Source organism: Necator americanus, chromosome IV (genome assembly GCF_031761385.1).
Source record: "Necator americanus strain Aroian chromosome IV, whole genome shotgun sequence".
NCBI classification, from domain to species: Eukaryota; Metazoa; Nematoda; class Chromadorea; order Rhabditida; family Ancylostomatidae; genus Necator; species Necator americanus.
In genome coordinates this window covers 10,326,614-10,395,084 of record NC_087374.1, presented here as the reverse complement: position 1 = coordinate 10,395,084, position 68,471 = coordinate 10,326,614, and the positions used below count along the sequence as shown (strand labels likewise).

The 68,471-nt window shown below is 40.6% G+C and overlaps 19 protein-coding genes across 22 annotated transcripts; 4 read left to right on the top strand and 15 right to left on the bottom strand.

The window, feature by feature from the left end:
- Nucleotides 1–680: 680 nt before the first annotated feature.
- RB195_000845 (uncharacterized protein) lies at nt 681–1,694 on the bottom strand (the record flags this gene model as incomplete). The annotated part of the gene is made up of 1 exon (XM_064197379.1): nt 681–1,694. One exon carries the CDS (start codon nt 1,692–1,694, stop codon nt 681–683), a length of 1,014 nt encoding a protein of 337 aa, XP_064053260.1.
- A 39-nt stretch (nt 1,695–1,733) lies between these two features.
- RB195_000844 (uncharacterized protein) lies at nt 1,734–2,639 on the bottom strand (the record flags this gene model as incomplete). Its single annotated transcript, XM_064197378.1, has 1 exon — nt 1,734–2,639. The coding sequence occupies one exon, from the start codon at nt 2,637–2,639 to the stop codon at nt 1,734–1,736; it is 906 nt and encodes a 301-aa protein (XP_064053259.1).
- Nucleotides 2,640–2,739: 100 nt separating this feature from the next.
- On the bottom strand, nt 2,740–3,543 carry RB195_000843 (uncharacterized protein; the record flags this gene model as incomplete). Its single annotated transcript, XM_064197377.1, has 1 exon — nt 2,740–3,543. The coding sequence occupies one exon, from the start codon at nt 3,541–3,543 to the stop codon at nt 2,740–2,742; it is 804 nt and encodes a 267-aa protein (XP_064053258.1).
- A 329-nt stretch (nt 3,544–3,872) lies between these two features.
- On the bottom strand, nt 3,873–4,454 carry RB195_000842 (uncharacterized protein; the record flags this gene model as incomplete). Its single annotated transcript, XM_013450986.2, has 1 exon — nt 3,873–4,454. The coding sequence occupies one exon, from the start codon at nt 4,452–4,454 to the stop codon at nt 3,873–3,875; it is 582 nt and encodes a 193-aa protein (XP_013306440.2).
- Nucleotides 4,455–4,692: 238 nt separating this feature from the next.
- RB195_000841 (uncharacterized protein) lies at nt 4,693–5,022 on the bottom strand (the record flags this gene model as incomplete). Its single annotated transcript, XM_064197376.1, has 1 exon — nt 4,693–5,022. One exon carries the CDS (start codon nt 5,020–5,022, stop codon nt 4,693–4,695), a length of 330 nt encoding a protein of 109 aa, XP_064053257.1.
- A 39-nt stretch (nt 5,023–5,061) lies between these two features.
- On the bottom strand, nt 5,062–5,964 carry RB195_000840 (uncharacterized protein; the record flags this gene model as incomplete). The annotated part of the gene is made up of 1 exon (XM_013450988.2): nt 5,062–5,964. One exon carries the CDS (start codon nt 5,962–5,964, stop codon nt 5,062–5,064), a length of 903 nt encoding a protein of 300 aa, XP_013306442.2.
- A 104-nt stretch (nt 5,965–6,068) lies between these two features.
- Nucleotides 6,069–6,521, bottom strand: RB195_000839 (uncharacterized protein; the record flags this gene model as incomplete). Its single annotated transcript, XM_064197375.1, has 1 exon — nt 6,069–6,521. One exon carries the CDS (start codon nt 6,519–6,521, stop codon nt 6,069–6,071), a length of 453 nt encoding a protein of 150 aa, XP_064053256.1.
- Nucleotides 6,522–7,787: 1,266 nt separating this feature from the next.
- Nucleotides 7,788–8,146, top strand: RB195_000838 (uncharacterized protein; the record flags this gene model as incomplete). Its single annotated transcript, XM_064197374.1, has 2 exons — nt 7,788–7,875; nt 7,920–8,146. The coding sequence occupies 2 exons, from the start codon at nt 7,788–7,790 to the stop codon at nt 8,144–8,146; spliced, it is 315 nt and encodes a 104-aa protein (XP_064053255.1).
- Nucleotides 8,147–8,325: 179 nt separating this feature from the next.
- Nucleotides 8,326–8,674, top strand: RB195_000837 (uncharacterized protein; the record flags this gene model as incomplete). The annotated part of the gene is made up of 2 exons (XM_064197373.1): nt 8,326–8,430; nt 8,513–8,674. 2 exons carry the CDS (start codon nt 8,326–8,328, stop codon nt 8,672–8,674), a joined length of 267 nt encoding a protein of 88 aa, XP_064053254.1.
- Nucleotides 8,675–17,783: 9,109 nt separating this feature from the next.
- On the top strand, nt 17,784–19,652 carry RB195_000836 (uncharacterized protein; the record flags this gene model as incomplete). Its single annotated transcript, XM_064197372.1, has 6 exons — nt 17,784–17,832; nt 17,889–18,049; nt 18,684–18,802; nt 18,979–19,117; nt 19,379–19,464; nt 19,535–19,652. 6 exons carry the CDS (start codon nt 17,784–17,786, stop codon nt 19,650–19,652), a joined length of 672 nt encoding a protein of 223 aa, XP_064053253.1.
- A 144-nt stretch (nt 19,653–19,796) lies between these two features.
- On the top strand, nt 19,797–20,376 carry RB195_000835 (uncharacterized protein; the record flags this gene model as incomplete). The annotated part of the gene is made up of 3 exons (XM_064197371.1): nt 19,797–19,823; nt 20,037–20,147; nt 20,221–20,376. 3 exons carry the CDS (start codon nt 19,797–19,799, stop codon nt 20,374–20,376), a joined length of 294 nt encoding a protein of 97 aa, XP_064053252.1.
- Nucleotides 20,377–21,180: 804 nt separating this feature from the next.
- On the bottom strand, nt 21,181–23,085 carry RB195_000834 (uncharacterized protein; the record flags this gene model as incomplete). Of its 2 annotated transcripts, XM_064197369.1 has the most annotated exons (6): nt 21,181–21,289; nt 21,358–21,443; nt 21,756–21,894; nt 22,074–22,192; nt 22,826–22,983; nt 23,040–23,085. In XM_064197369.1, the coding sequence occupies 6 exons, from the start codon at nt 23,083–23,085 to the stop codon at nt 21,181–21,183; spliced, it is 657 nt and encodes a 218-aa protein (XP_064053250.1). The 2 variants fall into 2 exon arrangements, with proteins under 2 accessions (XP_064053250.1, XP_064053251.1); XM_064197370.1 differs by lacking the exons at nt 21,181–21,289; nt 21,358–21,443 and having other exon boundaries at nt 21,741–21,894.
- A 1,815-nt stretch (nt 23,086–24,900) lies between these two features.
- Nucleotides 24,901–26,108, bottom strand: RB195_000833 (uncharacterized protein; the record flags this gene model as incomplete). Of its 2 annotated transcripts, none has more annotated exons than XM_064197368.1 (3): nt 24,901–25,077; nt 25,845–26,005; nt 26,060–26,108. In XM_064197368.1, 3 exons carry the CDS (start codon nt 26,106–26,108, stop codon nt 24,901–24,903), a joined length of 387 nt encoding a protein of 128 aa, XP_064053248.1. The 2 variants fall into 2 exon arrangements, with proteins under 2 accessions (XP_064053248.1, XP_064053249.1); XM_064197367.1 differs by lacking the exon at nt 24,901–25,077 and adding an exon at nt 25,442–25,546.
- Nucleotides 26,109–31,992: 5,884 nt separating this feature from the next.
- Nucleotides 31,993–39,381, bottom strand: RB195_000832 (uncharacterized protein; the record flags this gene model as incomplete). 2 transcript variants are annotated; one of them, XM_064197366.1, is made up of 4 exons in its annotated part: nt 31,993–32,047; nt 32,948–33,054; nt 33,114–33,206; nt 39,301–39,381. In XM_064197366.1, 4 exons carry the CDS (start codon nt 39,379–39,381, stop codon nt 31,993–31,995), a joined length of 336 nt encoding a protein of 111 aa, XP_064053246.1. The 2 variants fall into 2 exon arrangements, with proteins under 2 accessions (XP_064053246.1, XP_064053247.1); XM_064197365.1 differs by lacking the exon at nt 31,993–32,047 and adding an exon at nt 32,782–32,851.
- A 2,132-nt stretch (nt 39,382–41,513) lies between these two features.
- RB195_000831 (uncharacterized protein) lies at nt 41,514–41,765 on the bottom strand (the record flags this gene model as incomplete). Its single annotated transcript, XM_064197364.1, has 1 exon — nt 41,514–41,765. The coding sequence occupies one exon, from the start codon at nt 41,763–41,765 to the stop codon at nt 41,514–41,516; it is 252 nt and encodes an 83-aa protein (XP_064053245.1).
- A 3,492-nt stretch (nt 41,766–45,257) lies between these two features.
- Nucleotides 45,258–46,676, bottom strand: RB195_000830 (uncharacterized protein; the record flags this gene model as incomplete). Its single annotated transcript, XM_064197363.1, has 1 exon — nt 45,258–46,676. The coding sequence occupies one exon, from the start codon at nt 46,674–46,676 to the stop codon at nt 45,258–45,260; it is 1,419 nt and encodes a 472-aa protein (XP_064053244.1).
- Nucleotides 46,677–46,740: 64 nt separating this feature from the next.
- Nucleotides 46,741–48,204, bottom strand: RB195_000829 (uncharacterized protein; the record flags this gene model as incomplete). The annotated part of the gene is made up of 1 exon (XM_064197362.1): nt 46,741–48,204. The coding sequence occupies one exon, from the start codon at nt 48,202–48,204 to the stop codon at nt 46,741–46,743; it is 1,464 nt and encodes a 487-aa protein (XP_064053243.1).
- A 506-nt stretch (nt 48,205–48,710) lies between these two features.
- On the bottom strand, nt 48,711–59,031 carry RB195_000828 (uncharacterized protein; the record flags this gene model as incomplete). The annotated part of the gene is made up of 20 exons (XM_064197361.1): nt 48,711–48,723; nt 48,793–48,911; nt 50,524–50,616; nt 51,201–51,367; nt 51,440–51,542; nt 51,670–51,763; nt 52,673–52,776; nt 52,846–52,989; nt 54,228–54,399; nt 55,579–55,729; nt 55,834–55,945; nt 56,000–56,059; nt 56,247–56,432; nt 56,505–56,633; nt 56,695–56,786; nt 57,710–57,787; nt 58,158–58,245; nt 58,395–58,579; nt 58,836–58,889; nt 58,968–59,031. The coding sequence occupies 20 exons, from the start codon at nt 59,029–59,031 to the stop codon at nt 48,711–48,713; spliced, it is 2,208 nt and encodes a 735-aa protein (XP_064053242.1).
- An 8,743-nt stretch (nt 59,032–67,774) lies between these two features.
- Nucleotides 67,775–68,154, bottom strand: RB195_000827 (uncharacterized protein; the record flags this gene model as incomplete). The annotated part of the gene is made up of 3 exons (XM_013447484.2): nt 67,775–67,889; nt 67,975–68,053; nt 68,115–68,154. 3 exons carry the CDS (start codon nt 68,152–68,154, stop codon nt 67,775–67,777), a joined length of 234 nt encoding a protein of 77 aa, XP_013302938.2.
- Between the last annotated feature and the right edge of the window lie 317 nt (nt 68,155–68,471).

Here is a 68,471-nt window from a genome sequence, read left to right as displayed (position 1 = left end):
AATGCGTTTATTGAGCGGCATTTTTCGCCCACGCATGACCTAGTGTGGGGGCAGCGTTTGCTGTCCACCACTTTGTGCATAGTATCTCTGGTAAAGAGGTCTGTCTCTGGTTCACATTTGAGAACTAGTGACTTGCATTGAATACGAATCTCATGCACTGCGGTCTCGTTTTGTAAAAGACGAATATAAGCCTCGCGTTTGAACGGGCTGATTTTTAGTACCTCTGAAACCTGGACTTGACATGGTTTCAGGGTGTTCTTTGTACAAATCGTGGAAAAATGACTAAATACATTGATTTGCTGGCATTGATTGGTAACTGGTATGTTGACTAATACTGCTGTTGCTATGATTTCGGCTAGGAGTCTTCGTCTTGTCATTGATCTGGAATTCCTCTTTTTACCGAGTTTTTGACATCCTCGATAAACGAGCCTTATGAGCTTCCAAAATATTCTCATAAGTACACGAACTGGTTGACGCACTACATATGGTACGTAGAGGAAAACATAGCATCCTGTTATCAGAAAATATAATGGTATTGCAGTCGCCAGTATTGCACTCTTTGGCCAACATTCTGGATTTAGAATATTGACTGCACAGAAGGTACATATTATTGATTGACAGAATGGAGCTGGTGGGCATTGTATTTCAACAATGCGAACATTCTGTATTTCAGGGAGTTTTCATTGTACCAGATGTTCGTGTAACGTAATTTCTGGTGGAAAACTGATGTTTTCTTCCGTTCTTGGTGTATCTATCTGCACGCAGTAGTGTTCCGCGCCTATTTCATAGGGATTTCGTTCGGGAGAAATAAGTTGTACTCCACCTTCAATGCATTGAATAATGCGCGTTTCATTCTTCACCGTAGATTCATTGATTACATTAGGCAAATTCATGAGTATCAATACTAATGAAACTTGTAGCATCTTGGATATTGATAAAGGATTGCGAGAACGGTCATTTTCTCGTCCTTGTTCCCTAGCAGATCCTTCATGGTCATTGTTACCGTAGTTGATAGATCTTCTTTTCCTGAGATTGTACCTGGTACTTGTTGGTGTATTCTGTGATTGCGAGACGCTGGTTTCGATCTCAGAAATCTTTCTTTCTTGGGTAGTCGGATTATCCAAGGAATCATCTTCCAATTCGAGAGGGACGAGAAGATTCACTGGACGTCGTATCAGACGTTGTGATGGTAAGCGTACGATTGCTTCTCGTGTTGTTCCCTTGTTATTTTGAACCAGCTTGGTTATTGTTCCCATTTTCCAGGAGTGACGAGGTTGTATTGAGTCGCAAATGAGAACTATCGCTCCTTCTTTTGGAACTTGGGAACAACCTTTCTTCTTTCCTACTTGGGTTAGATGTTTCTCCCTAAGAGCAGTAAGATATTGTGTTTGCCAGACATGCCAAAATTTTTCTGTAAGTTCGCATGAAGATTGTAGAGTTATTATTGCTTGCCTTTTTGTTTGTAACATTCCTATCTGCTCAGGTGGAGCATAGCTTGGATCATGCAGTTCGTCGTTCATAGTTCCCATTGGATGATGTATTGTCAGGTCTTTTTGCAGAAAGTCGATCGGACGAAGGATATGATCCATATTGAGGTCATTGCTTATGTACGTGAGCGGTCGTGTATTCAACAGTCCCTCAATCTCAACAATAATTGTTGAAAGTTCTTCGAAAGACAAAAGTGATCTTCCCATGGTTTTGTAGAGTGAGCATTTGACGGATTTAATTAGCCTTTAATAAAACCTTCCTTGCCAGGGAGCATACGGCGTAATATGTTTCCAGTCAATTGCTTTGTCACTCAATTCTGTTGCTACTGTTGGATCACTTTCTGCAGCTCGAATACTTTCATTCAGTATTGTTTCCCCCAATTCGAAGGTAGGTGCGTTATCGCTCGTTATTGACTGAGGAATGCCTCTTCTTGCAAAAAAAAAACGTCGAAGCATATGTAGAAATGCTACAGTGGTGAGGTCGGAGACTACATCCAAATGAATGAGTCTTGTTGTCATGCACGTAATGATGGATCCATAGCATTTCCCCTGACCTACGGGACTTATGATCGGTAGTGGCCCGAAATAATCCAGTCCAACGTGCTGAAACGGGTAGGATCGTATGACCCTCTCTTTTGGTAAGTCTTCTTGTTGTGGGTACTTATATGGCAGATTATTGAACTTTTGACATTGCAGGCATTTACGAATCAAAGTGGTGACTTGTGAGCGCAATTGTGGTATCCAGAACTTTTGCCTAATAAGCGCTATTGTATGATTTATTCCTGGATAACCTTTTCGATGGTAATCACAGATAATCATTTTTGCAAGATCAGTTTTTTGCAAGATGAAGATGGGATATTTCGTCATGTCGTTCATTTGAGCACGTTCAAGACGTCCGTAACAACGGAGAATCCCTTCATCATCTTTGAGGATATTGAGATGTTGCAGTGCTTTAATAATTTCGGGGGTGATTTTTGTTTCTTGGTGATGCTTGATCAGCAATGTCTCAGCCTTTTGAATTTCCTTTCCACTTAATGGTCCATAAGCTAATGACTGATCGCATTTTATCATTAATGACAGGGTCAATGAACGATCGCGTTTTGTATTGAGTTTAGCGACTATCGTGACCACGAATCGAACAACGTATGCCATGATCCTTCTCGCCTTTCCAAGGGTCCGAATTTTAGCAGGCTCAAGTAGTTCGAATTCTTCTTTTTCTTTTCTCTCCCTGCATCATCGATGATGAAGACTTTCATTGGGTCTTCATTCTCATTCCAATTAGTTTTATCGTCTTCATCAATCTCAAAAATTTTCCCTGATTTAACCACTTTCGTGACGGGAAGTAAATAAAGTTGGGGCCTGTCCACCAAAAGTGTAACACTAGCTCATCTTTGTTCAATCCCCTTGTTGCGCAATCAGCCGGGTTATCTTGAGACGAAACATAACCGAACCTGACAAAGCATCCCTGTTCAGTCATGTGATTGGTGATGTTCCGTATTTCAATTAGTCTATTGGAAACAAATTGTCCAACCTCTTTTTCTGGTTTAATTTTCAACCAACTCAGTACGATCTCCGAGTCAGAAAAGACATAGACTCCTTTTATGTTGATAACTGGCTTTAGTTGAGAAAATACTGAGTTAGTGAGCCTCATTGCCAATGCTAGCCGATTAGGTTCTAATTTTGGGATTGTGTAGTGGCATTGAAGAGATGGAAGTTTGGACTTGGCCATCAAGAGCTGCGCTGATGTGTTACTGTGTAAGCATGTACATGCAGCCATAGTATTGGTGCTAGCATCCGCAAATGTCACCAGAATGACTTCGCCTTTCTTTTCTTGCAAGAAACAGGGCAAATCCTTCTCAAACCCGCTAATTTGAGCGGTGATGCCTTTCCATTCCTCAACCTTTGTGTCGCGTAATCTTACATCCCAGTCGTATTGATTTTTCCATAGGTCTTGCAGGAAGATCTTGATTTTGTGAAGAAGTGGGATTTGCCATCCTAATGGATCATAAATTGCTGAAATTGCGCTTGTAACGGTTCTTTTTGTTATTGATGACATGGATGGAATTTTTGTAGAGATATGAATAATATCCCTCGTTATGTCCCAGATAAGGCCGAGTACTTTGGGATGTAAGTCTGATGCCTGGTCTGCTATTTCTTCCCTCAACTTAGTATTGTTGGAAGTGAATTCGCGTAAATTCATATTGAGATCTTGGAACGTCTGTTTTGATCTTTTATATAAATGTATTGCCCTATCAATGGAATCGGTCGTCATTATGAGATTGTCTACATACAGATTATCTTTAAGCTCTTGCACTATATCGGATTCCGTTTTATAGCTATTAAGGTGGTAGTACGTCGTTCCTGCCAACAGGAATGGAGATGATTTTATTCCGAAGGTAACCCGAGTAGATCGTAATGTTTGGATATTGACGGAGAACGGGGGCAACTTATGGTTATGAAGCCAAAGACACAGTGTTGCGTCCCTATCCTTTTCGTGCAGTCGTACTTGGAGGAACGCTTTTCAACATCCGCTGTTATTGCTATTTTCCCTTGTAGATCCCTTGTAGTGAGCCGATGCGTCAAAAAATTGCTCAATTTCGTTGCTGTTTTCTGCGGAGTTAGAACCGGTTGATGTGGAATGTAGTGCACTTGATTTCCCTGTACAGGATCTCCTTCTTGAACAATCTCGATGATTTTCTGATGTAATTGGTCTTTGAATACGCTATTGTATCTATCTAGGAGTTGCTCGTCCTTACTCAGCGAATTCCACACGTTAACTAAGCGTCTGTAGGCTATCGCTTTATTGTCTGGCAAATGCGGGTATTGATCTTTCCAAGGAAGAGTAACGTAATATCCGTCTACCCTTCGTTCGATGGTTTCACTGAATCGGTCCCAAACAATCTTGTCCATCTTAGCACGAGCCGTTCTCTCGGTGCTGGCGAATTCTTCCGTACCGGCTGCATCCATAGATCAGAACTTTTCCACCTGATCTTTCTCATCTTCGATAATTTCTTGCTCAGATGTGGAGATGGTGAGGACTTGAGCGACATCCATTGACCAATTGCGGTCCCATTCATCAAATTCTTCAGAGTCTCGAGAAACTTGTAATACCGCTGGATTCTCTTTTTGACGTTTTCCCGAAATAAGGTATCCCAATTTTGTAGGTAGTAAATGTAGGCCTGAAGGCAATGGTATTGGAGCAGTATCAATTCTCATGAAGTTCCATAGGTGATCGCATCCTAAAAGAACAAAGGGCTTGATGTATCTGTGGTGGCTTGAATGCGCGAGTCAAAATGTCGTGAGTTAACAGTTGAAGTAAATGAGGAGTTCCTTCCTCATCCCATACTTCCATTCTGACGAGTTTGCATCTCTGTTCTTTGGTATCTTGTGAACCGAAGGTGTGCAGCTTAATTCTTCTTTCTTCGATCACAGGCAAATGAAGTTTTGCAGCAAGCGTGGAGTCTACAAATGAGATTTCAGCCCCTGTATCCAGTAATACATCTACCTTTGACAACGATTTTGTCTCAGGATCCATTATGGTGACTTCTTCGGTTGGCAAGTGTGGTCTCTTCTCTTATTTGCTATTGTTGTTCGTATTGAGTATTGTTTGTAACTGCAGAATTGATGTTTCGCTTGTCGTATTGTCAGAATTGGCAATAACGTTTGAACGAACCATCTTAGATGACCCTTTATTGATTCTTTCCTTCACTTTTTCTTGTGGTCTTGCAATGTTAGTTGGGTTATTGCCCTTATATTGTGACGGCCTTGATTCAGTATTGTTCTTGAAACAACATGACGTATGATGTAACCTTTTACAGTTGAAGCATGGACGACCTTTACACTTAGTCGTCCTATGCTTAGGAGATGCGCATATCATGCAAAGTTGTTCCTTACGCAAGTATGCGGACCGATCCTGGGGAGTAGAATACTGTATGCATGAATGCGAGGGATAGTTGTTCTTGCAGTACATGCAGCATTTTGTCATCAAGTGCGGTCTAATATTATTGTTCACTTGCCTCTGTTGCATTGGAGGACTTTTCTCGGAAAAGGATAGGAACATTTCTTCCGTGAACAATATCTCACCTATGAACTTAAAGAGATGTTGCATTGTAAAAGGAACGTCTGCGGATAGTCCTTGCTTTTTGGCAATCACTTTCCGCTTGACCGAATCGGGAAGTTTGGCTAACACCTTTTTTATTAGCCATGGGCTATTGACCCCTTCTCCCTTTTCAGTCAACTGGGCTACAATCACTTGTAGTTGTTCGAGAAGATGACGTCGGTCCTTTATTGATGGACTTCGTAATACCGACTGATCCAGTCTTTCTACCAACTGGTTAATTAGGTCTTCCCTGTTATTGTATTTCACAAGTAGGAAGTTTATGGCCTTGGAGTAGTTATCCTTAATGATCTGGAACTTTCTTATATAGTCCCTGGCTTCACCTTTCAAAGCATTGAGTAAGTAGTTATATTTTACCATTTCCGGTAACTGCTGGGAGTGTGTATTGTTATTGAATAATTCCCAGCAGTTATCCCATTCCCATATGTTACCCCCAAAGGTCGGGATGGGAAGAGGAAGAAGCTCTACTGCTTCGTCTGTAGCTGATTCATTGCTAACGAAGAGCTGTTTGCATCATGCGGAGTAGCTGAATATGATTGAGCTGTATCTACGCAGGAAATTAGTGCTTGCAGTCGCGCTTGCATCAATACCATAAGGTCGAAGGCGCAAGATAGCGCTGATTCGGACTTGCATAGATATACTTCAAAATCTTCTTGTTCTTTCCCTGAGGATTGCTCCCACCTATCAAGTATTGATGCAAAGTTGCTGAGAATGTTCTCTACTTTGACGGTAGCCGAGATAATTGCGCTAATACCCTCTTCTAACCTACTGGCATTTTCTTTTACTAAACTGCGCGGTGCCTGGAGATCTATTGTTATTTCCTCTAGCTTCTCCTCCTTCAGTCTCGAAACGATATGTTCAAGCTTATTGGCAAAAGTTGTCAACATGCGTTTCTGGTTGCCAAGTTGGGTTGACATATTGCCAGGAATTACTTAGCAAGAAATCAAGGTAGTAGAGGTGTCAATGGAGTATTGGCAACAATAGCTGTTACTGAGAAGTGATGATTAATGCAGATGTTATTGTCTCGCAATGAGTTGCTCAGAGGGATGGCAATGAGTCAGTATTGTATGTAAAGCAGATTTATTGCGAAACCGACCTGGATCCTTTGATCTGCCGATGCACCAATTGTGGTATTGTAAGGGGTTTTCTTGCTCGCCAAAGATACGGATAGATTTATCTTATCCGTATTGCCACGCGGTCTAGTTGTCGACCAAGACTGAAGGATACACTTTATTCACAGTAAAGGTATATACAATATTGCCAGTACCAGATCACTGCTTGTTGGTATTGTTTATTGAGGCTGTGCGGGTATTGCTATACTTGTTACCTTGTTGGCCGTCGAATGAGAAGGGCGTTCGCACGGTTGTGGGACTTCCTTTTATACTCAGGCGAGCGATATGGTTGCGTCGGCGAATGTAAGCATCAAGCGTTGTGTAATAGATTTGTTTTGTTGATAAGTATTATATGCAAAGAACAACTAAATTACTCATGTGTTTTTCTACCCGTACTATTGATCTTTCATTGCGCAGCTATACTATTGGTAAGGATTGAGTATGCTGCCGGATGAAAATTCCAGAGGAGCTGAATTATTTTTAAAGTGAGTAACAAGGTCTTGAATATTGAATATATGAATATTGAAAGTGACAGTTCTTCTCTCACTTCTTCAATTAGGGAGGAAGAACTAAATCCGAAACTGGAATGCTTCTTACATTTAGGATCGGAACGTTATCTTTGATCTTTGGATTACAACCATTCCAGCCTCGTATTAACCCCATTGACAGCATTTTTGTATCAGCTCTACCTTCTTCCTCATTTGTTGCTTCCATCCATATCTCGTACAATAGTGCACGAACAAGTTTGCTTGTATAATAGTGCATTTTCCACACTCACAAATATATGCGACCCATTCGTTGTTCGTAGTGTCGTCATTGGGTTAATGACCAAAGCAGCGGAGACAATTTTCTGTAGCCACTTTCAATGGCAGTGCAAGATGTTGATATCTTCAACGTGTCGTACGCCGGTATATCACTTTAATTTCCACGTTCAAATCTTCATTGTGACAAACCCCAGCCCAAAAGTAGCCAGGGAGCCGTCCAAACAGCTTCCTTTCCGTACAACCAGGCCTCTCCAGCACTCTACTCGTCAGAATAGGGATCGAAATCTGGCAACGGTATCGAAAGCCAATGCGATTAAGGTTTCTGGGCTTCGAAGCCGCTTTCGACTCTCCTCTTCGAGGCTTTCTCAACGCGCTCCGCGCCGATGAAGTACCAGGTTCGCTTGTTTCATGACATGAATCCACAAAACAACTGCTGCAGTTCGAACATCAGCCGTATGTACAACACCGTTTGAGACGGTAACTGAAGTAAGACAAGGAGCAGTGGCAGGATCCTTCCTGTTCAATTCCGCCATCAAGGACATTATGCGAGGAACAGTAAATCAGTGTCGTGCCGATATCATTCTAGCACCATCAGGACGCGCCTTGACCGATTTCGAGCACGCTGACGATGTTGTTATATTCGAGAAAAGCGGTAAGGAACTTTAAAATGTTATCAATTTTCTATAGAAGTTGACTTACAACAGTTACGAGAGAGATATTCGGCCAAGATGCGCTAAGGCCATTCCTGCATTTAGCTTCTTAACGAGACTCCTGTGGTCGACGTCATCGACCATCATCAACGAAGTCAACTGCGAGTCTAACTATCCGCATTTCGCCCTATCGTGATGTACGAATCGGAGACTTGGGCAGCACTGTCTACGGTGATGGAGAGGCTTGATTGCGCGGAAAGGAAGCTGTTAAGACGGCTGCTTGGGTACCTTTGGCCTAGGGTATGCCACAATGAAGATCTTTGCGATCTTTAAATCTTTATTCTTTCTTTATCCTTTCTTTCCTTATCTTTTAATTAATAAGATGTACCTGCGGATGACACGTTACGCAGAATATGGAATAGCGACAAGTGGAGCAGCTCTCGCAGTTGATCGAGAAGGTTGGGCAGAGCTATGTTCAAAAGCGAAGCACCTCAGCGAAGATGCGAATAGTTGCGTCAAGCGGAGACATGAGCTCGCCGACTAAGTCATGTCATAATGCTATTTATGTCATCAGGTGAGTTGTTATTATTATGTATTTAGGTTGATATAAGTTTGTCAATAATTATTCTCATTGATTCTTTGCCACAGTTAGGGATTTCGAAGGAGAATAATTTGTGTATATTGTGACTGACTGCGGATCGAAATAGAACAGCCTTTAAAGAGAAAAGTGGTTACTTTCTTTAGGAAATTGCCTCAGAAGTAGCATCAAAAAGTAGTAGGGTGATCAGAGAGAACAAATTGGTAGTTTTGGAGCAGAGATCGGGAGCGGAACAACTTCTATAGGAATCTAGAGATGATAAAAAGTGGTGATATGGTCCATCAGTGTTTATCGCAGGCGTTATTTATCACTACCAATTCTTTCTATAGAAATCCACCAAAATCACGCACTCGTTATTTCTTCAATTATCTAGCTGTTTTTTGATGTTGCTATTGATGCAGCAGCTTAATTAGTGTGATCAAATTTATTATTTCAGTGATGGACTAGACGGACGTGGATCCGCAGGTTGATATCGTTAGACAGCACCAGTGCAGATATGCAGTTGATCTGTGGTCTTCTCTTGATGGTGCTCAGCGCGAGATTATTTATTACATTTTTGAAAGCCATCCAACTTCGATTCAGGTTTAAGATGGACGGGTGACCATCGATGGGAACCCACACGCTCTGCGACAATTTATCCTTAGAAGAAATGGCTGGGAACGATGGCCCGTAATTGCGCTACTTAGCAGATAATAGCATCAGTACTGCGTTCCTTCTTCCTCATGCCCCACCCATCTCACTCATCTAACCCATCAAGCTTGCTTGCGTAATGTTAACAAAGAACAGTGATTTATCAGAATCATTATTCAAGTCTATAACACTGGCTAACGACTGTGTTGAACTAATGTAGATTTCGAAGTATAGCAGCGTGGCTGAAGCCTGAAATAGCTGGATAGTTTTTGTTAGTTCCTTAAAGGTATCACCCTACGAATCTGAGGTGGTACGGATATCAAGTGGAGTATTCGTATACGGTATCATAGATTATGGAGGGAAGAAAGATTCCGCCCTTTTCTTCCGGACTGTTTTTACCCTTCAGACCTTTATTTCCCCAGTTGAATTCATATTTTACTTTCTAGTATATTAAAATCAATTAATTATTGTCTGTTGTCTTCCGATTGATTTCCTGCTACCGATCATCAAATAAAGTGTGAAGAATGGGTCGCAGGAGAAAGGTATCTCTACAGCCACATCTTGGGAACACAAGCCCGATAGATTGTCACACTATGTTGACTTCACGCCTGTGTTTGCAATTTGTTGAGCATGGAGATATATCAAGCGATTGCTCGCCAAATAGCACAAAGGAAATAAATAAAGACAAAACAGAAAGAATAAGATATGAGAATTGAACGTCGAGAAAGACAACCTACTTCTTGTATTTGTGTAGAACAAACTGTGAAAATTGTTGAATTGTTTAGCTTCAAAATGATGTATACTTAGACGTATACCCACTTATTTATGGTTTATACTCACTTTTAGATGAACAATTAGGAGATTCTGAGTGATGCTTTTTCGAAACGCAAAAGTCAATAATCAATCCTTGATTTATTTCCTATTGCCAACAAGTATTCCTGGGTTTCTTAAGCATTGTCTACGGATTATACTACCCAGAGCTTGCTACTTTATGTTTCTCTTTTACACTCTCACAAGCGAATTTGATCTGTCACTGCATCAAAAACACGTGATTTCATGGGGATAGGTAGGAGTTAATGACTAGCGGAAAAGCCTGCTCTGGGCTACCAACAGCCTTTTCTGCAAGCACAGATTAGGCTGCACCTAATCAGCGGGTTTCTGACGACCGTCCATTGGACAGAGATGTTGTTTTTGGTATGAAGAGGATATCAAGAGGATAACCGAACCTGTTAGAGAAAAATTCCATAAACAGAAAGTTTTACATTGGAATTTTTGTCGGCGTAGAAAAGTGAGTTTGAGAAAACCAAAACCGTAATGAAAAATAAATGCAGCTAGGATGATTTCATGTGCAATGAAAGTTCTTTACTCGTTACCAGTTATTGAATGCTTTCTATTTATTGTTTTACTTTCTCTGCTTCCATCTTCAGGCTTTAGATCTCTCAGCAGGTGTTCTCAGAGAAGAAATCTTTCAGAGAGCATTCTAAAACATCATCTTTGCAGAATTCTTATTTGTGCTCATGTTTGATTACTCTTGGTGTTTAATTGGTGTACGGGATCTTTTAGCGTGAATCTCTACCAACTTGAGCTGTTTTGCGTTTGTTTACTCACATGGCTTCTTTCTTCTCATTATTGGGGAAACCATAATCCCTTGTTTGCCTCTTTCTGCAAGTTTTTCGTGCGAAACAAAAATTAAGCACATGCCTTCCTCTACCTTTTCACTAAGGGATTCTCTTTGCTTTTTCTTAAGCTTAGTTTCAACAAGATTTTTGCACGCATAATATGAAAAATTGGTGAACATATGTTCGTCGTATTAATGTTACCTTCTTTATGATTTCACTGGAATTGATTCCTTTTCCAGTACTCTAGATTTGACGTAAAAGCAGCTAACCCCAGAACATATTCATGGTGCTATTCATCGGCATTAGAATGGGATAACAATAATATCCTGTGAAACAGGTGACTTAGTTGGCGAGAGGTTCCGCTAGGCTCGATCGATGGTTCGAAACCATCCCAATTATAACCAAGCCCTTCATCACTCTCCGACCAATAAATTGGTATCTGGTTTGCCTATAAGGACAAAAATCCTGACGTGACGCACCAACTAATTCCTACAGGTCGTTGTGTAAATTAGGCACGTTTTCGTAAACCTTCCAAGCGGATTGATTAATGCAAAAGACTTCATCTTCTGTTTTTCTTCTCCTGTAGACTACACTACCATGTAAGCATATCCGGGTCATGATATGATAGCAGTTTTGAATTTGTCGTGTGCGTGTTTCTTTGATTACTTTTCAGCATTCTTTATCGCCTGTGTCTTTACTTCTTGGTTTTCATTAAAATTATTGAAAACAATAGGTACCAACAATAAGTTATGCCATCATTGCACTAAATAACTTAGATCCGTACACGTAGTTTTTACCACAAAAGACATGAAACTATTCACAAAATGGCCGAATCATTAGCTTTATACCGGTGCAAAGTACAAAACTCATCATGGACCATACTTTAAGGAAGCAAGGGAGTGGTTGTGCCCAGCTCGAGCCTTTGCAATTACGGTAGGAGTTGAGTGAGTCCTCAAATTATTACATTTTTCTCTCAATATTTCTTTTTCTCACTCCAACATCGTTCCCCTTTCGCACCATCTATTACCACTTTCAGTCAAGAACAACATTTCCGTAGTAATTTGAAAATCGCGTGAAAAACGAGAATGAGAACATCATTTTCTTGTCGAAGATGGCTGGAGGATAAGAACTGTACCAAGAAAGCCTTATCGTGAAGTTGAAAATTCATTCCTTTGAGGATCAAGGGCGCTTTTTTTCGTGTTGAGAGGGTAAAGGTTGCAAAATTCATCCCCGCCATCACATGTATCAGTCTCATAGAGGACCTGATGAAAGTCGATAGCACTGCAAGTAGGTTATTTTTTCTCCGTCTAAAAAAGTAATTGACAAATGAATTGTAGAAGAAAAAGCTCACGGTCTATCGATGAAGCAGAATGTTTCATATCGAAAACCACACCATCAGCTGCGAACATCCAATATTATAAGGGTCTCGTTGAATGAGCTTAAAAATTAGAATATTTTTTGTTCTAACACATCTTTCCCTTATGCTTATGTACATTTCCTTTCATGGAACTTAGCAACTCCTCCAAAATAGGGGAAAGAATGTAGAGAACACTCGATTTTTATAAAGTATGCAGTACCCGTTAGCAGTAAATATTTTTTCGTTTTTTTTTTGCTATCGCAAATATAGATTGGACACTTCCCACCTAACTTTTCAGGATGTGCAGGCCACAATAAAGATTATTAGCCTAAACTCACTGTGGCGTAGTGCTGTATATCACGGTTGGGTATGTACAGAACTTTGCCCTTACGGAAGGCGGTGTCGTTCATTGGAGTTCTGTCAATCTGTCCGGTCCAGCATTGCGCTGCTTGTTCATAAGTATGAGCTTGATAATATCTGGAAGGAAAGTACACAGAAACTCGTTGTAACAAATATCAAAGTAAAGAATAGTTGAGACAGTTCATAATAATTAATGTTACAACTTTTCTCTTTTTTGTTAGTGTACGAGATAGTAGAGATCAACAACAAGAAATACACGAATAAGTGGAGCGGTAGTAGTTTTGTTACAACGTACGGGAAATAGATTCCACTGTATCCTTGAGGAAAACGCAGATTAAACAGATCAATCTCAGTCTGCTTGCATCTCTTATCAAACATTTCATAATCTTTTTTCTCAAGCTCGCAGCTCCATCTCTGAAAACATTCTAGAAAAATGTTCGCATCAGCAAGCACCACACACGCTTCCATTAGTTCTATAAAGTTCGCTGAAAAAACATCAGTGGCAGGATAATGGTAGAGATTTTTAAATTAAATTTGATGCACACAATGCAGGCGCTCTAAACGAATTCCCTCTTAGAGTTTGTAACTTTGTCACACACGACAGAATAGCTGAGTGTACATAGTCTACAAGTAGACGTAGTTGAAAAGGGGGTATTGCCATAAGAATGCGAATTTGAGAGATATAGTTGCAGTAAGTAAGAGCGGAACAAATGTGAACTCTTCAGACCGTCAACAACAAAAGTGTGATCGCTTTGAGCACCTGTGTTGAGCCATTTGTCGAGTATTAATTGATGAGAACACTGGAAATGCTACTTTGCAATATTTCATTCATTCATTATTCAAAAGCAGAACCTTAAGATATCAACTATCCAAGTTGTCATGGAGTAAGTACCCCTCCTAAACCTTTTTGATAATTTTCTCAATGGTGATGGTGTCTCAGCCAAATGAAATAACTTCGGCAAGAAACAGTAGGTATTCCTAATCCATCTGTATCCAACAACATTTATCTTTCAAAGAACAAGAAGTTCTTGTAAATATGCCACTTACAACTTCTCCCATACTCTTCGCCATCGGCATTGGATATCCATCTGGTCCATTCCTCTGTCCGTTTTTCAGAAGAAGAAGTCGGCTATTTTTTAATATACACTAGTAGCGGCTTAACGTCGGCGTTCTCCTTGGCTTTTCCACCATTTTGAGGGCAATAAATCTCTGAAAATAGTAATATTGTAGTTCAATCATAATAACATAAAAATGTCCTCTCATACCGTTTCCAAGGGACCGCAAAGCAAAGAGAATAGAAAGTGGCAACATTGGACGATTTGGATATCAGTGCTCACCTTATAAGCCTGTCAGAATCCTCTTTTAATTATTGTCTATGAGAACTCTCTGTTTGGCAGCTCCTTTTTCTTTGTTCAATTCTAATCACAGATGCACCAATGTGCACTATGAATGTTCGTTCACCACGGAACAATCCAGAACTCACACTAAGCCTGCCAGAATCCTCTTTTAATTATTGTCTATGAGAACTCTGTTTGGCAGCTTCTTTTTCTTTGTTCAATTCTAATCACAGATGCACCAATGTGCACTATGAATGTTCGATCACCACGGAACAATCCAGAACTCACACTAAGCCTGCCAGAATCCTCTTTTAATTATTGTCTATGAGAACTCTGTTTGGCAGCTTCTTTTTCTTTGTTCAATTCTAATCACAGATGCACCAATGTGCACTATGAATGTTTGTTCACTACGGAACAATCCAGAACTCACACTAAGCCTGCCAGAATCCTCTTTTAATTATTGTCTATGAGAACTCTGTTTGGCAGCTTCTTTTTCTTTGTTCAATTCTAATCACACATGCACCAATGTGCACTATGAATGTTTGTTCACCACGGAACAATCCAGAACTCTCAGTTTAACATGTAATACAATAGTGTTTGGAATCCTTTCTGTTCTACATATTTGTCACAAGACCCGGGAATGTTGATGACGGAAAATGATGGACTGTAGTGCACTGGATGACGTCGGCAATCAAAGATGGAAGTTTGTGGACAATAACTCGATAATTCTGTCTTACAAATATTTCTGAAGCAAAACTATTATGATCTATAATAATCCCGAAAATTATATCAGTTCCTGCGTTTGAATCAAAACAGTTACAGTTCTCTACAGTTTAAACTCCCCAACTCCTAAATTAAATACAATCATGATATATAATAACGGGCTTATTCTATCACGTGTGTATGTATGTGTCTGTGTTTGTGTGTGTGTGAGTGTGTGTGTGTATGTGTGTGCATATATGTGTGGGTTTGTGTGTGTGTTTGTGTTTGTGTGTGTGTTTGTGTTTGTGTGTGTGTGAGTGTGTGTGTGTGTGTGTGTGTGTGAGTCACGAAATGCCAGATGCTTACAAAAAGGGTTGTAACGGGTAAATCGGCTTCGTCGGATTGGCGCGCCGGCGCCAGATAGCTACAGAAGGAGGTGCGCCGCGTCCCTGGGCGTCAGGGTGGTGCCCTGATGCCAAAAAGCTGAACGGTCCGAAAGATCTGAATGTCTGAAAGTCTGAATTACAGAAAGTCTGAATTCCGCTTTAGCAGGATGCTCAGACTGGTTTCATATAAAGCTAAATTGACGCGTTATTTTATCGTTCCATATCATTGGAAAAAAAAGATTCCCAACTACAGTTCCATTCTCGATCTTATTCAATATTTGCATTCCTAACGTTAAACTTAAGAAAGTTAGTTGCATGCTCAGAACTAAACACACAACGATTTGTACATTTAAATCTACTTTTGGATTAATTTCATATTTTTTTCCAATTGTTAGTTGAAACCTTTCAATCAGAGCATTTGAGAGCAGCAAGTAAGTAAATAAGTGGGTAAGTAAGTGTAATTAGTGTCTGATAACGTCTTCACTGCGTAAAAGAGCACTGAGGAACTGTCGAGCAGAACAGGTGGGTACGGACTCTAGGTCCGGTCAGTCTTTAACTTCTCTGAAGGGTGCAAATGCTGTCTTCGCTGCTCTCGTTGATCTATACAGTTCTTATTTCAAACCGTTCTACATATTCATTGGAGGTCAAAAATTGAACTGTTTCAGGGAAACTTCAGGTTGAATTCACTATCAATACTGTGAAAAAGAAAAAAAATTATGTTCGGTGCAGTCGACGCCTTTTAGATCTTTCTTCTATGGAGTCGATAAATGTGATGACGAGGATAAACGTTGTCCCCTCTAGCCACTCAGCACGAAGAGAAACGCATTTGAGTTTTGTGGAAAAAGACCCGTATTGACCTTCACGAAAAAAGTATTCTCTGCATAGTACATTCAAAACTCGAGCAAGTTTTGACAAAGGAATTGATGTCCTCATTTTCTTCCTCATTCGAGTCTTAAAGTATTGCAAAAAAGTTGTGCTTAGGTAGATATGGTAGCAGAGGTGCAAATGTACAGATTTTTGTGGATTGCCGCAATTTCTTCGATCGCTGAACTAAGGATCTGATGAGTAAGAGACACGTCTCACGATTTGTACTTTGATTTTGAAGTAAATCTTTCTCCGAACTCAACTTAGATTTTGGCTAGAAAAGGACAGTATTGATATTGAATTCAACCTGAAGTTTCCCTGAAACAGTTCAATTTTTGACCTCCAGTGAATATGTAGAACGGTTTGAAATAAGAACTGAATAGAACAACGAGAGCAGCGTAGACAGCATTTGCACCTTTCAGAGAAGTTAAAGACTGACCGGACCTAGAGTCCGTACCCACCTGTTCTGCTCGACAGTTCCTCAGTGCTCTTTTACGCAGTGGAGACGTTATCAGATACTAATTACACTTACTTACTCACTTATTTACTTACTTGCTGCTCTTAAATGCTCTGATTGAAAGGTTTCAACTAACAATTGGAAAAAAATAAGAAATTAATCTTAAAGTAGATTTAAATGTACAAATCGTTGTGTGTTTAGTTCTGAGCATGCAACTAACTTTCTTAAGTTTAACGTTAGGAATGCAAATATTGAATAAGATCGAGAATGGAACTGTAGTTGGGATTTTTTTTCCAGAGATATGGAACGATAAAATAACGCGTCAATTTAGCTTTATATGAAACCAGTCTGAGCATCCTGCTAATGCCGAAATTTAGACTTTCTGTAATTCAGACTTTCAGACATTCAGATCTTTCGGACCGTTCAGCTATTTGGCATCAGGGCACCACCCTGACGCCCAGGAACGCGGCGCACCTCCTTCTGTAGCTATCTGGCGCCGGCGCGAAAATCCAACGACGCCGGTGGACCCGTCACACCCCTTTTACACGCATCTGGCATTTCGTGACTCACACACACACACTCACACACACACACACACAAACACAAACACACACACAAACACAAACACACACACAAACCCACACATATACGCACACACATACACACACACACTCACACACACAAACACACACACATACACACACACGTGATAGAATAAGCCCGTTATTATATATCATGATTGTATTTAATTTAGGAGTTGGGGAGTTTAAACTGTAGAGAACTGTAACTGTTTTGATTCAAACGCAGGAACTGATATAATTTTCGGGATTATTATAGATCATAATAGTTTTGCTTCAGAAATATTTGTAAGACAGAATTATCGAGTTATTGTCCACAAACTTCCATCTTTGATTGCCGACGTCATCCAGTGCACTACAGTCCATCATTTTCCGTCATCAACATTCCCGGGTCTTGTGACAAATATGTAGAACAGAAAGGATTCCAAACACTATTGTATTACATGTTAAACTGAGAGTTCTGGATTGTTCCGTGGTGAACAAACATTCATAGTGCACATTGGTGCATCTGTGATTAGTATTGAACAAAGAAAAAGAAGCTGCCAAACAGAGTTCTCACAGACAATAATTAAAAGAGGATTCTGGCAGGCTTAGTGTGAGTTCTGGATTGTTCCGTGGTGAACAAACATTCGTAGTGCACATTGGTGCATCTGTGATTAGTATTGAACAAAAAAAGGAGCAGCCAAACAAAGAGTTCTCACACACAACAATTAAGTGAGGATTCTGACAGGTATATAAGCTGAGCACTGATATCCAAATCGTCCAATGTTGCCACTTTCTATTCTCTTTGCTTTGCGGTCCCTTGGAAACGATGGTATGAGAGGACATTTTTATGTTATTATGATGAAACTACAATATTACTATTTTCAGAGATTTATTGCCCTCAAAGTGGTGGAAAAGCCAAGGAGAACGCCGACGTTAAGCCGCTACTAACGTATATTAAAAATAGCCGACTTCTTCTTCTGAAAAACCGACAGAGGAATGGACCAGATGGATATCCAATGCCGATGGCGAAGAGTATGGGAGAAGTTGTAAGTGGCATATTTACAAGAACTTCTTGTTCTTTGAAAGATAAATGTTGTTGGATACAGATGGATTAGGAATACCTACTGTTTCTTGCCGAAGTTATTTCATTTGGCTGAGACACCATCACCATTGAGAAAATTATCAAAAAGTTTTAGGAAGGGTACTTACTCCATGACAACTTGGATAGTTGATATCTTAAGGTTCTGCTTTTGAATAATGAATGAATGAAATATTGCAAAGTAGTATTTCCAATGTTCTGACCAATTAATGCTCGACAAATGGCTCAACAACAGGTGCTCAAAGCGATCACACTTTTGTTATTGACGGTCTGAAGAGTTCACATTTGTTCCGCTCTTACTTACTGCAACTATAACTCTCAAATTCGCATTCTGATGGCAATACCCCCTTTTCAACTACGTCTACTTGTAGACTATGTACACTCAGCTATTCTGTCGTGTGTGACAAAGTTACAAACTCTACGAGAGAATTCGTTTAGAGCGCCTGCATTGTGTGCATCAAATTTAATTTAAAAATCTCTACCATAATCCTGCCACTGATGTTTTTTCAGCGAACTTTATAGAACCAATGGAAGCGTGTGTGGTGCTTGCTGATGCAAACATTTTTCCTGAATGTTTTCAGAGATGGAGCTGCGAGCTTGAGAAAAAAGCCTATGAAATGTTTGATAAGAGATGCAAGCAGACTGAGATTGATCTGTTTAATCTGCGTTTTCCTCAAGGATACAGTGGAATCTATTTCCCGTACGTTGTAACAAAACTACTACCGCTCCACTTATTCGTGTATTTCTTGTTGTTGATCTCTACTATCTCGTACACTAACAAAAAAGAGAAAAGATGTAACATTAATTATTATGAACTGTCTCAACTATTCTTTACTTTGATATTTGTTACAACGTTTCTGTGCACTTTCCTTTCAGATATCATCAAGCTCATACTTATGAACAAGCAGCGCAAAGCTGGACCGGACAGATTGACAGAGCTCCAATGAACGACACCGCCTTCTGTAAGGGCAAAGTTGTGTTCATACCCAACCGTGATATACAGGAGTACGCCACAGTGAGTTTAGGCTAATAATCTTTATTGTGGCCTGCACATCCTGAAAAGTTAGGTGGGAAGTGTCCAATCTATATTTGCGATAGCAAAAAAAAAAACGAAAAAATATTTACTGCTAACGGGTACTGCATACTTTATAAAAATCGACATTCTTTCTCTACATTCTTTCCCCTATCTTAAAGGAATTGCTAAGTTCCGTAGAAGGAAATGTACATATGCATAAGGGAAAGTTGTGTTAAAACAAAAAATATTCTAATTTTTAAGCTCATTCAACAAGACTCTTATAATATTGGATGCTCACAGTTAACGTGTAGGTTTTGGTTTGGAACACTCTGCCTCATCGATAGACCGTGAGCTTTTTCTTCTACTATTCATTTGTCAAATACTTTTTTAGACGGAGAAAAAAACCCCAACTTGCAGTGCTATCGACTCTCATCAGGTCCTCTATGAGACTGATACATGCAATGACGGAGATGAATTTTGTAACCTTTACCCTCTGAACACGAAGAAAAGCGCACTCGATTCTCCAAAGGAATGAATTTTCAACTTCACGATAAAGCTTTCTTGGTACAGTTCTTATCTTCCAGCCATCTTCGACAAGAAAATGATGTTCTCATTCTCGTTTTTCACGCGATTTTCAAATCGCTACGGAAAAATTGTTCTCAGGTTAAAGTGGTAATAGATGGAGCGAAAGGGGAACGATGTTGGAGTGAGAAGGAGGAATATCGATAGAAAAATGTTATAATTTGAAGACTCACTCATTTGCTACCGTAACTGCAAAGGCTCCAGCTTTGGACAACCACTCCCTTGGTTCTTTAAACTATGCTCCATGATTAGTTTTGTACTTTACACCAGTTCAAAGCCAATGAATTCAACAATAAAATGAACAGCCAATTGATTCTGCCATTTCGTTTCTTTTAAGGTAAAAACAACGTGTACGGATCTGAGTTATTTGGCATTACCCCACGAAACTGAGGTGGTACGGATTTCAAGTGGTGCATTCGTATACGGGATCGTAGATTATGTAGAGGGGGTGATTCCGTCATTTCTTCCTGTATCAGTAGAAACGGACATCACCGGAACGCTTCTTACTTCCTTAATTGCAGTGCGCCACCCTTGCGCCGCCCCTTCCTGCGATTCGTCTGTTGGGTCCAACCGAGCCTAGCGGAACTTCTCACCAACTAGGCCACTTGTTTCGCAGGATTCTATCGTTATTCTATTCTAATGCCCATGAATACCACGATAAATATGTTCTGGGTTAGCTACTTTTACGTCAATCAATTCCACAGTAGTGGAACAGAAATCAATTCCGGGGAAGTGATAAAGAAGGTAACATTAACACGACCAGTATCTGCTCTGCAGTTATTCATATTATACGTGCAGAAATCTTGTTGGGATCAAGACTAAGAAAAAGCAAAGAAAATCCCTTTCTGAAAAGGTAGAGGAAGACATGTGCTTAATTTTTGTTTTGCACGAAAAACTTGCAGAAAGAGACAAACAAAGAATTATGGTTTCCCCAATAATGAGGAAAGAGAACACAGTGTGAGTAAACCCATGTAAGTAAAAACAGCTCAAGTTGGTAGGGATTCATGCGAGAAGAGCCGTACACCAATTAAACACCAGGAGTATTTAAAACACCAGCACAAATAAGAATACTGCAAAGATGATGTTCTAAAATGGTCGGTGAATGGTAAATAGAATTTGATAGAATAAGCAGGCAATAGGTACCAACAATAAGTAATCGGCATAAAGTACAAAACTCATCGTGGACCTTACTTAAAGGAACCAACGGAGTGGTTGTCCAAAGCTGGAGCCTTTGCAGTTACGGTAGCAACTGAGTGAGTCTTCAAATTATGACATTTTTCTCTCAATATTTCTCTTTCTCACTCCAACATCGTTCCCGTTTCGCACCTCTATTACCACTTTCACCTGATAACAATTTTTCCACAGTAATTTGAAAATCGCGCGAAAAACGAGAACGAGAACATCATTTCCTTGTTGAAGTTTGCTGGAAGAGAAGACTCTGCCAAGAATGCTTTATTGTGAAGTTGAAAATCCATTTCTTTTCAGGAATCAAATGCGCTTTTCTTTGTGTTCAGAGGGTAAAGGTTACAAAATTCATCCCCGTCGTTGCATGTATCAGTCTCATAGAGGACCTGATGAGAGTCGATAGCACTGAAAGTAGGTTTTTTTCTCCGTCTAAAAAAGTATTTGACAAATGAATTGTAGAAGAAAAAGCTCACGGTCCATCGATGAGGCAGAATGTGCCAAACCAAAACCCATACGTTAGCTGCGAACATCCAATATAATAAGAGTCTTGTTGAATGAGCTTAAAAATCAGAATGTTGTTTGTTTTAACTCAATTCCTCCCTATGCGTGTGTACATTTCCTTTTATGGAACTCAGCAATTCCTTCAAAATAGAGGAGAGAATGTAGCCGTGACATTTATTCAATTAGCTTAGGTACAAACCCTGCCGTAACATTCGAGTTTTATAAAGTATGCAGTATCCGAAAACCGTGGATATTTTTTGGTTTTTTTTGCTCTTACAAATATAGATTGGACACTTCTCTACACGGATCCCTCCTAACCTAACTTTTCAGGATGCACAGGCCACAATAAAGATGATTAACCTAGACTGACTGTGCCGTACTCTTGTATATCACGGTTGGGTATGTAGAGAACTTTGCCCTTACGGAAGGCGGTGTCGTTCATTGGAGCTCTGTCAATCTGTCCGGTCCAGCTTTGCGCTGCTTGTTCATAAGTATGAGGTTGATAATATCTGAAAGGAAAGTACACAGAAACTCGTTGTAACAAATATCAAAGTAAAGAATAGTTGAGACAGTTCATAATAATTAATGTTACATCTTTTCTTTTTTTTTTGTTAGTGTACGAAATAGTAGAGATCATAACAAGAAATACACGAATAAGCGGAGCGGTAGCAGTTTTGTGACAACGTACTGGAAATAGATTCCACTGTATCTATGAAGAATACGCAGACTAAACGGATCAATCCCAGTCTGCGTGCATCTCTTATCAAACATTTCATAAGCTTTTTCGTCAAGCTCGCAGCTCCATCTCTGAAAACATACAGGAAAAATGTTTGCATCAGCAAGCACCACATACACTTCCATTAGTTCCATAATGTTCGCTGGAAAAACATCAGTGGCAGGATTATGGTAGAGATTTTTAAATTAAATTTGATGCACACAATGCAGGCGCTCTAAACGAATTCCCTCGTAGAGTTTGTAACTTTGTCACACACGACAGAATAGCTGAGTGTACATAGTCTACAAGTAGAAGTAGTTGAAAAGGGGGTACTGCCATCAGAATGCGAATTTGACGGTTATAGTTGCAGTAAGTAAGAGCGGCACAAATGTGAACTGTTCAGACCGTCAATAACAAAAGTGTGATCGCTTTGAGCACCTGTGTTGAGCCATTTGTCGAGCATTAATTGGTCAGAACATTGGAAATGCTACTTTGCAATATTTCATCCATTCATCATTCAAAAGCAGAACCTTAATATATCAACTATCCAACTGTTTATGGAGTTAGTACCCTTCCTAAACATTTTTTATAATTTTCTCAATGGTGATGGTGTCTCAGCCAAACGAAATAACTTCGGTAAGAAACAACAGATATTCTTAACCCATCTGTATCCAACAACATTTATCTTTCAAAGATTAAGAAGTTCTTGTAAACACGCCACTTACAACTTCTCCCATACTCTTCGCCATCGGCATTGGATATCCATCTGGTCCATTCCTCTGTCGGTTTTTCAGAAGAAGAAGTCGGCTATTTTTAATATACGCTGGTAGCGGCTTAACGTCGGCGTTCACCTTGGCTTTTCCATTATGAGGGCAATAAATCACTAAAAATAGTAATATTGTAGTTCAATCATAATAACATAAAAATATCCTCTCATACCATCGTTTCCAAGGGACCGCAAAGCAAAGAGAATAGAATGTGACATGACTGGACGATTTGGATATCAGTGCTCACCTCATAAGCCTGTCAGAATCCTCTTTTAATTATTGTCTATGAGAACTCTCTGTTTGGCAGCTCCTTTTTCTTTGTTCAATTCTAATCACAGACGCGCCAATATGCGCTATGAATGTTTGTTCACCCCGGAACAATCCAGAACTCACAGTTTAACATGTAATACAATAGTGTTTTGAATCCTTTCTATTCTACATATTTGTCACAGGACACTGGAATGTTGATGACAGGAAATGATGGACTGTACTGCACTGAATGACGGCGGCTATCAAAAATGTAAGTATGTGGACAATAATATCAATAACTTAGTCTTATAAATATTATGGAAGCGAAACTAATACGATCTACCCTTAATTATAGAAATCACGAAAAATGTAGCAATTCCTACGTTTGAACCTTAACATACATTTTAAACTCCTAAACTCCTAAATTAAGTACAATTCCACTTATAGCTAACCTGACACGTTTTTCTGATTCTTCCATATAATTGGAAAAAAAGATTCTCAAATACAGTTCCAGTCTCGATCTCATTTAAAATTTGTATTATTAATTCTAAACTTAGGAAACTTAGTTACACGCTCAGACCAAAACACACAACGGTTTGTGTATTTGGATCTAACTTTAGACTAATTTCTATTTTTTTTTTCAATTTCTAGTTGCCAATTTTTCATTCAGAACATTCAAGAGCACTGTAAGTAGTGTCTAGCCACGTCTCCGCTGCGTAAAAGAGCACTGAGGAACTGTCGAGCGGAACAGGTGGGTACGGACTCTTCAAACCGTTCTACGTATTCACTGGACGCCAAAAAATGAACTGTTCCATGATTTAGGGGAACTTCAAGTTAAATTCAATATGAATATGAAATATGGATATGAATGTGAAAAAGAAAAAAAAATTATTTTCGGTGCAGTCGACGCCTTCCAGGTCCTTCTTCTATGGAGTCGATAAATGTGCTGACGAGGATATATGCTGTACCCTCTAGCCACTCAACACGAAAAGAGACGCATTTGACTTTTTGGGAAAAAAATACCCATTTTGGCCATCACTAAGAAATATTCTTTGCATGGTATTTCCCCTCGAGCAAGTTTTGACAAAGGATTTGATGCCCTCTTTTTCTTTCTTCATTCGAACATTAAAGTATTACGAAAAAGTTGTGTTTAGGTAGGTATGGTAGCAGAGGTGCAAATGCACAAATTCCCATTGGTTGCCTCAATGTCTTCGATCGCTGAACTAAGAATCTGCTGAGTAAGAGACAGGTCTCAGGATTTGTATTTTGATTTGAAAGTAAAATTTCCTGCATTTTTCTCTGCATGTTCTTTCCGAATTCAGCTCAGATTTTGGATAGAAGAAGACATGAATTTGAAAAATTTTAAAATGAGAAAGTCGAAATAAGGATTATGGCTGTTAATGCTTAAAGTATAAGGAGGAAAATTGCAAGCGATCCCTCCTTTGAAGGAAATAACGAAATAAAGATCACAAGCGGGGATATTGCTTTTGCTTTTTTATTTGTCTCCAGCAGCCTAACTGTTCAAGCATAAGCTCTTATCTATCAAAGCCATAAGGTAATGTTAATAAATCAATGCAAACTACACTCACTTTGAGATATTTTCTCATATTCACTTTGCTGTGAACTACGAAAGATGCTAAGATCTATTAAACCTAGGGTATTTCTGAAGTAGCGCGGTTTGCAAGATTTTGATACCTTCCGCGTGTCGTCCGCAGGTATACCACATTAATTTCCACATAAAGATCTTCATTGTGACAAACTCCTGGCCAAACGTAGCCAGGCAGTCAATTATGCAGCTTCCTTTCCATGCAACCAGGCCTCTCCAGCGCCGTACTCATCAGAAATCTAGCAGCGGTATTAGAAGCCAATGCGCTTCTGGGCTTTGAAGCCGCTTTCGACTTTTCGCATTGAGGCCGCCTTCTCAACGTGCTCCGCGCCGATGGAGTACCAGTTTCGTTTCCCTGATGACATGAATCAGCAAAACAACTGCTGCAGTTCCAACATCATCTGTATGTACAACATTGTTTGAGTTGGTAACTGGAGAAAGACAAAGGACAGCGTCAAGACCCTTCCTGTTCTATTCCGCCATCAACGACGAGATGTGGATCTCATCGAGACCTCGAGCGGAAATCAGGGTGGACAGAGAAGCAAGAAATACACGAAAAAGTGGAGCGGTAGTAGTTCCGTGACAACGTACTGGAAATAGATTCCACTGTATCTTTGCGGAATACGCAGATTAAACAGATCGATCCCAGTCTGCGTGCATCTCTTATCAAACGTTTCATAGGCTTTTTTCTCAAGCTCGCAGCTCCATCTCTGAAAACATTAAGGAAAAATGTTTGCATCAGCAAGCACCACATACACTTCCATTAGTTCCATAATGTTCGCTGGAAAAACATCAGTGGCAGGATTATGGTAGAGATTTTTAAACTAAATTTGATGCACACAATGCAGGCGCTCTAAACGATTTCCCCCGTAGAGTTTGTAACTTTGCCACACATGACAGAATAGCTGAGTGTACATAGTCTACAAGTAGACGTAGTTGAAAAGGGGGTACTGCCATCAGAATGTGAAATTGACGGTTATAGTTGCAGTAAGTAAGAGCGGAATAAACGTGAACTCTTCAGACCTTCAATAACAAAAGTGTGATCGCTTTGAGCACCTGTTGTTGTTTTGTTGAACATTTATCTTTCAAAGAATAAGAAGTTCTTGAAAATACGCCACTTACAACTACTCCCATACTCTTCGGCATCGGCATTGGATATCCATCTGGCAAATTCCTCTGTCGGTTTCTCAGAAGAAGAAGTCGGCTATTTTTAATTTGCGCTAGTAGCGGCTTAACGACGGCGTTCTCCTTGGCTTTTCCACCATTTTGAGGGCAATAAATCACTAAAAATAGTAATATTGTAGTTCAATCATAATAACATAAAAATGTCCTCATACCATCGTTTCCAAGGGATCCGAAAGCAAAGAGAATAGAAAGTGGCAACATTGGAAGATTTGGATATCAGTGCTCACCTTATATACCTGTCAGAATCCGCACTTAATTGTTGTGTGTGAGAACTCTCTGTTTGGCTGCTCCTTTTTCTTTGTTCAATACTAATCACAGATGCACCAGTGTGCACTATGAATGTTTGTTCACCACGGAACAATCCAGAACTCTCAGTTTAACATGTAATACAATAGTGTTTGGAATCCTTTCTATTCTACATATTTGTCACAGGACCCGGGAATGTTGATGACGGAAAATGATGGACTGTCCTGCACTGGATGACGTCTGCAATCAAAGATGAAAGTTTTTGGACAATATCTCGATAATTCAGTCTTACAAATATTTCTAGAGCAAAACTGTTATGATCTATAATAATCCCAAAAAGTATATCAGTTCCTGCGTTTGAATCTAAACATACAGTTCAAACTCCAAAACTCCTAAATTAAACACAATCATGATATATAATAACGGGCTTATTCTATCACGTGTGTGTGTATGTGTGTGTGTTTGTGTGTGTGTGAGTGTGTGTATGTGTGTGCATATATGTGTGGGTTTGTGTGTGTGTTTGTGTTTGTGTGTGTGTTTGTGTTTGTGTGTGTGTGTGAGTGTGTGTGTGTGAGTCACGAAATGCCAGATGCTTATAAAAAGGGTTGTAACGGGTCCATCGGCTTCGTCGGATTGGCGCGCCGGCGCCAGATAGCTATAGAAGGAGGTGCGCCGCGTCCCTGGGCGTCAGGGTGGTGCCCTGATGCCAAATAGCCGAACGGTCCGAAAGATCTGAATGTCTGAAAGTCTGAATTACAGAAAGTCTGAATTCCGGCTTTAGCAGGATGCTCAGACTGGTTTCATATAAAGCTAAATTGACGCGTTATTTTATCGTTCCATATCTCTGGAAAAAAAAAATCCCAACTACAGTTCCATTCTCGATCTTATTCAATATTTGCATTCCTAACGTTAAACTTAAGAAAGTTAGTTGCATGCTCAGAACTAAACACACAACGATTTGTACATTTAAATCTATTTTTAGATTAATTTCTTATTTTTTTCCAATTGTTAGTTCAAACCTTTCAATCAGAGCATTTAAGAGCAGCAAGTAAGTAAATAAGTGACTAAGTAAGTGTAATTAGTGTCTGTTAACGTCTCCACTGCGTAAAAGACTGAGGAACTGTCGAGCAGAACAGGTGGGTACGGGCTCTAGGTCCGGTCAGTCTTTAACTTCTCTGAAGGGTGCAAATGCTGTCTACGCTGCTCTCGTTGTTCTTTTCAGTTCTTATTTCAAACCGTTCTACATATTCATTGGACGTCAAAAATTGAACTGTTTCAGGGAAACTTCAGGTTGAATTCAATATCAATACTGTGAAGAAGAAAAAATTTATGTTCGGTGCAGTCGACGCCTTCCAGGTCCTCCTTGTATGGAGCCGATAAATGTGATGACGAGGATAAACGCTGTCCCCTTTATCCACTCAGCACGAAGAGAAACGCATTTGAGTTTTGTGGAAAAAGACCCGTATTGACCTTCACGAAAAAAGTATTCTCTGCATAGTACATTCCCTCGAGCAAGTTTTGACAAAGGAATTAATGTCCTCATTTTCTTCCTCAATCGAGTCTTAAAGTATTGCAAAAAAGTTGTGCTTAGGTAGATATGGTAGCAGAGGTGCAAATATACAGATTTTTGTGGATTGCCGCAATTTCTTCGATCGCTGAACTAAGGATCTGATGAGTAAGAGACACGTCTCACGATTTGCACTTTGATTTTGAAGTAAATCTTTTTCCGAACTCAACTTAGATTTTGGCTAAAAAAGGACATAAAACTGAGAGATTTTAAAGTGAGAAAGTCGAAATAAGGATTACGACTTTCAATCCTGAAAATAGGAGGAAAATTGCGAGCGGTCCCTCCTTCAAAGGGAATAACGAACTAAAGGTCACAAGCGTGGAGATTGCTTTTACTTTTTGTCTGTCTCCATCAGCCTTATGATTCAAGCATAAATTGTGCTATATATCAAATCTTGTCTATCAAAGTAATACGATAATGTAAATAAATCAATACAAACGCTTTGAGATGTTTTCTCAACCCCATCTTATTGTGAGCTACGAAAGATGCTAGCACCTATTAAAACTAGGGTATTTTCGAAATAGTGCAGCGCAAGCTATATTTTGTTGCATTGATGAGCCAAACAAGTGAATAAAACGTCGGAGGATAGGCAATCTTGTCATCACCAACCATTACTAAACCACTTTTTTTCCATTAACTTTTTTCCCAGCTTGTAGCTTTCGAAAACTATGTTTATCATTGTAAGTCGGGGAAGTTGAGGTGAAGCTTTTTGTAATTTCTTTCAAATCTCGTGAGAACTTTCGCAAAGTTCGGATAAGCTTGAAGTGCATGCTTTTCTGCTCACCACATTATGAAGAAATCAACGACAGACTTTTCTCCTCCAGGTTATGCTCCACAGTTAAGAGGCGGAAACGGACAAGGACAGGTTTGAATGAATCAAAGCGCAGCTTCTATGCTTCGTACACTTTACGCTCACAACACTTCACATCCAAACATAAGAAACTGAATAGAAGAGTCTCCATCAGCTTGAAAACTGATGTCCAACTAATGCTAATTGATGTCGAACTAATGAGCCACGCTCAACCTGTTTCAGATTTTAAGTTGCATTGCAGTGTTTCTAAACCAGTTACGGTTGAAAACAGAAGTCAGTACAGAGTCTTGCAAACAAACCTTACTATTTAAAAATTTCTTTAACCTACCTAATCTTTTGCGCGGTTCGTGGCGATGACGACATCCACACTCACTGTGTCTCTTCCAAATGGGTAGAATCTGTCCCACAAGTGTTTGGTAGACGAAAACTGCTTTTCAGTTAAAAGAACTACCAAATCAGAGGCAAGATATACGATTGATGACTTTTACGAGATCTTTGTAATTGCACAGCATAAGAGAACAAGTACGTAGTATTTTGCTGGAGATCATAACTGAGTGATGCAGAAGGTAGGAAGAACTCTCGCGATCAGGAGAATACAAGGCTACAACGGAAATAGAGGAGTCATGTAAAAGGTATCTCGAACGTAACAAAATATGAGGTAAATTCGTGAACATCTTCGTGCTGTGAGTCATGGTTGGAATAGGCAAGCAGAGATGGGAAAATATTATTTGGTTACTTGCTCCAACCGGCTTCACTTCAGATATGTGCATTTTCATTGTTCTATACTACAGTACAGTGCAATACAATATATATATACACAATCTGTGCTTTATCCAGGCTGATTGTAACATTCCTGGTTCTTGCTAAAGCGCACTACCCAAAAACAAATCCTTGAATGTTTACGTACAGAAAAGTTTGTCCCGTATTGGGTCACATAGTCGTCAGTGTTTTACCATACATAATTTCCTAGAAAACTTGTTGATATGTGGACACCTCAGGATGTAAAGGTCGTAAACCGAAAAGATCTGAACACAATTGGGAAGTACGTCCTTCTTATCACCTTCGACCGAGTTAGGGGAGGAGGATCAGGCATCTGTTTCCAGTGAGATATGGAAAGTGTGCTGACGGATACCTTGGGTGTAACCTCCAAGCTACTGATATCATCTACAAAAATCCTTTTTAAAAGACGCCTACGTTATTGGCAATTTGTTGGAGCGCTCTGTTCTAACGGTGAAATGCGGCAGAGTTCCGTGTAAGATATAAACTGAAGGGGAACTTCAGCACTCCCCTACCCAGTAGCTTCATTACTCCTCCGCTTTCTACAGTTGTGACTTATGCAAGAGAAAGTGGCTTAATGGAACACACTGAAACTTTAAGAATTTCTCATACTCCTAATATCCCAGAAGAAGACATAGTCGGTGAAGAATGTCCTGAACCGGGTGATGTCAGTACACTATCGATCTGAACAGATGGAAGAGACGAAGGCTAATCAGTATGCGGAGAAAGAACGTACTTTCCGGCATACTCGTCGCAACTAACACGTCAGAACAGACTTGCTGAATATCAATTAGAGTAGCATTCGGATACATTCGTTTCACAGAATGTAAATGGGGGATTCGAAACCTTATACTCTCGCAATAAAGTGTAAAGGATAAAGTTCTGGCGTTAATCAATCCGATTGGGATGCACTCCCACGGTCACTTCAACTCAGAATCGTTCGAGGTTCACTAACGTGTAACTGGCATATACAATGACTTGCAGTGGCTAGCCGAGGTGTTAAGTCAGTGTTTTTATCCTCCCATACAAATCTGGTACCAATTTATCGACCCCGGAGGGATGAAAGGCTTGGTGAGCACTAGGGCGGATTTGAACCTCCGATGACTGCTCCCCCGAACCCAGTTGGAACTACGATTACATCGAGAAGGAGCATGTAGAAAAACAACCACAACTTCTATTTTGATCTCTTCGACAGCTATGTCCAGCTGCCTTCCTACAGTCTGAATGAAGACGGACATGTCAATCTAAAGGTTCTTCCGTCCGAAGAACGACATGCTGTCATGTAAGTAAGAAGTGATACGGTACGCGGTGCCCACAGGATAAGGTCTGAACATCTGTAGAATTTTCCACTAGTTCTTATCAACATTCCGCCAATAAAGGCATTGAAGAGATTCAGCACGGTTGACCGCATTCACACTAATTTTGAAAATTATCGAGCGATTGCGAGAGTGGGGTGGGTGTAGTGTAGCGCTTGGAGTTTTCGCTTCCTGCACGATCGATCGGAGGTTCAAATCCGCCTTAGTGCTCACCAAGCCTTTCATCCCTCCAGGGTCGATAAATTGGTACCAGACTTGTGTGGGACGATAAAAACACCGACTAGATCATCGGCTGGCTCCAGCAAGTCATTGTACAGGCCTACACGCGTTCCAAAACCTCTACGATTACGAATTCCAGTAGAACGCGTTGGCGCATACCAAGTGGACTCATTCGCCAGTGACTTTATCCTTTATCCTTTTATATGTATACTGCCAGTTACATGTTCGTTAACCACAAATGATTCTGAATTGAAGTGATCGTGATGGTGCAATCAAGCGGATTGATTAACGCCAGACTCTTTATCCCTTATTCATATTTTAATACTCTTCTTTACCAGTGAAAATAACACTCTTTGAATATTCAGAAGCCAAAGCATCCTATATGCGACATCAAAAGTACTTCTCCTTCACCCTTACTAGAATGTTTCTTGTATTTCAGCGTGAAATTTGCAGGGTAAAGATTATCGAGTTTACAATACGACTGGTTAGGATGTTTTGTTCTCTCATTATTTTGCAGTCTTTGTCGTATTATTGTTTGTAGAAACTACGATTGTAGATAACGGTTGGAAAGTAGGGCTGTCACCTGTCTGCCAGCGATAGTTCCTCTTTGATTGCTCTTCAATCTGGAATTGGCTCAACCAGCCATTTTCAAGCGCCGCTGCACATGGTTTCGGGGCGTTTTTGTCCGAACATAATTAGCGTTAGACGGAAAATTACGGAGAGCTTCTCAACAACGCATACGCCACAAAAAACAACAAAAACATAGGGTGGTGCGAGAGATCCGATGTAAAGTACTTGATCTCTTTCAAGGACTTCTCACGGGAAAACGTTGGGAAAGAGCGCGGCACTTGTGTATTAATGTCAAGGAGCATACAGAAGGGGGTGTCAAACCACTTTCACCGCTCACAAGGGGAAGCATAACAGAGCCTATTTTGAAATCGAGTCTTCTAATCTTGGAGGAACATTCTTGAACATTAACATCTTTGAAGATCCTTAATCTGATAAATCCGGTGTCTAAATCTGAATCGGTGAAATTCCGGTCATATCTCGGCTCTTCGGATTTAAGTGAGACAAATGGATCTTTGGGTTTTGAGATCAGTCAGTGGTCACTAGTAAAATGCAAGATGGAGAATGGAGTACTGACGTTAATCAATACCTTTGGGACGAACCACTGGGTTCAGGATCGTTAAGGTTCAGGAACGGCCTAAACAAAAAATCGTAGGCGCCAGAGGTTCATCTACTCAGAGTTCTATGCTACCAGGCAAACGTGGCGATAATTTATCGATCTCGGAAGGATAAGGGATTGATTTCAACAAAACTAGTTCAGACTTAAAGTAAGCAGTTTCATTGTTAGTTGAGTTGCGAATGAAGGATTTCGTTCGTTCAATCATGGAGAGATTTGATGAAGGCAATAAAAGAAGCGATTTGTACAGCTATTACTCGATATAATACAATATCAATCAATATCTTCAGATACAGGTCATCAAAAATAAATATAATAATATAGTGATATTAATTTCAAGTGTTGTTTTGTAATTCGTGGAGTTTCGGTGCAACAAGTGCTGACACAATAGTTTTTTACACAGTATAAAATAAGAATTACAAATTCTAGAGGGGAATTCACTGGAAAAGAACAAGATCGTGTGGACAGCAAGATAGAAAAGTAGAAATATTGAAAAATAGCTTTCTATGAAATAACTCACATTTTACACCTTGTATGGGGAATGAATCGACTTGACAGGAACCATAAGTAATATGCATATTTTTTGCTCCAAAAATATATCTCTATTACACAGATGGAAGTGGATTTGGGGTTGAAAATATGAATTCACAGTAACTTGAGTGAAGTTAAAGCATTTGGTTTCAATCGATGGGTGATCTATTTTATATAGGAAGTCACAGCTCAACGTGTACTGAGTGCGAAATTCACGGATTTTCTCATTCCGCGTTAACCGGAGTGCATCTCAATTGACATCGGTGCCAATGCTTTGATTCGTCAAATTGACACCTTAGAAAAATCTTCAATTAATTTTGGACTCTTTTGACAATTGCCTCCACAACTGTTGGAAAAGTATGATAAGCTGAATTCGGATGAAAAACCCACTCGGTAACGAATCTCGTGTCAGCAATTCCTGACGGACACCGCCAGCCATCCGGGCATTCACATTTGTATGATATGGCAGCTAAGTTTAATCGTTGATCGACAACAATCTGAATAGTGTTGTATTTTTGGTGAAAGCAGAAAAAAATCTCCTTTAATCGCTACTCACCTGGTGACAATAGTGCGCCTCGTCGTAAACATTACATTTTTTCGCGAATTTGTCGAAGTTGTTGTGTATATTCGTCAAAGTGTCTTCCTTTTTCTGGAATACCGTTATTTATTGGTGATCAATCATCAGTAACAAGTTATGATCAACGTATGTTTTTTATCCGACATTCCTTCTTGGGATCAACTTCCAGCACGTTGAGAAAAGAGATAGAATAGTGATTATGTGAAAATTATAGAGGTTCTTTCAGTGATGTCGCTGGAGAAACTATAAACGCCTTGTAACGCCCTTCATGACATATATTATATGATTATCGAATTTATCAAGTCTTCAGGGCTAATATGAGTGGATGGTTGATTCTGAAAAATGTGTAGATGCTGGATAGGATTTCTCCTTCATTTCTCCTAGTTCTTGTCAAAGAAGACATTTTCCTCAAGTGGTCCTGAGACGAAGTGATTCAGCGTCAAGTTCTGATCATTTCGAGCAGTATCTGTTGAGGATTAGATGATGGTGGGTAGAGGTGCTGGTAAGAAGAATAGAGAAGAGATTTTACTCGCGATCTTCTGCCCTCTATCGAGTAAATATGTAAATGATTGTCAATTAATCCCATTGATATTTTTACTGCCCATGTTCGATTGTCCTTCGAAACTAGGTGGATTTTTTTTACTGACTTACTTGATACCAATCTTGGCTACAGCTGAAACAAATCAATAAAAAGGTTTTTTTTTATATTTTTTCTAACTCAGCATTTCGCAAAGCCATTGGGAAAATTAATAGTTTGAACAGCACATAACTGCGCAACTTTTTAACAATTTACATTCTTTTCAAAACAGCACTTTTTTCTGGCTTCCTAAAGTAAAGTGGAATACTTTTGAATGTCTACTGAGCATCTGTGTGTTCACGTTGAGCTTCAAAGTAATTCCGAATTATACACAGCAAAAATCCTCTTTTCTCGATTTTGAGAATTGTTTTGTCACGGTTTCTTTCATTTCGTACTTTTGTTTTCCAAATTCTGGCCACTTTTAAATATTTTTTCCACAAACTACTGCTTCCTATATATATTGGCATATGGAGCACCGGAACGACTTTGACTGATAGAATAAAAACGCGTACGTGGTTGTAAATTTCGTTCTTTCAGTCCTTTTTCTTCACGCTTTTGGTCTTATAAAGTACTATATTTTGCAGCAGCTTAGGAGAAGCTAGCAACAAAGCCTTAAATTTATTTTATAGTGTAATTGGTTTAGAAAGTTAGAGCTCAGTTAGTTGGTTAGACTTTAAAAACCTTAGAACTGTGTGAATTATTGGTGGACGGGTCCAAGTTATTTCTCCTACGAGATTTTGCTGGCGTGGATATCGCCTCACATAGTTTCTGTTGGTAGAAGAAATAAGGAGGATCTCCGTTGATGACGTAGATTCATGAGGATCCTGTGTGGTGTCCTTGTGAGCGACGCCAACTTCATTTTCCAGCAATGGACTGTTGATTCTATTATATTTTCTTTTCATTGTGAAAAATGAGCTGTGTGAGGCAACCAAATTGGAGCATTGTTTTGACAGAATTTGTTTTTTTGCAATTAAATTCGAAGAATAGAGAGTAAATAAAGACGCTGAAGGTGAGGTTGGTGTATGAAGAACCATTGCTACGAAATAATTCTCTAGATTTCGCATTCGCACGTCGAAATTTGAAATTGTGACCTCGAAAACGGATCATGGAGCGGGGTCCCAAAGAGGAGAAATTCTTTCGCTTTCTAATTAGTCTGAAAACAAACAAAGTACTGCGAAACGCTTCCCCATACATATACAGGGTGGCGAAAAATTACGTGCGCGTGACATTTGTCTCTGTTTTAATTATTGTATAAAGCATTTATGCGCATTTTCTTTTTTATATATATATATATATATATTTGTTGCTTATTATCGGTTTGTAGGAAAGAAAATTATTTTTCAAGCTATGGCGAAGACCTGCCCAAGTCGTGACGCGATTGCACTGTTAGCAAAGAGTGGGACTAAGAACTCAGCAATTTCTTCGAGGCTCGGATTTCCTCTAAGAACCGTCCAGAAGCCGTGGAGCCAAAACAACGATCTACTTCCTGGAAACCAAAATCAGCTCTTTTTTGACGAAGGATTTGTGGCCTGCGAACAACCCGGATATGAATCCATTTGACTTTGCTGCTTGGGGATTTATGGAAGAGCAACGTAGGAGTCGAAATGAAAAAAATCTGGTGACTTTGCGAAAGGAATTGATCAAAATTTGGAACACTCTAAACGTCAACTGCTTGCCTTGCACCATCGATTCCATGAAGAAACGATTAACGCTTGTATCAAAGCTAATAGCGGCCACTTCGAAAGTTCTTTGTAATTATAAAGTGCTATGGCTCATTGCTATATTAAGAAACTTCTTTAAATGTTTGTTGACAAGAAATAAGATTTGAACGTTTTTTATGACGCACGCAATTTTTCGCCACGCTGTACTTTCTGTTAACAACATCAAGCGCAGTGTTGAAGCGCATACTACCGTCATTTCATTCCGAAATCCCAATCTAATGATTCTCCTGAGTGTAACTATTGGGGAAATGTTTGCTGTCAAGGTCAGCCTATTACATTGCATTCTGTAGCATTTTTTCTTAAGGTCGTTCTTACTGCAGCGCGTAGTTCAACAACACGCGCAATCCACATTCACTCACGTTCTTCACGCAAAGAAATAAGCGAGAAAAAGATCGTGTTTTTCTCAGGAGAAAGGGAATAGACTTAATTAATCGCGTGATTACGTTTTCCATCGGACTGCTTCCTTTCGAGTTGTTCTAGCACCCTCTTCAATGGTTTTGACTAGATTTACTTCCTAGAAGATGATGCGAACTCGTTTGACTCGCTCCAAAGACAATTAATTAGGAAATTCGTTTAGGATTGAAACGACGTGAATGTGCTCTTTTGACATCGCAACGAGGAGATGTGAAAATTTCGCTTACAAACGACGAAAACTTAGATCCGGACACCAAGAAGATGGTTTCTCTATAGTTGCCGTTTCCTGACTTCCTTTTCGTAGCAGAGACTAGTTTGATCTTTTTTCTGCTCCTGCGCATGTAAACGTTATGGTTGCGACGCAAAAAGTTGCGTATCAAGTGTTTTCGCACCTAGGTCAGGTCTAGCTTGGCATACGGAAAAAATAAATTTCGTGGAACGCTCGCAACGATTATTCTTCAACTTAGCTTTTATTTTCTGTAGTGATTCGTCGTGTCAATACTTTATACTAAACCTATGGATGAGGTGAAGAGGGAAGGAGGAAGAAAGGAAGGGAAAAAAAAAAAGGTCTTCAAAGAAGAAAGATGATACCTTTCCCAGATTTCAACACTATACGAAGTGTCCACCACAATAGGTTTTCAGCAGAAACTATCCCGAATGTTCACCATCCTTACTGGAAGTAGTTCAGCTGCCGAAACGCAGGGAAGATGGCAACGTTCAAAACCCGGTAATTGCCTATTTACCGCCAAACCAAACTGCAAAGTCTTGGCCATGATCTCCGCCGTCTTTCACCTTAGAACGTATGTAGTAATTTGAAATGAGACCTCTCACAAGCATGGATGCATACATAATACACTAATTATAATTAATAGTAGCATTACAATTGAACAATAAAACGGGAATATCATTCCAGTTCCTCTTTCTCGTTCCTTGCCTCAAACAGGATCTCATGAATAAATGCCAAGCGAATTTTATTTTTCTTTGCCTTCCTTTTCGAAGTTTTCTTAACATGGTAAGTTAACAATTTCTTTTACCACTCGTGAAATGTCACATTTTGTGTATGACACGACACTGATGGTTAAAAATGTGGGTTGGTAGTTTTTTTTTTTTGAATGATGAATAAGTTTTCGAGTCACAGAAGAAAATGTCTGAATCTTCTACGAGAAGTTACAGGTGGGCTCTATTCAGTATCCAATATAAATCACAGGACAAAGTGCACATAATTTCAGTCATCGCGTTAAAAACTGCAGTCTCTAACAACATATTCAAGCACTTTCGACAGAACGGTGGCAAAGACCCTAAAATTGTCCAAGTAATGGTGTCTTCATCTTCAAAAATGAAAAAATACTGTCCTTGGCCAGTTTTTCACCGTTCGACCAAATAAAAAACAAGATCTGCGTTTCTACGACACTAGCGTTTACGATTGCCACTCAGACACTGGCTTTCGAAGTTTTACAGCCAATTGCGTGCAAGGGTAATTTTTTGAAGGATAACCTACTCAAAAGTCGAGTAAATTCAGTGTACACAAAAACGATATATCAATGTTGACCGGTAGAAAAAAGACAGGAAAGTAGGTTGTTCTGGGTAGGCATTACTTGCAACCCGAAGTACTTATTCCTTAAATTTTAGTCGAAAACTGCAGACGCATCGTTTTCACCTCCAGAATTTTTAAATGAGAAAAGATCTCTAAAGGCATCATCCCAAGAATCTGATGGCACGGAATCTGAGGTGGAGTATTCTTACAGGGGATAGTAGATTATGGAGAGGGGGGTAATTCCGTCCATTTCTTCCTAATTGCCGTAAAAAAAACGGTCTGGAAGTTGCGGCGCGCTCCAATCGAACTCGTCGTAGAAAGTGGCGCGCCGGACCCCCCTCCTTCTCTTCTTAATCTACGATCCCGCATACGAATACTTCACCTAAAATCCGTACCACCTCACATTCGTGGGGTGATGCCTTTAAAACTGATTTTACCACGCTGCAGTGCGTTAAAAGAAGCTCTCCTTTTCAACGTGAACATCTCTGTCTCACCGCGTACGCCTTCAAAAAATTTTTAAAAACCAACAATAAACAACAACACTGGGACTGGATGAATGCACTGTTGGGTGCATCTGATACTTATTTTTCAATTTTTAACCTGACTCCTTTCCTTGGGGAAGTAGGTTTCACGTCTAATGACATGAAAAAATATGTTGATAGTCTTTGCAATTCCTTTTAGATATTCGTTTTCCGGAAACAAATGACGTATCTTTGTATGTCAGCATGCTTTACATTATTTCTGTGTGCTATTTCAAAAACCATTGCGACAGTTCCACTTGGCAGAGATAAATGAGCGCAATTTGACCCAATTACAACAGGAAAACGCTGTATGAACTTTTCCAGACAAAAACTGAAAGCACACGTGAACTGCTTAATGACCTGCTTCGTTCCGAAATTCTGCGTCATCCGAGCAGCGACCTTCTCTGAAATGGTAGAAAGAAGCGTTTCTACAGCTTTCTCTAGCACGTTTCACAAGGAAATCAACCGAAATGCACTACAATTGCTAAAAAAAATTCTCGCTGACTAGTTTCTCTTCTCCTCTAGCGAAAAGATTCAGTAATTAGTGTGGCGGGGGAACAAATTCTCCAACGTTAAGCACTTACAAAGAACTTGGAAATTGCAAGTCTAAAGAGGTTTAACGCAAATTTCAACGCGAAAAGAGCTTAAAAAGTGCAAAGTATTTTTTGATCTTCTGGAAATTACCGCATAACTTAACTAAAAACATAATAAGGACATATTTGAAGAGATTTCTTCGAAACGCCACCACAAAAGAAGTGCATACAATGCCGACGGGAATGGAATGTGATGATGTAAGGCAGTGTGTACGACATTTCGTTCTTTTTTTTTTTGCCATTTGTCATGATTTCCATCGGTCGTATACTTTTCTTTCGCATATCATCAGCAATCTTTGAAAATCAATCAATCAATCAAAGCATCAATCTTTGAAAGAAAAAAATGCAAGCCATGATTTCGCTTATGAGATTTTTCTGAAGTTGGACTTGAAGATTTTTGGCGAAGTCTAAAGTTTGTTAATAGTCAACTGTACAAGCGAGGCTCCCCCTAATCGCCCGCTAAGGAACGAGAGATGCCTGGAGCAATATTACCGTAGCATTGAAATGAAAACACATCATAATTCATGTTGGAATTTACCCTCTATCGTACAGATATTTCTAAAAAAATAAAATTCGTCTCAAATTTCAAAAATTGGCAATCATTTTTGAAAAGATGTAACTCACTGGGGAGATTACGAGCTGTTGATTCTTATTTTGTTTATTTTGATTTTGTAAGAAAAAGACAAAGTTGAAGGAACTTATGATCAAGCGGTGAAAAACCCCTAAATCGCAAACATTTCGCCATTCCACCACATTCCACTGTTTGTAGTTTACGGATGAAAAACCTTCAGAATAAATAAACCTACATTCGTGAGCTGAGCCTGTGATGAACAAAGAAGTACCGCAACAAATAACAGCTTCATGTTCTTCTGGAAAAGAGCATCCATTGAAAATAACGTGAACACAGGAAATACAAATGACATGTATTGAAAAGGTGAAGAACGAAGGAAGATTCGGCAGAGAACGTTCCACTTTTTCCCAATTTGAAATCGAATCCGATTAAAGCGCGTCGGAGCGTGTAAATAATTTCCGATTGAAAAAAGTCATCTCAAAAAAAAAAAAACAAGGCGGCAGTTATAACGAAAATTCTTTTGACCTCGAAATGAATGTAGCAATTCTTTTATTCGCTGTACTAGCCTCATTACGTTTACAAGCCGAAAGAGGATTGCGAGGAATTGTAATGTAGCAGTGTCAGAAGAATGCGAAATAGAATACTGACTAGCAAGAATAACTAGTAATTTAACTGTGGGTCGAAGACAAGTAAAATATCTAGACCAATAAGTGGAAAATAAAAAAAAACAAAGAAGAAGGGAACCAGGGGAAAAAAAGCGAGAGAAAACCACTTAGACGTGCGTTCGTTGATGGTGAGACCGTATTCAAGGGGCCGCCGAATCTCGGTGTGGGTGATCGAGTTGTGGCGGGAGGAGATGGACCGGTTCGATCGTATCGTCGTGTTTGTTACAAGTGTACAGCTCTAATGGAGATCAGAAAAGCATAAGCCAGCGATACGTAGCGATTCCAGTCGAGTAACTAAGTCTACTGGAACACGAGAGTACTAACGTACACTTTTTAAGGGCACGATCTTTACTAACACAAGCACCTAAACTGGAATCCAATAACCTAGTCTCCTAAAAGTAGCTACCATGGGAATTTTTCCCCGCGCACCTTCATTTTCCATATTTCTCATATACAGTATTATTTGGTGGATTTTCTGACGCATTTCTGAAGCATGCGGGATTCGACATCTTGTCAGATGAATATTTCCAGTGCTGGAACGAGCGAAATAGTATTTCCGCAGCGTCTTGTGTTTATCCACGAACAAATGGATAAAAACACATGCCATTTATAGACCAGAGCGCGTTTATCCACTTGGATAAATGATATTGGATTTAGGCCGACACCTTTGCCAAAGACTACTTCCGTAAAAATGAAGTAAGTGTACGGAACTTCCTCTGCAGGAAAACGTAGACCTCAATCCTCCTATTTTGCTTCCTGTCAGTTCCTTCTAAAGCCGAATTCCCAACAGGGCACTTGGGAATTCAAAGAATGGCCTGCGGGAGCTTAAACCCTAAAATAGGTTTCGGAAAAGTGCATATGCGATCCGGAAATGGAAGAAAGACGAAATATAACAGTGTCTGTTTTTCTGACTTTCAATGAAATATATTTGAGAAGGAGATCTGAGTCTTACTGTTAGAGGACTCAGCATACATCTTTGATCTTTACATTCTCAGAAAGTTTTTTTCTTTCCGGACACAGTATTTTTAGATTAAGAGCACCTCTCCACAAAGAATGGCATTTGTTTTTTGCGGATAATTTCTCTCCTAAACTAGGAAGAAAGTTATGAAGAGCATCGTATTTTTTTTGTTGACATGAACACCAATTGTTCTTTTCTACGCAAATGTTCTAGATGTTCTGGAAAAATTCTGTTCTGGATATAAGAAACCTAAGTTTCGTTTCGCTGCTTTGAGTCGTTCACTGGCATTATTCGCTAAATAAATAAAGTATATAAAGCTTTACTGCATTTCCCTTGTATTCATAGTATCTCCATTTTTCTCCAGTATATAATTTTTTATTCCATCATGGAGTAACGGATAGGATAGAAGAGGAAAACAGAAAATGGAACAGCGGGGATGAAAGATTTTAGAGCATACGAATGTGATTATCTCACTTAACAATGAGAAGAATCGCTTAGAGCAGCATTTTTCTTCCAGTGGAACAATTTTCGTTGCTCTAACTATATAGGTGCCGTATGGAAGTCGTTAGAAAAGAATTACAGTTTTTGCAAGGCCGACATGGCTCCATTTCCGTTCCTCGTTTGTCGAAAACGATGGCTCTGGTTTTTTTCTTGTCATATTCACATTCACCTTCACAAAGCACATTATAAGTTTCTTTTCAAATCGGAACTCTCAACGACTAACCATTTCTGCAAAGGACAGGACCATTCAGAGCAAAACACTTCATTCTTAGCCTGGAACTCCATCAATACTGGAAAAAGGTTAATTTTGGCTCATTTTACCTTTTATGGCGGTTGATTGTTACTGCTGAACGCTTTCGCCCACACTTCCGCCATTTTCAGGAATGTTTCATCGGTCAGGACTCTCAAGCCCATTGACTTCGATGCTCGTTTAAAATCTACCAATTCGTCGCTATTCCAGCACCAGCGAAGCGCTTCGTCTCTCGCCGCTGAACTGCTTACCAATGCCAGATCTTCGTTCATCACCTCCGTTCTTTCTTTCTTTCTTTCTTTTACAACTTTAGCTAGAAGTAACATAGCAGAGTCCCTTCCAGAACAGGACAAAGAACATTCTCGAAGCAACTCAGACAAGGCGATCTGATGGTCTTTTTATGGTGCGACCAAGTGAGCAAAGACGGTTTTTTGGGGCTTTTTAAGAAGATGTTGATCTCCCACACGTGCCACTAAACGGTACATTATTTCTACGCCCTTCGTTAAAAGCCCTTCGTTATGCCATAACTTTAGCTAGAAGTAACATAGCAGTGGTCTAAGAAGCTTCCTCCATGTACTCGAGTTTCTCCACGACCGCAGAGGGTGCTGCCTGAGTCGGCGAACGGTACATCATGGGGGAACTGCAGAGTGGTAAACTTGTAGCTCGATTTCGTTTCCGGAGGAGATCCTACAGAGGAACTCCGCCGAGGGGTTGAATGTCGTGTATACCTGAGTCGATTCATGCTGAATATTCTCCCGTAGCTGCTGTCTTTTCTCAAAATACAGGTGTCAGATAACCATGAAACAAAACTCATACACGAGTTCTTTCGGTTGTCCGTCCACCTTGATTCTCGATGAGGATTTTGAAGAGGCTCACAATAGACTGCTTAAAAAAACGTCTTCGGAAACAGTCAACGTATGGTTTTAGGCTTCTTATTGGTTTTGCTCAGCAGGTGTGTGATCACTGTATGATCGTTATGATGGAAATACTGTACTGGGATTAACGATGTGGTGGTGTGATGATTAGGTACATATGGAGTGAATTACCGTGGCATACAGAGCCGCTGAAGAAGATACCATGGAGTTGGAGCCCATTCCGAAGGAATTTCAAGGTGATCTTCGATAGAGACTTTCATCTACTTCGTTTTTTTTTTGAGCATATTAGCGTGATTAAGCTTGTTTTGCATACCGTCCTTATTTCAATATATAAGTATGTATGAATCAACAAAGTATTCATTAAACGACAAAATGTTGAGAATATTCATCAGCATCAATTTTCAAGAGGAGTATATCAAGGAAATGAATTGCAAGCAGGAGACGTTCAAGTGAAAAAAAAAACAATTACTTTTCAAAACGTTTTCGATACTGCTCTGAATAGAATCTTTTGCTCAGTCCTATGCAGTTTTAAAAAAGTTTGAACTTTTGAAGGAAAAGTTCAAGTCGCTGGTAATGTATTCGTATTTGTTTAGTTTACGCTTCCCTTTCGACGTTAGAACGAATTCTTTGAGGAAAACTAGCCACCAAATTGGAGTTTTCAAGCGGGCAACCGAAATATATCTAAGAAGAACTAAAATCTCCTGTATATTCGTATTTTACGGATAAGGTTGTGAACTGGTTTTGTCAACCTACACATTTTATCAAAATCTCTAAGTTCTCTTCCCAGTTCTGCTTATTCCTATCTGCAGGTGTGGCACCAGGAATTGAATTCGCCAGGAAAACTTATGATATTTAAAGAAAGTTTTCCAGATTTTCCCATTATGGGCACAGTCATTTTCAGTTCGTGTGTTCCATTTTGAGGGTAAAGGGAAACATATATCTATCTATATGAGGTGAATGAGGAAAAATGAATGAATGAAAGAATGCAGTGAAGATGACTAGCATGGGTGAAATACAGTGCTAGACGAACCTATTCTTTCACATGATTGGAACTATAGGGTAGATTAGAGGTAGATTAACGGTTGTACCTGGGTGAAGAAAATCCAGGAAGAAACGGATCAAAACAGATCCAGAGTTATCAGAAACACGTATGTGTAAGATCAGACACAAAGGGTAAACTCGGACCTGCCTTGGTTCTTGTTTTGTGCGTGCACCATTCACGGAAATTAAGCAGTAATTTTGATTCTTGGAGGTTAGACTAACTCCATTTGTTCTACAGAAAAAAAACGAAATAGTTTGAACAGTTATTCAATTGAGTTGAATTTTTCAGTCCAGCTTGTAGAGCGCAGTGATAAGAGACCATCACAGCGGCTATAAGGTTCAGTATTCTCAATGCTTCGTTAATGGTCCGGTATTCTCAATGCCAACCTAGTCATCCTTCTTTTAAGAAAGAAGAACTGCTAGACTTGTCTGGGAGAATAGAGACGTTGGTTTAATGCAGTGAGTGATCCCTGCGAGGCATTCTATAAGCGTTCATAAACATCGACAGTGACAATCCTGAAAAGATTAATGTGCTCTAAGCATTTAGTCCTTTTCGTCTTTTATTGTTCAATATTCACTATAGCTATATACATATATACACATATATAAATAATACACATATAATAATACAAACACAAAGGATAAAGGATAAAGGATAAAGTTTCTGGCGTTAATCAATCCGCTGGGGTGCGCCCCCACGTTCCTTCAATTCAGAATCGTTAGAGGTTCACGAACGTGTAGCTGGCCTATACAATGACTTGCGGTGGCTGGCCGATGTGTCAAGTCAGTGTTTTTATCCTTCCAGATAAGTCTGGTACCAATTTATCGACCTCGGAGGGATGAAAGGCTTGGTGAGCACTAGAGCGGATTCGAACCTCCGATCGATCGTGCAGGAAGCGGAACCGCTACACTACACCCTCCCAAATACAATTATAAACATAATATAATATAAAATACAATATAATATATGAATATAACAATACATATATAGAATAAATACAAACATATATATGTATATAACGGTTTTTCCTTTCATTGTCTGGTTTCTTCTCTGGTTCATGTGTCACGTCGTCGCTGCGACCGAGCTCTTTTGCACCGCTCAAACTTGTACTGCACTTCAAGTCGAGCCGTACATAAGCAGCCTGTTCGTATATTCATATTTTCGTGATCCCCAATCGAATAATATTTTATTCGAAACACTTGATCAGTCTATGAAACAAGACGTGGGAACTATTCGTGTGTTCAAGTAGTCCCCGTGTTCGAACAATCGACTCCGGATATTCAACAGAAAAAATCGCGGATGCAATGTATAGTCTGTATATTTCTAACACTATTTTTACACTTTTTGATGAAAACAACGTTTTCTAGAGTATACAAGTAAGATTGAAGACATCATCCCACGAATCTGAGGTGGTATGAATTTCAGGTGGAGTATTCGTATACGGGATCGTACATTATGGAGAGAAAGGTGATTCCGTCAATTTCTTCCTAATTGCTGCAAAAAACGGCCCGGAAGATACGACTTCGAGCGTTCCGGCGCACTATTTTCTACAAGGAGTTCGATTGGAGCGCGCCAGCCATGTGCACGCGTCGCATCTTCCGGACTGATTTTTACGGCAATTAGGAAGAAATTGACAGAATTACCCTTCTCTCCACAATGTACGATCCCGTATACGAATAATCCACCTGAAATCCGTATCACCTCAGATTCGTGGGGTGGTGCCTTTGAGCCAATTAGCGATACATAGTTCCGAAGCTCAAGCTTTTTACTTTTCATGTGCTCCTGCAAGTTTGCGCTGCGACCAAAAGTATCTTGGGCTGGGCAAGTTTCTCAGTTGTTGATTGATGCGTTCCATATTTGTTCAAGACTCATACTTACTTAGATACTTAGATGGCCCGTCTTCACTCGACGTGCGGGCCCCAGCATCTCTTCCACTCGTTTCGTTCCCTCGCCATTGTCATCCAAGATGTTCTCAAGCTTCGTGAGTGACGTTGACGAGGTCCTTGAGCCGTATCCAGCTGAGCTCTCAGCTGGTCCATCCGTGCAGCGAACACGTCACTCCATCTCGTTGGCGGTCTCCCTCGGGGGCGTTTAGCGTCCCTTGGGATCCACTCTAGCGTTCTTTTAGTCCATCTATCGTCGATTCTTCTCATGATGTGACCGGCCCATCTATGTTTTGCTTTCGATACATATTCCGCTGGGTCGCGAAGACGGGACATTCCTCTTAAGTCGGAGCTACGAAGACCGGCAAGGTGTTGGGTGCGCCGGTTAAACTTCAGGAGACATCTCTCAAGGGCTCTGTGGGTAGTAAGTAGCTTCCTAGACGTGGCCGCGGTGTCTGCCCACGTCTCCGCTGCGTAACAGAGCGCTGGAAGGACTGTCGAGTCGAACAGATGGGCACGAAGATCATGGTCCGTCAGTTGGTCCGTAGCTTCCCTGACGGCTGCGAATGCTGCCCATGCTGCTCTCATTCTTCTATTCAGTTCTTCCTTCAAGTCGTTTTCCATGTTCATAGAACGTCCGAGGTATGCGTATGACGGAGTTTCCACGATTTGGGAGCCTTCAAGTTGTACTCCTCCGTCCTCGCAGTGCGCGTTCTTCATGAACTGTGTCTTCTTTCTGTTTATTCGTAGTCCTATTCTCTTCCCTGCTTCGTTCAATTCGTTGAGCATCGTTTCTGCTTCATTGGTGCTGCTCGAAAAGAGAACGATGTCGTCCGCGAAACGAAGGTTCGAAAGAAATCTTCCATCAACACGTATGCCCCTTTCTTCCCAGGATAGTGATTTCATTATCCATTGCAATGCAGCCGTGAACAGCTTCGGCGATATAGTATCGCCTTGTCGTACCCCCTTTCCAATGGGTATGGTGAGAGGGCGGTGGAAAAGCTGTATCCTAGTCGTGCATCGTTCGTAGCAATTGGCTAATGTCCTCACATACGACGCGTCCACACCTTGATCGACCAGCGCTGACAGTATTGCATTCGTTTCTACGCTGTCAAAGGCTTTCTCATAGTCGACGAAGGTTAGAACAAGGGGCAGGCGGTATTCCCGGCAAACCTCTATGACCCTCGACACGGTCTGGATGTGGTCCAAGCAGCTGAACCCTTGGCGGAATCCAGCTTGTTCTTGAGGCTGGGCTTCATCCAGCGTCCTAGATATGCGTGTGAGGATGATCTTGGTGAATACTTTGTATAACACGCTCAGCAAGCATATCGGACGGTAGTTCCGAAGGTCCTCTCGGTCACCTTTCTTATGGATAAGAACGGTTCGCGAGGTCTTCCACTGGTCTGGGATCCTTTCTTTCTGAAGATAGGATGTCATGTGCGCTGCTAAGATTACATGAAGCGGATGACCACCAGCCCGAAGAAAGTCTGCTGATATAAAATCAGGTCCGGGGGGCTGTGCCAGGTTTCATGCTCTTGATAGCGACTCGTACTTCCGAAGGGAGAATCCGTGGTGGAGCATCGCCAGTGGGGATGATTGGGCTTGACACAGGAGTTGATGAACGGAAAAGGTTCGAGTAGAACCTCTCCGTAATGATTTCCATCTCACGACGAGAAGACGTGCGAGTCCCGTCTTCGCTCAGCAAGGTTGCTAGCGGAATATTATATTCGCAGAGGTCCCTGCGGCACTTCTTTAGACTCGTTCTTCTTTGTGCTGCTTCTAGAATCTTCTTCTGCCTGTACTTCGAAAGATCCTCCTGCAACGCTTTTCTGCAGCTAGTGTTTGCTACTAACCGCTCAATGTGCGATGCATTCGGATCAAGCCTCAAAGCCCTTCTTCTTCCTAACAATTCCTTGGTGGTCTTCGAAATTCGATCCAAGTTTGTCGTGCGCGACTTCGAGGCACGTTCAGCACAGGCTCGTAATCCTCTGAGCAGCATCTCGTAGTCCACGTTTGGGTCCTCCTCGATGTGCCAGTCACCTTGGGACAGGGAGTCCTCGAGTACGCAATCGTCGTAGACGACTTCTTTTCTCCTTCGTTGCCGATAGCAGATGTTCTTTTCCATCGTGTGGCTAAGTCGTATTTTCGCACGAAGGAGACGGTGATCAGAACCACTACAAAAGGATGGTACTACTGAGACGTCAAGTAGACACCACCTCCGGTTGGTGAGTATGTGGTCGATCTCCGCACGAGTCGCGCCATTGGGCGATTCCCATGTCCACCGACGATGATCTTTTTTCATGAAAAGAGAGTTCCCATGAAAGAGGCGAGCGGCGGACAACAGCCCGGCGAGACGATTGCCATTTTCATTCCGGTCCCCTAGTCCAAATCTTCCAATCCTGTATTCCTCTTCTGTGGCTTTTCCTAGTTTTGCGTTGAAGTCTCCGACAACGAATTTGTAAAAGGACTTCTCGTTGTGGACTACTTCCTCCAGCTCCTCATAAAACGCGTCCAATTCGGAATCATCAGCTGCTGATGTTGGTGAATAGCAGTTGATGATACTGATGGATTTTTGGCGCAGAGGGCGGAGGCGAAGAATGGCCAGACGAGGTGACAGGATCTCGTGAGAATCGACGAGATGGACGACAGATGGGTGCACAACGAAACCAACACCGCCTACATTTCGCGACGGAACCTTCTCTCCACGAATGACGAGTGTACCGTCATTCATCTGTCGTACGTCGCTCCTTCTGCACTTGGTTTCCTGCAGAGCAATCACGTGAAATTTGATACGCTCTGCAGCTCCGAGAAGGGCATGCAGGTCGGCGTCTGTGGAAACTGTTCTCGCGTTGTAAGTACACAGTCTGAGACAGTCTCCATGGCGAGTCGTGCGTGTGTCGCCTTGGTCCAGAATCAATGACGTCCTGAGCAACCTGAGATTTGATCGCCTCTCACCGGTCGCCATACCGTCCGACGTCTGAGACGGCAGGGCCCAGTGTGCAGGGTACTGAGGCAGTGAATATGCTGGAGTGGCAAAGAGACTTTTCCCCAAACTAAGCAGCCATGCCACGGCGAGCTTAGCTTTCACCACAGGTCGTCGCCCAACCTATATGGATCAGGGAACCACCTTGCGACATTTTGCCAAGACGGTGGTGAATCTTAGCAGTGGTTTACTCTTAGCTAGGCTTCCGATTCCGAGAAGTCGGAATGTCGGATGTGTCGAACTCCTTCTCAGCTTGGGAGACCCTGCCGGAGGACGAACCTCCGCTGTGCATCGCAGTTCGACGCCCAGTGTCACCTCCACGCCACTATGAGGCGGTAAACCGTTATGGAGGTCAAGACTCGTGAAAGTCATAAGATGTTTTCAGATTTGAAGCATATACCGTACTCCCCAATCCATTTATTATGCATTGAATGATCACAATATGAACTACATAAATAGGTGAAGAAACGGCAGATCGAAGTTGCACATCATTGTAGACGACTGAAATTTCTTTTATAGGTAATATACTTTTAGTGGCAGAGCCCAGTCCAGTAAGAAACGTTCACAAACCTGGCTTGAAGCTTTCCGTTCACGTAGATCCGCAACAAAAACTCTCCATCGCAGTTAGGATCGAACGTACACGGCAAAATGATATAGCTACCTGCAGGAACTCGGAAACGACATGTCACCTAAATAAAGATGCATGTGTGATTTATATTGGAAGGATCAGGATTATACAGAGCGAAAAAAATACAAGCAAATTAGATCTTTGGATTAAAGATATCGAAATATTCATCAACAATTTTTGGAGGCAGATACTACGAATCTGACACGAGTGGTGAGGGAATTCACTGGGAAAATCTCGAGACGGGGTTGTGGATTGCGGGATCCGGCGTAGTTCCGCTCATCCACCCCTAATCGTCGTGACTACGGGCTGGGAACCGCTTTAGTTTACTTCCACAAGGGTGGCGCATTGCCACTGAGATCGTCTGAGAAACATCGTCTTCCACCCCGTCTCTTACGACGATTAGGGAGAGACGAACGGAACCACCCCGGGTCCCACAATCTACAACCTCCTCTTTGATTTTTCCCACAGATTTCCTCACTACTCGTCTCAGATTCATGGTTTGCTGCCTTTAAGAAAGTGCCCAAGTATATTGATAGACGGTGTCATTATGCTTGTTCGCCAAGTAGTGCCAGTATTTCTGTCAACGGATAACAACTGCTCGTGGGAAGAAAATGAATAGAATCAGCGATATCATTATGGTGTGTGATTTTTATCTTCAACGTCTCTCGTAATCCTAAAACCCACTAAACCACGATAAAATAAATAGATAAAGCGAATAAATAAATAATAAATATATAAATAAGCAAATGAACGTAGAGTGGCCATGATGGCCATTACGATAGTTCCATCGTCAAGAGATCATCACTAGCCGCGTCCACCGAGGACATAACGTGTTATTTTCGACGCCGTAGAACTCAATGAATATCTAAGTGAACTTGAAGGCAGCATACCACGATTGTGGAGTGGTACGTATTTCAGGTGGAGTATCCGTATGCGTGGTCGTAGATTATGGAGACCGGGGTGGTTCCGCTTATCTCTCCCTGCATCACCGCAAACAGCCAGCCCCTGAACGCTGTTTTGTACGATGCCTTCTAGCGGCGCGCCACCCTTGCACGCGTAGCGTCCCTCACTGCCTATCAGGGCAGTCCGAATTGATTTTCGACGAATCACAGGGCGGAGGCGGCGCAAAGGGTGGAGAGTTGCAATAGATGGCGTCGTACAAAACAGCATCCAGCGCTCGGCTGTTTGCAGTGATGCTGGGAGAGATGAGCGGAACCACCCCGGTCTCCATAATCTACGGTCCCGTATACGGATACTCCACTTGAAATCCGCACCACCTCACATTCCTGTAGCTGCCTTTATGGACAACTGTAGTCCTATCACCATGATCTTGCATTTAATTGAGCATGATTCACGTTTGAAAATTTTTTCGATTTTTGCTAAGGCAAAGTCATAACTAAGCAAGGGATAAAATTAGGGAGTAAAAAAAAATCAAGTCCACAAATCCTTTCCTTTTGAAGAAAAGCACTAAAATTTCTTTTATCCATTGAATTAACTTATGTAACCGTAAACAAGCAAAATGACCATCAGTTATCCACATGGACATCAAAGACTTCGTTTAATCACTGCAAAGTAAGTTTTACAGTGATTTTGAGCAAGTGAAAATTGGAGAATTCAAGAAAATTTGTACATCAATATAATACGTTAATCGTTTGGTCACATCTCGAACGTACCTCTCTCATATTTATGAATACACGAGTTCGGGCGGTTGGTTTTTGGGCGAGAAGAACATCAGCACTTGCAGGTTGGTATGCGCCAGCATAAGCCTGGAAGAAATAGTGATACAAATGGAAACTACAAACGTCCAGAACTAATAACAATGAGAACGAGAACGGATCTCTCGTCGTGAGATTTTGAGATCGTGGAGATTATCGGGAATTTTGCGTCTTTGAAGCGAATTCCTTAAAGGCAGCATACCACGAAGCTGAGGTGCTACGGATTCCAGGTGGAGTATTCTTATAGGGGATAGTAGATTATGGAGAGGTGTGTGTTTCCGTCCATTTCTTCCCAATTGCCCGTAAAAATCGGAAGATGCGGCGTGTGCACAAGGCTGGCGCGCTCCAATCGAACTCGTTGTAGGAAATAGTGCGCCGGAACCCTCGAAGCCGTATCTTCCGGGCTGTTTTCTACGGCAATTAGGAAGAAATGGACGGAATGACCTCCTCTCCAAAACCTACTATCCCGTATACAAATACTCCACCTGAAATTCGTACCACCTCAGATTCGTGGGGTGATGCCTTTAACATCGCAAAAAGCCAGATGCGCCTATGATTTGGGCAAACATTCGCTTTTCTGTTGTTATCATCGCTGTTATTATTTCTCATTTGATCTTGGATGAAAAGCAGCACACCTCGTAAACAGCGAATCCAATCGGCAAACTATCCTTTCCAATAGTTCTCATCTCTCTGCGATATTTTTGCAATACTGCAACTATTACTGTGCATTTCCCGTCTTGTTCTACGGAATCTTCCGTCACTGTGAAATTAGTACCGTATTGTGGGTTTCGAGCGTACGTATCTGGAAAAGAAGATGTGGCAGCATCTCTTTTCGGATACAACGAATATTTGCAAACAGTCTCAAAATTCGCACCGGGATTGTTGGCACATCCGCCTGCTGTTCCTTTTGCTGTACTCCATTCGCCGTCCTCCGCTTCTTCTTCCCATTGGTGTGCTTGATGTTCGGAGACTTGCACCTAAATTAAGGCCAGGAAAATGTCTAGTGTGAAATCCAGAAAAGGACGCTTGGGCACAATTTGCAGCAGTACCAGATGCATCCTAACGTTTCAATGAAGGAAATGCGAAACCACGGGAAGCACAAACCCCAGTCATTTCAGAGATCTCATTCATTACTGCAGCTGACAGGTTACAGACTTCCATTTCCATAAAGTTGATGTAGAAGTCATCGAAAGACATCCTGGAAACTGAGCGCTGAGCATATTCACGTTAACGTTGATTCTAGTTCTAATATTCAAAATTTGAAAACACAAACAATTTCAAACTCGATACTTTATGTAGGTACCTGTAAATTTTTTTAATATTCTGTAAATCATTTTCTAGTAGCATTAAAGTTGGAGTATTCAATATTCCTTAAATATAGAGAAAAAAGTTGAATCTCGAGTTGAATCTTGAAGGAATCCCAGGGGAAAGCAAGAGTTGGGGTTGAATATTGGAGGATCCATGATTGTTTCGCTCATTTCTTCTTGATGGTCGTAAAAAACAGGGAGGAAAATGAAGCGTTTTTTCACGACGATTTCAGTAGCAACGCGCCACCCTCATGCACGCGCCGCATCCAGGTGCGAGCGGTCGAAAATCAATAATGTTCTCTCAGCAGCCTATTCAAGCGAAAACTCAGAGAACTGATGAATAGGGTGAAAAGGGGACCGTACAAGTACATCGTAAATCGGGGAGTACATCGTAATAGCCAGAAAGATTCTCACGCAGTTTTTCACGGCTATCAGGGAGAGATGAGCGGAACCACTCGTGATCCGGCAATCTACAACCCTATCTCTAGTTTTTACCGCGGATTCACTCACCACGCACGTCAGATTCGTGGTATGCTGCCTTTAAGTTTTTGAGTAGAGAGTGAAATAGACTGCATATGGTTTTTCAAGGATTATGCAGGCAAAGACTGATGTCAGCGAAAAAAAAATCCGATAATTCAAATATCTTTTTAATTTACTAGAATAGGAGAGCTATTAAGGAACATAACATGAAAAAAAATTATTTCTATTGCTTGGTACTTATTGTTGATACGGCAAATTATGTCAACACTTATAATAATTATTTTTCCACTGCATTGACTTCGTATGTCCCACGTGCTTACCAAAATTCTCCATCTTTAGCGAATTGTACGCCAAGTTCAGAACGTTTCTGGTCATCCACATAATCCCATTCGTACGATCCATCACTCCACGCCCCGTTCCACTCCTTAAAGGAAAAGCTGAAGATACACTCGTATAGTATGCAAAAAATAAAGAAATGATTCAACATCCAAACCTTACTATTTCCCCATGGATTTCTAACCCTAATGATTGGAGTCTCCCCATTAGGGCCTGTTACTGTGTGTAGAGCCGTGATACTGTATGCGTGACCTCGCACTAGACCGTTTTCCAGCGGAGCTTCCTTTTGATGCGGATCAGCCTAGAAGGTAACATTTCGTGCGGTTCTAAACTAAAATTTGATTCAGACACGTAACGGGTTCCTACAGTGAGACATTACTTCCACTTAACAAAGGTCTTTAACAGTGGTCGTAGACACTTCCAGCACTCAGCAGCTAAAGAAACTATACAGCTGAGGTGACTTTAACTTTTTCGTGTTGTAAAATGCTTGTTTTGCACTAACAGGGGCACAATGGATCCTTGAAGACTCCTAACACTTTTTTTACCAAAGGGACTTGTGGAATAATGAAGAATATAAACAATATTACTTTGATATTACTGCTGAAAAAAATTAGAGGAAATTGTGAATTGAAAACAACATTAATGGATCTAGAAAACACAATATCCAATGTCAGCCCTATCAAACTACCTATATATTACTGTAAAAAATTCTCACTTTTACTGGCATCCTTTGTGGTGAAGTGAAATCAAAATTACGCCGAAAACTGCGTAAAAAATTTCTTGCGGTGGTCAAAAGGCAGCGATTATCCATGTAGAAGGAGTGATCTCCACAACCGGCCTTTCATGCCGTGTGAACATTTTGTAACTCCCAACTTCACAACAAAAGAAATTGTGTCCTACTTTTATAAAGCTCTTTTCAGGCAAGATTTTCAAGTGTTAGACCTAGAAAAATAAAAAAAAAGATTGTCAGAAACAGAAGATGAGAAGGCTAACAAGATAATATTCATAAAAGTGGAAAATTCGAGTTCTTTAAACTAGATTTCATGTTTATTGTTTATTGTGCGTTTTATTTGTTTGTTGTTGCTTGCGAGCTTAGTTCTTCTGGAGCAAATTTACAAAATAAAGGGAAACGTCGCTCTACTGTTGCTCGCATTGCTGTGAACTATTTCCCAGCACGTCCAACAAAATTCGAGGCTACTGCTCAGCTCAGCAATAGTGGTGATCGATCATTGATCTACCGCAAGGAGTGTATTCTACGGTACTACCACCACCGGTCAATGACTGGTCATTCACCGTTCGAAGCCGTTACGCTACCGTCCCTTCACTGCCAAGAGTGGGCGCAGTGCACACTATCCGTCCGATCAGGGGACAATACTACAGTGGCATAACAAAAAACAGTAGTTTTTCCAAATAATTCATGCTGCGTTCCAGGAGGAACTGAGACTACGGAAAAGGAAACGGTTCATAATTTTGCATTACTTCAATAGAATTGTAAAAACCAGAAACCAGATTAAGACGTTAGAAACTTGTGTCACTCACGTCGATACTGCATCCGAAGAGCGAACCCATCTGAAATCCTCTGATCATCATTGCGAGAATTGTAGATTTGTCTGTTTTCCGCAGATTATAGAATTCCGTAAGACCTCCAGTGAAATCCTCAAGAGCTTCAGCCGTCGTACCTCCTTCCAGGTTCTCATATGAACCATAAAGCCTTAAAATCATATAGTTCCTCACGACCGAAAATTGCACTCGTTTTGTTTCTGACACCATTTATTCATTGAATAACGAATCTCACCAATATAAAATGACCATTTTATCAAAAAAAAAATAGAGAAAAAAGAAAACAAATCCCAAGAATTTCCCGAGGAGAGGGTACAAGAACGGAACTGTGCTAAACATTCTGGATGTGGCTTTCTAACTGTTTACACTCAGCCAAGAAACCTATTTTCATTGTAAAGAACTGCGCTTTCAAGAAGCAATCCAATGATTCTTGGAAACGCAGTTTCCCGCCATTTGCTTTTGGAAACTAAATGTTAATTTTCTTTTTTTTTGTTCATATATTAAGCAAGAGAAAAATTTATCGCGTGAAGACCGATATTCTGTGACGAATTTGTCGTTCTGCTACGGCTTGTAACAGAATTAGTCAGGTAAATATTGAAAAAGAGAACCAACGGCTTTACCTGCAGCCGAACCAAAATTTCCAGAATGTGCTACGATTTGCTTTTTGTTTCTTTTCTTCCTCGGAAGATAACGGAACTCAACCAAACTTTTTCTCGACGACATACGTTTAAAGGTAGTTATCGGAGAAATTTTTAATATTAGGTTTCGACCAGTGGCGAGTCTTTACACCCATGATTACGGTTCACGTAAGTAAATCACACAAAACGAATACGTTTCTACTTATAATTAAATAAACTTTACAAAATTTCATATCTTTGATTTTTTTTTGGGGGGGAGGGTGTTCCGTAGATGGTAAGGGGTGGGGATGTGACAGCGCGATTGATGGTCCAAAACCGCCGCAGGTCCAATCAACCTTCTCATGCCTTCGGGGTCCACAAATTGGTGCCAAAATTGTTTGCGAGGATAAAATCAATGGATTTATACATCGGCTCGCCCCCGGATGTTATTGTATGGGTCAGTTCCATCTCCAGTTAATACGCCACAAACTTCTTCTCTTTTATCCAATAATTTTACGCGTGAAGAGTTGCCAGGAACCAAGCTCAGGTGCTCCCCGGGCATCTGAAGCATCTGGATCTTGGATTTACAGAGTGTTTCACATTTTCGTTGTAGAACTTCCCTATTCTCATTTAAATAAGAGGAATTTTATTGTTTAGAGTTTTCTCGAATGTTGCCTCTCACAAAAGTTATTAATAGCATTTCTGCTGCTTACTTGGCATAGGCCTTCTCTAGCAGTGCACTCCAGAATTCATTGTGCTCATGAGAGTGCATGTAATACAGCCGTCCATCCACTGTTGGCAGGCGATCGTCAACCACAACGTCGATCCACTTACCATATCGCCAGAATTGGAAATGGAAGATACCTGCAATTGAAATGTTCTTCACTTAGAAAAAAATTACTCATAAAGAGAAAAATTTTCGTTTGGATACAGAAAATCCCAGTTCTTTCCTACAAGAAAATATGCACCTGCATAATTTTCCGTGAAACTCTGGTCAGGAGGTACGACTCGGTAGAACAACTCATCCCTGAGAGTGAGATTTGCAACTGCAGCTAAAAGCCAGCAGTCACCTAAGGCACCCTGAACGGAAAATCGCATCGAATTATTCGGAACTGAAAAAGCGGCGTTGCTTACTTGTTTAACATCAAATCGAGACTTTTCTCCTACGATCAATTGCGGGTCATCGACGATTTGCTGGAAAAAAGTTGTCTTTAATCACTTGTAAATAGTTGTATGCATGTATAATACTTAAAAAAAAACTCCAGCGTTGAAACATATTTTCAGAACTAAAAAATTCAATCTGGTAATGAAACAGGTGTTTTCTTTGATTTACCTACATCTTTCACATTTTTTGAACCACCTAAAAAAAGAAGTCGCTCACTCCTGGCCTTTTCCATTCGATATGTTGATCTGGTGGTGTTTTATAATAGATGCTACGATCTGCTGCCGGAAATTCCGGATCTTCGAACAAAGTCTTATTCGCGAGACATTTCTCCCTTTCCTCATAGAAATTAAGGCCAAACGTTGTAGTTCCAGGTGTTGGAACCGGTGGCACAAAAGGATGAACCTACAAAATCTCAATTATAGAAGAATTTTCCTACCAAATTCCTGATAAATCCCAGTAAATTTCCCATCTCACATCTCTTCTGTATTTTCCACTAATAATATTGTCGAGTATAACTTTTCCAATGCTCGTCAAGGAATTCCCGCGACCACCCATATTGAAAATGATGTTACCCGCTATCGCACCAATAATCGCTCCAGTTTCCTAAATGTATTTTGTTAGGAGCGAATTTTACATCTTCTATTATGGATCGGATATGACTGACAGGGTTAATTCCAAAGAATCTATGTGCCGCTCCGCTAATCATATTCTCCACAATTGATTCCATACCTCCAGATGACATAATATTGCTTAATCCTGAAGAAAAGAAATCGACCATTCGATGCGAATGAGTGATTATTTCCTTCAGCAATTCGAGATACAATTAGAAGTTGTGGATATATAGGTTGATGCGAAGAAAAATGCAGGTTTTTTGTGCAATTGGATTTAGCGCTATTTTATGGCACATTTAATACTGCCTTACATTTCATACTTTAACAATATTTTATGGCATATTTTAATACAATAAAGCTTTCGTACGAAGTATTAAAAATTGTTGGAACGTTTATTTTATGACCTTTCTAACCATAAAAATAAAATTAGCTTTTTCTCGAAAAAAGCTTTTTTAAAAATAATTCTTCTTTTCTTCCTTGTAATTTCAAATTTTTCCTTCTAATTCTTCTTTTATTGTCCAATGTGAATTTTCGTCAAATCTATTTCTACGAGTTCAAACTTGGACGAACTCGAACTCGAACCTCTCGAAACTTCAGCAGGAAATGGGGCCAGGGAAGTGCCAACGAATGCACAGCACAACGCTGGTTCTCCAAACATTTCGTGGACAAAAACTATTAGATAGAGACTTGTGATTTTCCAATTTTTTTCCTAAATTTGTAACCAAAAACCAACAGAAAATCACGCTGGATATTGCAGATAGTGGCCTGTTATTGCATTGTATTTTAACCATTTCTTCATACTGAACCCAATGGAACAAAAAAACCTGCATTTCTTTTGCATCAAACAATATTTTTTCCGGACCAGAGTGAGGATAGAGTAATAATTCAAAGGTGAGGAGAGGTTTGCTGTGTTTCTACATAGATTTGGAAATAATTTAGTGATGTTGGAATTTTGCCAATGATATTTTTGTCCACAGGAAACAACTTATGAGAGCATCGGAACATAAAATGAAGGGGAATCAATAAATAGGTGAAGAACTGAGACGAAAAATGAATAATATTGGTCACCTCCTCCGCCTCCAGCTATTTGACTTATAGAGCCAATGATGTCGTTGAGATTAGAACCACCAAAACCATCGAGGGCACCTTGAAAAAAAATGGAAGACCATCATAAATATATCTAGAAAAATCTAGAAGAAAAAGCTATCTAGAAAAAACTTTACGCGTATTGGGCGTATAAAAAGATTACTAATTAGATTAAAAAAACAGAAAATTAATGAGATAAATAAAAAGATAAGTACAACAGTGGTCTGACAAGCGCGTGAACGCCTGGCAAAATGGCAAAAGATGGCAAAACAATGGCAAAAGATTCCTATTGTAAAAGCTACTTGGCTTGTTTATTATGATTTGATTTGATTGATTTGATTTTTTCCACATTTTTAGAAGCCTTCAAAGTCTTTTCCCGTATTACTGTGGACCTATGCCTTGTGTGGAAATAGAAATAAATAAATCATACCTTTTACAATACTTCCCAGTCCACCACCACTATCGCCTCCTCCACCCGATTCTTCCGCATTGGTTGAAAATGCAGTGTCTTGTTCTTCCTGAATTTATGCAGTTTGATGTTGTGGAATGACCACTACCATCAGAGGAAATTGGTCGGTTTGCAATATTTCATTGAGATGAGATTACAAACAGAAAAATTGTCTATTTCAGCTGATTTCGAGGAATTCGACCGGGAAAGTTCACCAACCACTTCTGGACCTTCATTGTCATTATCAGCCACTTCCACATCCTCATCCTCCTTGACATCGTTGTCTTCATAAGGTTCTTCGTCATTGTACGGTTCCGGCTCATCCTCATATTCGGGTTCTGGTTCATTTTCGTATTCAGGTTCCGGTTCTCTTTCTCCATACTCGTAATCTCCTCCCCCGTAATCTGTATAGAAATGTACATATTGATAACATTCCGTGCATACATAGGTATGAATTAAAAGGTATTATTTATTATCTATTCATTTATTTATTTATTACGCACTATCGCGTGCCAAAAAGGATGTGACCAGGACGAATACAAAGCAAATAAAGTAAATGCAAAGTGACAGGACAGAAAAAAATGCACCGAGTATGGATGAGTTCCATGGATTATAAGTTATGTGGATCTTTAGTAAAATGGTTGCAGAGAAATTACAAACCTCCACCATCTTGCTCTCCTCTTCCGTAGCCTTCATATCCATAGCGCTCATCACCTACACAGGATAGTAGTTCTTTGCTTTGAAACCACACACAGGGTGGCCTTTTATGAGCTGAGTGAATTGCCGACTCACCTCCACCATCCTCGTACTCTTCGCGCTGATCTCCGTACTCGTCCCCGTATTCGTCGTCCGACATAATTCCAGCAACTGGTCACAATACCTGAAAATTTTATTTACTAGCAGTAATTATTATTATTATTATTTATTAGGCATTTGCAGTAGTGATTGATATAAGCGAAATAGCGATTGGGGAATGAGTCAGAGATAGTCGATAAATTTCAACGAAGCGAGAAAATGACTATGACTCATCCAGAAACGCTGAAGGTCATGCACTTCGGGTTTTTATTCATCTCCGAGCGTCCCTTCGATAAGTGTGGGATTCTCTAGACTACTTTTTGCAGTAGCCGGTTCGCACGATTTAATTTCCAACACTTAAAGGCATCACCCCACGAATCTCAGGTGGTGCAGATTTCGGGTGGATTTCATTCTTATAAGGGACAGTAGATTATGGAGAAGGGGGTGATTCCGTCCATTTCTTCCTAATTGCCGTAAAAAAACCGTCCGGAAGATGCGGCGCGTGCACAAGCCTGGCGCGCTCCAATCGAACTCCTTGTAGAAAATAGCGCGCCAGAACGCTCGAAGCCGTATCTTCCGGGCCATTTTTTTACGGCAATTACGAAGAAATGGACGGAATCACCCTTCTCTCCATATACTGCGATCATGTATACGAATACTCCACCTGAAATCCGTGCCACCTCAGATTCGTGGAGTGATGCCTTTAAAAGAAGAGAAACGAAACGGCGGAGCGGGTGTGTCTCAATTTTTTTTCACGTCAAGTATTAGAAAATTAGTTCTACAGCGGTTTATATTTCCAGACACCTCAAATACTGGTATGTTTATGTACCAGTACTTGAGGTGCTAACTAGAACCCAAAGTTTCTAAGTAAGGATTTTCCCGAAGAGAGGAATCTATGAGGAGCTCTATGCAGGCTACATGATGTTCCTCTTCTTAAGACTGCTTTTTCTTTCTCGGGACGAAAACAGTTATTGAAAACGTGGGCATATGAAGGACAAGTTGGGATGGTTATAGAAAAGTCGTGTAAAAACACTCTTCTTGATGAATAAAATAGAGAAATACCTTGAGTTTTTTTTTTTCGAAAACACCACCGTAACTCGAATGCCTTTGAAGACATGTACATTTTGATAACTGCAGTAAACAACGGATCCCTTCGAAAACGAAGTTTTGACATATTTCTATAATTAGTAATGATCACCAGGAAAACCCGATTAATGTATAAGTATTAATGGGTCTTTTTTTGGATATCGGTTCTCGTTATGAAATTCTCGGTAGTGGATCAGCTGAGGTGAATGTGAAATTACGCGAAGACCAAGTTTCCACATTAAAAACGAAAAAAAAAAACCTGAGCCTATTGTAATGCACTGCCAGCAAGTCAGGCAACGCTGTGTGAATGAGCACCTTCTCGTAAGAATGACAGTTTATGTACGGTATCACCACGGTATGTAATAATGGGCTTATTTTGCACCGACTGAGCATAAATAAGTCCCAAAAAGCAGTGGGATGGGACCCACAGTGTCAGTTAAAGGCATCACTTCACGAATCTGACGTGGATTGCAATTTGGATGCACAAATTCTATACGGGGTCGTAGATTGTGGGATCAGGGGTGGTTCCGCTCATCTCTCCCTAATCGTAGCAAAAAAAAAACGGCGCGAAAGACTTCGTTCTTCACGACGATTTCAGCTGCAGCGTTCCACAGTTGTACACGCGCCGCATGCAGCTGCGCAGCGGTTGAAAGCCAGTGGGTTCTCCTCGACTGTCTATTTAAGTGAAACTTATGAACAGGTTGCTGATGGGACCAGAACGTATGCAAAAAGGAGCGTTCTAACGTTTCTCGTTAGAGGAACTAAAGCGATTTCCACGCCGTTTTTTTAGGACGATTAGGGAGAGGTGGGCGGAACTACCCCTCATCCTGCAACGTACAACTTCATCTCAAGCTTTTGCCGTGGATTCCCTCACCATGTCAGATTCGTGGTATACTGCCTTTAAGCGTGCAAACGCTGCAAAAGCGAAGAGATTGATCCAACGGCGTCCTTCGTGCGTCGGTACCAGAAAATGGTAAAATGGACTGAGACGTGTCCTACGGCGTCGAGTCTGCGTGCCGAAAGCAGGATTGCATGGATTCCGCGGCACAGGATTCGCAAGACGGCGCAAAAATTGGAATTATTGGATTATTAATGACTGGATTATTAGTGCATCAACACCGCTATGCACCGCAATAATTCAAGGAATTTGTCCGACATTTAATGAGACGTTGTGAACCGTTTCATGGCTGTGACGACTGGACTGTAATGTACGATGTACGATAATAATTGGCTGCGCGCTGCCCTCACAACGCCGGATCCTTTCTCCAGAAATTGTACGCTCGCATGCAGACAGCTTTTTGAATAGTATTTAGCTAGCGGTATCAAGGATGCTTATCTTTATCAGTGTAATTGTCGTGCCCGGCGCGGCTTCCCCCCCCCCCCCCCCCCCCCCCCCCCGCGGCGGGGGGAAAAAAACCAAAAGGGGAAATATAAACCGCCCCCCCCCCCCCCCCCCCCAAAAAGGGGGGCCCCCAGCCGGGGGGGCCGTTTCCTTTTTCCCCCCCCCCCCCCTCCCGGATTCCATATCTGGGGGGGGGGGCGCCCCCCCCCCCCCCCCCCCCCCCCCCCCCCCCCCCCCCCCCCCCCGGGGGGGCCCCCGGGGGGGGGGGGGCCCCAAAACCAACCCCCCCCCCCCCCCATTAAAAAAAAAAACCCCCGGGGGGGGGGGGGGGGGGGGGGGGGGGGGGGGGGGGGGGGGGGGGCGGGGGGGGGGGGGGGGGGCCCCGGGGGGGGTAATGATGGCGTTCACGTCATTTCTTGTTGGCACATCATTCTATTTTTTCTTTTGTGGAAAAAACGTGAAGAACTAATACTTTAAAGAATACTTTCGAATAATAGCGGAAAAAGACAGAACATAAGTGAAAAATCAGGTTTGAACATTCCAAAAGTATTGTATGGACCTTATTAGTTCGAAAATACAAGATCTTTCATCGATGCTTGTATTTCTGATAAAAATAGAGGGAAAAAGGGGGTTAAAGGTTAGGGTTAAAGGCATCACCCCACGAATCTGACGTGATATGGATTTCCGATGGTCAAAGACTATACGGGATCGTAGATTGCAGAAACGGATGGGATCCCGCTCATTTCTTCCTAATCTCCCTAAAAACTGCCCGGAAGATGCGGCTTCGATCGTTCCGGCGCACTATTTTCTACTACGAGTTCGATTGGAGCGCGCCAGCCTTGAGCATGCGTCACATCTTCGTGGCCGTTTTTTACGGCAGTCATGAAAAAATGGACGAAATCACCCTCTTCCCCACAATTAACGACCTCATATAGGCATAACCTGAAACCCGCACCACCCCAAATTCGTTGGATGACGTCTTTAAGAAACGATTCCACTTGTCTGTGGCAAAAGTTTCAGGAAAGTGGGACTTTAAAAAAAATTTTCGTTGGTCATTGAAGACAAACGAAGCGAGCGGTAACAACATAAATCCAAGACGAGAAGCAAAGTATACATGTAACTGAGTTATAATGAAACGGATTAATAGGAAATTAGAATTAGCGCAGACGAATCTGCCGCGAGCTCCTTAGAGCATTTAGGACCACATAACACGGTAGCGCCTTCAAAGGAGAAGATGTTTGAAAGATCAGCTGGATTTCACACCAGCACACCGGCAATCAACAATGACTGCAGAAAGCAGAGATCAAAACACAACAAAATGACGAGCTTCTGCGGTCCTTTAAAAAAACACGGCATATAACGTTTTAGTGCTAGAAGACTCTTTTTTAAAACTACAGTAAAGCACCGTTCTCCCCGACGGAGAGAGTAGAAATACGGTTGAAATTCGAAAACGAAAAGTTATATAGTATACTTTGCTTTTGGATTGACTATGACAGAGTAAATAGGCGGAAAATATCGAAAAACAGAGCTGAAGAAAGAAAATCTAGGAAAAGTTATCATGGATTACTATAGGACATATGTCATAGTTCAAGAGCAGATGGTTCTGCAATCTACTGGACAATCTTTTCACAATCTTGTTTGAATATTATAAATGACTCAGCGGCTCTCTTCCCTCCTATGAATTGTGACATTAGAGCGTCAGGAAATTTGCAGTAAACAAGCGATTTTCGTGAGTTTCAACAGTTTCGTCTATTTTTCTGTTAATGTGCTTCTAAGTTCTTTTGCTAAAAATTTAACGTCGTTATTTTGCAGAAGCAGTGAGGCGCATCAAATACAGCTGATCAATTCTGTTTGTATTTGCATCGATGTGGAAGCAAATTTTTGTTCCATATATTTTCCAAATTTTCCCGATAAAATGAACAGTTATAACTATGGAAAAATGTGAAAAAAATAAAAATGTGAGCATGACCTTACGAAAACAGCAGTTGGAAAGCATTTAGAAAAAAAAAACGACGGTTAGAAGTTCCTGCCGGAACTGTGGTTGCAATTGCACAGTGCGGAGAGAGCCGTTGTTGGCGGTGCGATCGATGCGGCGACCACCTAAACAGGTCAGTCGTGGATACGAACGAATACCTTTTCCATTGTCGAGTGCTCTTTCCACCGTGTTCCAGCAGAAACTCGGCGCACTACTCGAATCTATAGGAATGTTTACAGAACAGCACAGCAGCGAACAACATCCTTTATTCCATGCAAACGCAGTATTGAAATACAGAGTTCGGAATGATTCTAGACATTTAAATCGTTTCAGTTGTAGATAGAATTCTAGTCTATTCTACTTTACTTATTACGATTTATTTACTTTACTTCTACTTCTATTCTGCTTTGCAAATATTACAACGAGAACGAGTCACATCCTACATAAGCACAGAGATCAGAGGGAACACAAGCACTGGAGTGATCGGTTCACCTCCCCTTTTAATAACGAAGTTGAACCGACGAAGAAAGTCAAGGGAATCCTCGAAAATGAAGTGGAATTGTCTCCTGAATGTTGACATTTGCATATAAAGTGCCAGAAAATCTCCAAGTTCAAAACTCTGATTTATGGAACTGAAGCTAATCGTCAAAATTATTTGAAACTTGGTATTCATGCTACCACAGACGAATTCATAGGTAGGGCTATGCAATGGGAGAAGAAAAACCACCTATCCATACGGAAACTGAAGAAGGTCACTCTTTTAGACCACTATTTCTCCTAACTCTAATCCCTGATTTTGTTTGTGGAGCATTTCTAAGGTCGCTTCTTCCTATTTCTCCATGAAAAGATGGAAAAAGAAAAAAATCTCGAAAAATGTTGATGAAGGCATGGCGCAAAACTCTAGGTAAGCTTTTTTTTGCTCCCAAAAGCCGTAGTTTTATGCTTTCCATGTTCATACTTGTATTGTTTTCCAGAAAAAAAAGAATGAAATACTGTCGATGTAGAACCAAAACTAATCAGACTTTGCACCACTTTCTCAATCTACTCAGGTTTTTTTTCTATTTGTTAACTTATTTGTTTGGATTTATGTAACTATCACTTGGAGGGTAAGACAAATGCCATTTCGTCTATGTTTTCTAGGGTAGGAATGATGTTGTTTTAATCCACTCATGTGGTGAATTGCCAGTTATTCTCGTAGAACTGAGAAATCCTCACAGGAGTTCTATTTCCCATGATTTCAGAATCTATTTTCCATGATCTTTCCCAGAACTCCACAATACAACGACTTTTACCATGGATTGAATGATAAACAAACGCTATGGGGGATAGTTCGTTATCTAAAATGATAATTTTTCTTGAGAATGTCTATCTTCTCCATGTTTTCTTAGTATTTTTTCTCCAAAATGAACTACAGAGTCTTGAAAACATCAAAAATTAGTATACATAAGTGGAATTCAAAGACATCACCCCACAAATCTGGGATGGCGCGGGTTTCAGGTGGGTTATGCCTATACGGGGTCATAGATTATAGGGAAGAGGGCGATTCCGTCTATTTCTCTCTAATTGTCGTAAAAAAACAGCCGGAAGATGAGGGGCGTGCACAAGGCTGGCGCGCTCCAATCGAACTCGTTGTGGAAAGTAGCGCCTCGGAACGCTCGAAGCCGCATTTTCTGTGCCGTTTTTTACGGCAATTGCGAAGAAATCGACGGGATCACACCGCTCTCCATAATCTATGACCCCGTATAGGCATAACCCACCTGAAACCCGCACCACCCCAGATTCGTGGGGTGATGCCTTTAAAAGTTGTTTTATTGCAGCGCTAAGGATAAAACCCTATCATTTTTGGTAGAGATACGTTTTAAGCATCACCCAAATCTTCGGGAGACCTCAACCAACTTTGCATCCTTTTTAGGGGAGGCGGGGAATGATATTCTCCAAATTGTCCTGGAAAGTAATAGGTTTGCTGCTGGATTCCATTCTTAATGCTTCCAGGAACCCGTTTTGGACTGCGCAATAATCACGCAACCCCGCAACTATCAGGGTGTGAAGACCTTCCGTGGAGAAAAAAAAAGAAGTCATGTTTATCGCAAAAGCAAAAAAAAAGGTTTCCCGAAGACCTTTTTTCAAAATGTGAACCTTCGGTAACCATGACAATGAGTAATTACTTGTTCGACGCGGATCGCGGAAAGGAAATACCCACATCGGCGAAAAAGTGAGAATTTTTGGGAAAATAATTTGCAGATTAGGAACTGATGCTGGGTTCTTTCCTTTCACCATTTTTATCAGTATGTTGTACATTTCATGGAATTTTTTTCTATAAAGTTGAATTTTATTTTCTTATTTTTTCCATAGTAAAACGAAGATTCCAATCTTACCTCTGAGCTCTCTCCTTCATTTAGCAGGATGTCCCAACGCCAAAATACTGGCTCTTTCGAATACATTAAGTGTTTAACGCAGATGTTTGGAGTGCCAGAACAAAGTTTCAAAGAATTCCGTCTTTCTCTGAAAAGAAGCAAAGGACCGGTCAGTACCCTTCGGTTCCGGAAAGCGTCATTTCGACGAATTCACTTTTGCGGCCTAACTTTTCCGCATTAATATAGGAGTTGCTTGACTGCTGACCCCAGTCCTGCTTCTTCTTCGAGACCCTCAAGGCTACCGTAACACTAACGTGCTCTCCCGTTCAGATCCATACTTGTATAGTGTGGCTACTAAAATCACTATATCATACCAACATCAACGTTATCTTATGATTTATTTATAGACGTATTTATGCTTCTTTTAACCTATCATCAATGAAAGTTCGATAATATTTCGAGTACCCACAAGCAATCAATTATTTCAGTGGCGACAAAAGAACGTATTTACTCACATTGAATTCTATCTTTAGACGATTATCAATTCCCGTTTTCCTCCTTTGTTCTCCTTTGTCGAGAAACCCCGCTCGATCGATAAGTATTACGAATTCGTGGAAGGAGTCCAGGGATAGTTTATAAACTGCGCGAGCATTGAAGAATAGTTTGTGGAGAAGCCCGGGGACCCTGACAAGGCACTACTCGAGTCCACCACTGACTCGTATCGGTTTCTCTGACAGCGTTTGTGTTAAATGATGAAAAACATCAATTGAGATACCCATTTCATCATTGCCGTGATTGACCTCGTTCTTTTTTTTCTGAATAATTTTCATGCTAATATATAATAACAATAATATGCTAATATTTAATCATTCCCTCTGTTTAATGACATTTTGCCTGCGATTGCTAACACCACGATCATCCAAAATATTGAGGTAAAGCGGACGCAGAACAATAGTACATAATTATTCAGGTGTTATTGACTTGTCTTTGTTGTTCATCCATCATTTTGTGATCACAGTTGAACCTCATGTTTGAGCTGAATTCCACTTCCCATAAAGGATAAAAAAGTTTCTGGCGTTAATCAATCCGCTTGGGATGCGCCACCACCACGTTCAGTTCAATTCAGAACCGTATGAGGTTCACGAAAGTGTAACTGACCTACACAATGACTTGCGGAAATCTGGTACCAATTTATGCTGAAAAACTGCTAAAACTGCTATAGTGCTAAGAAAAATTATTTTTTAAGATGAGAAAAAGGTTTATCTTGCGAGGATCACAAATAATAAAATTGATAAAAGTTTTTTTCTACGAAAGGCAAGTGTACACTTCGTTGTCTTTGGTGTTCCAAAAATTATACTGAGACTCAGAAAGACCTCGACGCTAAATTTTACGCGAGATCCAAAACTGGTGAATGTGTAAGGGTATGATAGGTCAAAATTAGTTTATTTCCTTTCTTGATCATCACTGCCTCGGCAGGAAGTTGACATTTTTGTAGAATTCCAGAAAATTCATGTTATTCTTATTCGCTAAGTAGAGTTGTGGGCTGTTAAAGTTATGTATGAGGTTTCTGTTACCATGTTCTGCCATTTCGTAGATTTACTACTCTTATCTAATCTCTATCTTGACAACAATTTCCAGCTCATTAGTTTTTTTTCTTCAAAACACTGATGAAGATTCTTCAAACTTATCAAATTTCAAAGGAAATTCTGCGAAAACGAATATTTTAGCATTTTTCACATTATAAAGCGAGAAGAAGAATAATTAGAGTTTAATTGTTGACTAGCCATGTGATAGAATGAGAATAGCGATATGTATTCGTTCATTGACCTTCGGTGGGTTTTTCTGGAAAACTAACCCAGACGGGGTGATCAGTCATTCACGAAGTAAAGAACCTGAGTGCTGCAAATCAGCAAACTGATCGGATCACCAGGAAGGAAGGAGGAAATAATTTCATCAAAGAAAACAGAACTATTGGAAGTGAAAACAACAGAATATTTATTCTATTTGATATTTGGACATGATTATTTGTAAACAATAACACAGTAAATTATTTTTTGCAAGCTCTCTGGCACAACTCGAGTGAGTCGAATCGGTTTCGTTTTCCTTCACATTTCGTCATCATTGCCGACATACATTTTTTCGAATGGGTGTTGTAAAAGAACCTGATTTAGATACAGAAATTTAATGGCACCTATTAAAATTAAAGAAATAATGTGCGTGATCCTTCGAAAGGAATGAATTGCTTACTTCTCCTTGAGATTGGGTTGGTAAAGGACTAAACAGTGATCAACATTCTCGAGGCACCTTTTTTTAGGATGAGATGTCGCTTAAAGCAATACGATCAGAGAAAAGAACAAGATTTTGATGTGCAATTAAATGGTACCCACCGAATGCGAGAAGGCAGAGAATGAAGTATGCAGAAATCATTCGAAATGAGGTGAAAATGTCTCCTAAATGTCGATATTAGCAAATAAATCACCGAGAAATTCTCAACTTACGGTGTGTTGAAACGGTGCCTTACGGAACCCAAATTAGTGGTCAAAATTATTCAAAAACTCGTGAACATCATAGGTGAGCTTATACAATGAAAATATGATACAAGAAGCAACTTATTCTTAGCGAAACTGAAAGATTTGGACGTTTTGGAACACTGTTTCTCCTAACTCTAATCTCCGATTTTCTTTGAGGAACATTTTACTAAGAACATTTTCTCCTACGAAAAAAAACTTTAGAAAAACTTTTAA